General features: G+C 45.1%; 2 protein-coding genes across 2 annotated transcripts in view; one reads left to right on the top strand and one right to left on the bottom strand.

The window, feature by feature from the left end:
* The window catches only part of tanc2a (tetratricopeptide repeat, ankyrin repeat and coiled-coil containing 2a), a gene marked incomplete at its 3' end in the record, with an annotated part of 261,579 nt that extends 261,473 nt beyond the window's left edge, over positions 1 to 106 (top strand). Inside the window, 1 exon segment of the mRNA XM_084329297.1 lies at positions 35 to 106. Within this exon segment, the coding sequence (XP_084185423.1) occupies positions 35 to 106 (72 nt within the window).
* A 5,993-nt stretch (positions 107 to 6,099) lies between these two features.
* Positions 6,100 to 44,233, bottom strand: cyb561 (cytochrome b561). Its single transcript, XM_084328523.1, has 6 exons — positions 44,107 to 44,233; positions 41,650 to 41,839; positions 12,776 to 12,874; positions 9,075 to 9,178; positions 8,391 to 8,545; positions 6,100 to 6,505 (listed from the first exon to the last, which is right to left on the bottom strand). The coding sequence occupies exons 2-6, from the start codon at positions 41,834 to 41,836 to the stop codon at positions 6,313 to 6,315; spliced, it is 738 nt and encodes a 245-aa protein (XP_084184649.1). The 5' UTR covers positions 41,837 to 41,839; positions 44,107 to 44,233; the 3' UTR covers positions 6,100 to 6,312.
* Positions 44,234 to 66,778: the final 22,545 nt, after the last annotated feature.

Here is a 66,778-nt window from a genome sequence, read left to right as displayed (position 1 = left end):
TGAACCATCTTGTGTTGATGTATCCTTCCCCCAGGCCTCCACTGTGTCTGAAACCTTCACCACCTGGAAGACCCACGTGAATAAAACCACCCACCGTACTCTGTGAACATTGTCTGATGTATAAACTTCTATCAAAGCTAGACTTATATATATATATATAAACAATCAACCTTTCAAAAAGCAGCATTTTAAAGGTAGTTCAAGTGCAAGTAGTTCCGGCAAAGACTGGATCACAGTCACTTCATAAAGTAGTTATATTATCGTATAGCTTACACTCTGCACTCTAGTGGAACCTCATCCCTTATCAATCTAATACTGAATAATTTTCTCCACATGTACACACCCATCCGCCTGGCCACACCCACATCCGCTCCTCTACATAAACGGGGTCGTGGCCATACTAACAGCTCCTTCCCTATTTTCACCACCGAAAAGTGACTGTATACACCACTTTAGTTTGATGACGAAATAGTTATTGGAAAGGAGTTACGTTATTCGTTATTGGAGAAAAGGAGCTGCGTTGACATATCTTTGTTTTCTCTCACAATTTTTAGAGGAAATACAGCGATAATGTCTTCGCCACCGGAGTGTCTAGATTAGAAGATGATGATCATTCTGACCTCCACCGGCAATTCGCATTAGGGGCTTGCGTCGCTGAGCAATCCCTGCCGGCATTGCCTCCGGCTCTGCAGCTGGACACTTTGCTTGGGAGGTGATCGGCCGTGTGAGGGCTGACAGCCTCTCTGGGCGGGTGATGTTTTTTGCGACGCGGGCGCCAAGTGTGTCGGTTGTGGGGGGAACAACTACACAGCTTACGAAGGTCGGCTCCAGGTTAAGATCCTTTTCGCTGCCCCTTAGCGGCGTGGAGGGGGTTCTAGTTTGATGCCCCACGATAACATTAGCTCCTCAAGTAAGAGCTTTGTTTTCCTGGGACGGTGATTCCGAATCTGCGGTTCAATTCCCCGGATCTCTGGACAAACGGATACCCACTGTCGCTGTGCTCCTAATTATGATGTGATTTGGTGTTTTATGTCTTACCTTAACTCTGTATGTTTTGCCGCTGTCTATTTTATAATTGTTTTATGTCTGCACTTATTTGTACATTTTGTGCTCATTTTATGCCAATTTGTATGCCTGTCTTTTTGCTGCTGTGAAGCACTTTGAGCTGCAATTCTTGTATGAAAGGTGCTATACAAATAAAGTTTATTATTATTATTACTTTAACCATGCTCCAAATTCAGAAGTGACAAAAAAGCACAAGTGCATTTTTAAAGGGCAGATGTTTTGATAAGATTATCATCAGCATACAGGAGTGTTTTCCTCATATTTTGCAGCATGCAGGTTCCTGGTTCGCCACCTGATGGTTCCAGTTTCATCTGTGTGGTGTAGATATCATTGTTCTACGACCAGGGATGCAGTCGTAATATCAGAACTGCCTGGACGCCACGTGCACGCGCACTCCCGCGCATACATGTTCCCTCGCGGTCGCACAGAACAGATGATTATTATGCATAAATAGTAGGAAACTGTTTGTATAGTGTAGCAGGGTGGATTATCCCTACTTTATGAGAGTAGATGTACACTGTCACCAGGTAGTGGGAACGCAGCAGATCCGAGTCCCCGACTGTAGTGCAGGAGTATTAGAGTGGAGCCTTAGCAGAGGGAGTGGATGGGGCCTAGGATTTACTAACCTAGCGCTGGTGCGCTGGTCCTTCTTGCCCTCCAGGGCGACTCGCAGTAATTCCCCACACACCCACCATTCTCCTAATACTTCCCGCACCCTCCCACACCCGGTGGCAGTAGTGATAGATGATATACTTTCTCCCCAAAGCAGTACCTTTCCTTGCTGATGAGCAGAGACCTGTCCCAATGATGTATATGCCGTGGGTAAGAAGGGGTTAAACAATAATATACCTTACCCGAAAAAAAGGGGTTAAACACAACACATTAACGGACACGCACACAGTGATCCCATTTAGTTTTCTTTACTGAAGCTACTATCCTATTATTAACACAAGGCACAAGGAGTAAAGCTCTTCCCACTTACACGAGGCACAATGAATAAAGCTCTTCCCGCTTACGCAACACAATGAATAAAGCTCTTCCCACTTACACGAGGCACAATGAATAAAGCTCTTCCCGCTTACGCAACACAATGAATAAAGCTCTTCCCGCTTACACAACACATTTAACCAGAAAATACAGTGGGCCCACAGTTGAAACAAAAAGCCTGTCTAAGCCGGCAGTCCCCAAAATAACAAACGTTGGGGCGCCCCTAATCAATGGTACACGTGCCAGTTCAAAGTACTGATTCTCTTCGCCTCTGAAAGGGCACGTGCCGCACGAAGAGAATGTTTACCCCAGGCTCCACCACTCGGAGTGCTCACTGTAACTGGCTCGTGTGTACTTAACCAAGGGCTGGCCTGCTCCCGCAACGAATGTCTGTGTTGCGAGATGGCCGTCGAACGGTCCCATGCTTGTCACCTGTGACAGGCAGGGGCGGGCTGGTTTGACGTTAGGCAGGCTACGGCTGGAGGTGGTTGTAGTCCGGCGACGTCCGTTGAGGGGTCCGCTGCTGCGACACGCGGGCTAAACTGTGGTGCTAGGCCTAACTGAAGCTAAACTGTGGATCGGGACGACCCCCTGTCCTGTCACCTATACTTTAACTAAAACGCAACGTGTGCAATATCTACCACACTCTTCGGCAGTAACACGTCTGCTTCTTTGTTCACAATGTCTCTTTAGCATTAACTGGAAGCTAAGCTATCGCATACGACATTACTAACCCGCCCCGTGACGGGGGTCATATCTCGCGTGTCCTTAGTGTCTAGAGCTCCGCTCTATGCGTCCGCTTGCTTCTGTGTAGAAACGATGAAGAGGCAGTTCCGCTGTCTGAGTTCTGCCTTCAGCCAGCCAGCCCTTCTTCTTCTGTTGTCTCTCCTGCCCAACGTCACACCAGCTCCCCCTGGCGGCAGTCCAGTGCATGCTCCACTATTAAATGTCAATGTTAGAAAGGGGAGTTTACACAATGTTATCCTGAACACAGTAGAGTACAAGGAATTAGGTTAGACACATTGAATTATTGTTAGACATATTCAGGTGTCTACAATAGGAAATTTCTAGTTTTAGTTTAGTTTTTGTAAATATTGCCTTGAAATAGAGAAGCTGAAAAAGGTAGCAGGATGTAGCCTTCAATATATAAAGAAATTATATTGTCAACACATATGGTTGAAAAACAAACAATGTTTTAAATGTAATTGTAGATACAATATTGTAGTTACAATTTATTTAATTGAATTAACTTAAACTAGAAAAGTAAATACAAACTAAATTAACAATGTAACTTACAGTTTATAGAAGGACAGTTTCCTTCTGAAACACAACTTAAGAAATGTCTCATCCTTCCAGTCGGGACCATTTGTCACATAGTGAGAGGTTCCACAGCTCAAGCAAACCCCCACAGGGCTTGTATTTTGGTTTGGCTCTTCTCGTTAGTATGGTATCCTATTATTATGCAAAGTCTAGGTGATAGATAAGTGCCGGGTAGTGTAGTTGAAGACACCTGACGACCTGCGCTATTGTTATAAGACGGTGGGTACTTAGCGCACACCGAGTGGAGCGCATTTTTGTGCGCGCGTGTGCACATCCGTGCGCGATTGCGCGCACTTCTGCTCAGCGAACTGCTAGGACGGCGTGGTACCGGGTGGTACCACCACTGCATCACTGTCTATGACTATGTGACATAGACTGCTCAAGAGCAAAAGCACAAGATACATTATTATTTTAAATACCTTCACACAATTTCAAATAACCTGTTCAAATGTAATTATTCCCAGCAGAAATCCACATTTAACCCTTTCACTACCACACTACAGAAGGGTTAACCTGTAGTGTGGTAGTGAAAGGGTTAACCGTCTGTAGTGTGGTAGTGAAAGGGTTAACCTTCTGTAGTGGTAGTGAAAGGGTTAACCTTCTGTAGTGTGGTAGTGAAAGGGTTAACTGTCTGTATTGTCACAGTGAAAGGGTTAGCCATTTGGTAGTGTGGTAGTGAAAGGGTTAACCAGAAGTCTGGTTGTTCTGGTCTCAGTCAAGTGTCTCTCTAGAAACCACTATGGCAGGTCAGTGATCTTGTAGTGGTGGGAGATCTGGACGTCTTCCGCCTCTAGACTAAACCAAAGTTGACCTCTGGATTAAGGCTGTGTCTAACTGGCCTTGGTGTGACATGTAACATCGTAAAACATGAATTTTGTTAATTGATTAATTTTGGCTCTCTCAGGCATCTGTAGTGATGTCACACTCCCTGTTCCATGGTTGTGTCTAGATCCAATCACCCAGAAGGACCTTGTCTGTGACCAGTAAAATGAAGGTTAAAGGAACACGGCAAAAAACAACAGGCTTTTTAGGTGATGAAATCACTGCGCCCAGGCAGCAGTGGTTCAGCAAAAATAGTTCAGAGTATATATATATATCTGCTTAGAACACGAAAATGTCTAATTATATATATATATTTTTTTAAATCTCCACGTGGTAAATACACAGGTCACAATAGTTTCAGGAACGTTTGGAGTTGTATTTGGAGTGTATTCGTGACTGTTGGGAACTAGGCTACACTGGCACACCTACTTCCAGTGAATGACGCTAAGCTAGGCTAACAGTGCAGCTGTTCTCTAAGCCTAATGCATGCACAGAGAAGAAAAGGTTTGTATCTGCTTGTCTAACTCCAGGGTAGATGACAAATAAGCTAATTTCCCCAAAAGTTGATGTGTTCCTTTAAGGTAAAGGATAGGTTTGTAATAAGTTAAGGTAAAGGATAGGTTTATAATAAGTTAAGTAAAGGATAGGTTTATAACCCACGTTTTAAGTGGAATTTACTGCAGGTTACTTGCAGCTGGAGTGACTAACCACTTCCAGTCCTGCAGGAGAAGAGACCCCCCCCCCTTCCCTGTTGGTCAGGATGATGTTAGGGTCTCTGTGATTGGTCAGGATGATGTTAGGGTCTCTGTGATTGGTCAGGATGATGTTAGGATCTCTGTGATTGGTCAGGATGATGTTAGGATCTCTGTGATTGGTCAGGATGATGTTAGGATCTCGTGATTGGTCAGGATGATGTTAGGGTCTCTCTTATTAGGGTCTCTTATTGGTCAGGATGATTTTAGGGTCTCTTATTGGTCAGGATGATGTTAGGGTCTCTTATTGGTCAGGATGATTTTAGGGTCTCTTATTGGTCAGGATGATGTTAGGGTCTCTTATTGGTCAGGATGATTTTAGGGTCTCTTATTGGTCAGGATGATTTTAGGGTCGCTCTTATTGGTCAGGATGATGTTAGGGTCTCTTATTGGTCAGGATGATTTTAGGGTCGCTCTTATTGGTCAGGATGATGTTAGGGTCTCTCTTATTAGTCAGGATGATGTTAATAATAATAACTTGGTTTTATATAGCACCTTTCAAAAGACCCAAGGTCGCTTTACATAGGGGAAACAAAAGTAACAAACATAGTGGACAGACACAACATACAAAGTGAGAAATTATGGGTTAAAGGCCAAGTTGAAGAGGTGGGTTTTGAGGATTTTTTTTTTAATGAGTCCAGAGTTGGGGCGTTGCGGAGTTCTGCAGGGAGGGAGTTCCAGAGGGTGGGAGCTGCCACACTGAAAGCTCTGTCCCCGAAGGTCCGCAGTCTGGTTCGGGGGATGGAGAGCTGACCAGTGTCTGAGCATCGCAGGGACCGTGACTGAGTGTGGGGGTGGAGGAGGTCAGTGAGGTACTGAGGTGCCAGAGCGTGGAGGGAGTGTAGGTGATGCAGGATTTGATGGGGAGCCAGTGTAGGTGGATGAGGGTGGGGGTGATGGGAGCCAGTGGAGGTGGATGAGGGTGGGGGTGATGGGGAGCCAGTGGGGGTGGATGAGGGTGATGGGGAGCCAGTGAAGGTGGGTGAGGGTGGGGGTGATGGGGAGCCAGTGTAGGTGGATGAGGGTGGGGGTGATGGGGAGCCTGTGGAGGTGGGTGAGGGTGGGGGGGTGGGGAGCCAGTGTAGGTGGATGAGGGTGGGGGTGATGGGGAGCCAGTGGGGGTGGATGAGGGTGATGGGGAGCCAGTGTAGGTGGATGAGGGTGGGGGTGATGGGGAGCCAGTGAAGGTGGATGAGGGTGGGGGGGTGGGGAGCCAGTGAAGGTGGATGAGGGTCTCTCTTGTTGGTCAGAGTGAGGGTGGGGTCTCTGTGATTGGTCAGAGTGAGGGTGGGGTCTCTGTGATTGGTCAGAGTGAGGGTGGGGTCTCTGTGATTGGTCAGAGTGAGGGTGGGGTCTCTGTGATTGGTCAGGGGGATGTCGGGGACCCGCCCTCGGTCAGGGTCTTGAAGTGGACGGACAGAGCCTCCTCCTCTGGGTTGGGGGGCCGTCTGAACTCCTCCCTGGTGACCAGGTACCCGACCAGCACCCCGAAACACACCAGCAGCAGCCCCAGCACGTTGGCCAGCACCCCCTCAGGAGCAGACGCAGAGTAGGTCGGCCTGGTGGGAGACAGAACAGCAGTTATAATGTGTCTGTCTGTCTGTCTGTCTGTCTGTCTGTCTGTCTGTCTGTCTGTCTGTCTGTCTGTCTGTCTGTCTGTCTGTCTGTCTGTCTGTCTGTCTGTCTGTCTGTCTGTCTGTCTGTCTGTCTGTCTGTCTGTCTGTCTGTCTGTCTGTCTGTCTGTCTGTCTGTCTGTCTGTCTGTCTGTCTGTCTGTCTGTCTGTCTGTCTGTCTGTCTGTCTGTCTGTCTGTCTGTCTGTCTGTCTGTCTGTCTGTCTGTCTGTCTGTCTGTCTGTCTGTCTGTCTGTCTGTCTGTCTGTCTGTCTGTCTGTCTGTCTGTCTGTCTGTCTGTCTGTCTGTCTGTCTGTCTGTCTGTCTGTCTGTCTGTCTGTCTGTCTGTCTGTCTGTCTGTCTGTCTGTCTGTCTGTCTGTCTGTCTGTCTGTCTGTCTGTCTGTCTGTCTGTCTGTCTGTCTGTCTGTCTGTCTGTCTGTCTGTCTGTCTGTCTGTCTGTCTGTCTGTCTGTCTGTCTGTCTGTCTGTCTGTCTGTCTGTCTGTCTGTCTGTCTGTCTGTCTGTCTGTCTGTCTGTCTGTCTGTCTGTCTGTCTGTCTGTCTGTCTGTCTGTCTGTCTGTCTGTCTGTCTGTCTGTCTGTCTGTCTGTCTGTCTGTCTGTCTGTCTGTCTGTCTGTCTGTCTGTCTGTCTGTCTGTCTGTCTGTCTGTCTGTCTGTCTGTCTGTCTGTCTGTCTGTCTGTCTGTCTGTCTGTCTGTCTGTCTGTCTGTCTGTCTGTCTGTCTGTCTGTCTGTCTGTCTGTCTGTCTGTCTGTCTGTCTGTCTGTCTGTCTGTCTGTCTGTCTGTCTGTCTGTCTGTCTGTCTGTCTGTCTGTCTGTCTGTCTGTCTGTCTGTCTGTCTGTCTGTCTGTCTGTCTGTCTGTCTGTCTGTCTGTCTGTCTGTCTGTCTGTCTGTCTGTCTGTCTGTCTGTCTGTCTGTCTGTCTGTCTGTCTGTCTGTCTGTCTGTCTGTCTGTCTGTCTGTCTGTCTGTCTGTCTGTCTGTCTGTCTGTCTGTGAGTATAGTAATATAGTATATAGCAGCGTAACAGAATAATAATATATTAAAATATTGTATAATACTGTATACCAATATGGTGTAGTATAAATAGTATGATTTAGTTATATTATAATCAAATAAAAAGTATAAAATTATATAGAATTATTACATGGCGTTTTCACATTCGCCGAAATGCTTGCTTGTGATTGATCAATAGCGCGCGTCAGAGGTCAGTTATCAGACAATAATGACCGCTGTGGGACAATAATGACCGCTGTGCGCAGCTGTTCGCAATCAAGCCCACAATAATGACCGCTGTGCGCAGCTGTTCGCAATCAAGCCCACTGACATCAGTGCAAACTGCCGGCTGCCGGGGAAGCTGCTGGGGGGCGGAGCGACGAGCACTCAGCGGAGCCAGAACCAGTGTTACTGTTGCGAGTCGATGTAAAATGAATTAGGTATAATTATTGTTAGTAAGTTAGCCATGTAATAAGCGGGATAATGTATAGCTATACTCGATCATTGTCGCAAAATAATTGACCTTCACTGACGTTTAAAACACCTCGCCGAGGCGGCTCGGTATTTTAAACTCTGTCGGTCAATTATTTTGCGACAATGACCTCGTAGCTATACATTATCCCTTACATGTACTGTTGGACTGTGGTAATTCCATGCACGAATAAATAAATAAATGATGATGATGATGATGATGATGATGATGATGATGATGATGATGATGATGATGATGATGATGATGATGATGATGATGATGATGATGATGATGATGATGATGATGATGATGATGATGATGATGATGATGATGATGATATATACTTACAGGCTGAACAGTAGTTTCTCAGTGATGCCCATCAGTGATGTTCCTATAGACATGGCCAGCAGGACCAACCCAAAGAACACGTGCAGAGGGAGGTAAACCTCCCGTAACCGTGACGACGCAACAGGAAGTAGGAAGAACAGCAAACCCATCACCCACTGGAGAGAGGGGGAGAGATACATGTTGTTTTAACAACACATCTTAGGTTAAACAAACATGTTACTAAATGTGATGATGATCTGAACATGTTACTAAATGTGATGATGATCTGAACATGTTACTAAATGTGATGATGTTCTGAACATGTTACTAAATGTGATGATGATCTAAACATGTTACTAAATGTGATGATCTAAACATGTTACTAAATGTGATGATGATCTGAACATGTTACTAAATGTGATGATGATCTGAACATGTTACTAAATGTGATGATGATCTGAACATGTTACTAAATGTGATGATGATCTGAACATGTTACTAAATGTGATGATGATCTAAACATGTTACTAAATGTGATGATGATCTAAACATGTTACTAAATGTGATGATGATCTAAACATGTTACTAAATGTGATGATGATCTAAACATAAGTTATAGGCAGTGGATTGAGTTTAGGCAACAGAGTTCAGAGTTCATATGGTATAGATTGTGTGTGTATGTGCGTGCGTGCGCGTGTGTGGTACCTGTATACAGAAGAATATAAACGTAGCCATTCCACACCAGCTGTGTAAGGAGTACATGTCAGGAATCTTTGCTGCACTGTGGAAATCAAACACTGCTACTATACCTACACACACACACACACACACACACACACATAAACACATGCACTCGCACACATAAACACACAGTTAATTCATGACACAAAGCTATTATATTAGAGCAACATATATTATAGTATATATATATATAATGTATTATTCAAGCTTGGTGTGGCTAGCAGGAGCAACCCCTAAATCAAATCAAATGTATTGATCTAGCCCGAGATCACAAGGCATTGCCCCCCTGGGCTGCACAGTCAAGAAGAAACATCAACGGACCACGAACAAAATCCAGATATGCAACACTCCCAGACTTTCCCCAATGAAGTGGTAGTGGACTTTGTCACATGGTGCGGTAAAAACCACCTGCAGCTATATGTGGCGAAGACCAGGGAACTGGTTGTGGAGCTGGGGAGGAGGAGGAGTTTACCTGTGACCCCCGTTTCCATCAGGGGAGTCGATGTGGACATGGTGGAGGATTACAAATACCTCGGTGTGCACATCGACAACAAACTGAACGGGTCCAAACACGCAGAGGCACTGTACAAGAAGGGCCAGAGCCGACTCTACTTCCTCAGAAGGCTGAGATCCTTCAACGTCTGTACAAGGATGTTGAGGATGTTCTACGAGTCGGTGGTGGCGTGTGCCTTCTTGTACGCTGTGACCTGCTGGGGCAGCGGGCTGAGAGCGGGGGACGCAAACAGGCTGGATAAGCTGGTCAGGAAGGCCAGTAACGTGGTGGAGCTGGACTCTCTAGCGGTGGTGGCGGAGAGGAGGAGCCTTGCTAAGCTCCAGGCCATCAGGGAAAACACCTCCGACACATTATACACAGACTTGGCTGACAGGAGGAGCATGTTCAGTGCTAGACTAACACTCCCATGATGTAGCACTGAACGGCACAGGAAGTCCTTCATTCCGACAGCCATCCAACAACGCATCACTGTGCCTCACTGCATCACTGAGCACAGGGTGACAGTTACCATCTTCCTGGACTTTTAAAACAACTCTGTTCAATATTACACTTCTGTAGACTTCTGTATATTTTTACTGTATATTCTTTATTCTATTCTTAGACAATTTGTTCTGTTAAAATGTCTAAATGTTTAATGTGAGCGATTTGTAGTGTCAAATTTCCCTCTGGATTATTAAAGTATTTCTATTCTATTCTATTCTATGAAGATATGAAACGCCTCACTAAAACCTAGCATATATACATGAAATTAAACACATACATTAGGGGTGGGTGTGTAACGGTTCCCCCGGTCCTGCGGGACCGGACGGCAACCCTTCTCCCGGTTCGACTGATCCAGGTGTCGGACCATCTCAACTCCCCTTCCATACTTCATAATACAACATTGCCAACCGGTGGGCTGATCCAGATCTGGCAGATCTGGCATCAGCTCACTCACCTGATTAATATTATTTACTGCCATTTGTGTTTATTATGTTTATTGTCTGTGTTGTCGTTGTTGTCTCCACTTTGTTAGACTTGTGTTCCCCTGTCTGTGTTTTGTAAATATGTTTTAGTCTTGTTGGTCTCAGTTTGTTCAATTGTTATTGTTTTTCCCAGTGTGCTCTGTGTTCTGTTGTTTCTGTCTACCACACCTGTGTCCTGTTTGTAATTACCCTCCGTCTCTAATTAGTGTTTGTATATTAGGTGTTGTGGGCCAGCAGTCACTTGCTGGTTCATTGTTTAATTGTTACCGTTGTTGTCAGTCGTGTTTGTTGTTTTCTGTTTCAAGTAAAAGCCTTATTATTCACCACTACGCCGTCTCCTGTATCCTGTATATCTCTCCATTCTACACTGCAAACTGAGTTCCACCACATCATGCCAGCAAAGCGGCACCATCGTAACAGTGGGGGAAAAATCGATACGTAGTAGTATCGCGATACTTTGCGTGGCGATACTGTATCGATACAGGGATGCCAAGTATCGATAATTTAATTATTCATAATTTTTTTTTTTTAAATGTTGTATAAGGAAGTTGCATTGTTAATTTCAATACCTGTAATTAGGGATGTCCCGATCGCCTTTTTTTGCTCCCGATCCGATCCTGATCCCGATCATGTGATTTTGAGTATCTGTCGATACCGATCTTTCCCGATCCGATCTTTCACATTAGTAATCAATTTGACGCATTTGTCAGAAACTGGCGAAGCGAGACAAGCCCCTCTGTTCCCTTGAAATAGCCCCAGTCGAGCGCGGCGGCTCGCATTACATTCACCATACGAGAAATATGCAAAGTTTCAATCTGTTGCAGTGTTAGCACTTGGTACCCCATTTCGTGACTGTGATGCACGCCAACATGTGTGTGTATTCACTCGGCCAAACCTTGTTGGCGTGCATCACAGTCACGAAAGGGGCTAAGCACTTGGTTGGCTAGCAGATAGCAGTGTTAGCACTCGGATGACTAGCAGAGCCACTTAGCCAGTTAGCTCCCACTAGCAATCCTAGCACTAGTAGTAGAATACGGCGATTCCACTCAGAAAAACAGTCTCTCAACATTAGCGTTTGCACTTTCCTTGAGTTGACTGCGTCCTCCTGATGTACCACGTCGTGTTTATATCCCTCCGTCTCGGTCCCACCTTGACGTTGAATCGATATCCCCCCCCACTTCTCTATACGTTTCATCCGTCCGTCCTTTGGCTGTGCGTGTCCGGTATAACGTTGAACGCACACATATTGGACTGGCTTCGGTTTTATTTTTTAAATGCTTCCAAACTTCTGACATTTTGTCTAGCTGCTCAGGTGTTACGAGTTATCAGGTGGAGCTGCTGGTGTTTTGGGAGTGACGCGTTGTGAGGTCTCCTATTTTCGGCCCACGTCACTGTCGTGCGACGGTGTAAATCAAAGGAAATGCATTTGTTTTGGCAAATTCTGCTGTGTGACAATAAATAAATGAATGATGATATGTAATTAAAACCAAAACTAAGGCCTCAGTATGAGTTTAAGACGTGAACATGGTCATGTTTGTTGAATAAAATTGTTTTATTTTTATTTTTTTTACTGTTGATTTTTATTTAATTTTTTCCCCCGATCCCGATCCTCTGAAAATCACGTGATCTGCGCTGACATCGGGACATCCCTACCTGTAATACTAATAGTACAGTAGTCCACACACACACATGTGCATTCAGTTAAGTTGGAATATGACTGTAATACAAACAGTTCAGTTTGTCAGGTACATGCAACACAGATTACAGTGTTGACATCTGTCTGCTTGAGAAAATACCATGTTCTGCAATAAAAATGATTGAAGTGAGATGAACAGACTGAACTTTATTTTATTAGATAAAACATGTTGACAAAGTTTTACTTTGCAGTTGAAAAAAGGTAATACATTTTATTTATAAAATAATTCGCAATACTCAGCGTATCGCGATATATTTGTATCGCGATACTATCGTATCGTCACGCAAGTATCGCGATAGTATCGTATCGTGAGGTCTCTGCCGATTCCCACCCCTAACATACATACATGGTAGCAATAGTAAGTAAGGTACATAAGAACATTCAAAATGTATTAAAAATTGTTATGAAAAGATCACACACACACACACACACACACACACACACACACACACACACACAACACACACACACACACACACACACGTCTTACCTATGATACTGATGAGCAGCGCCAGCAGGTGGATGACACCATGAAGTATCTTCACTTTTCTTTTACTCTCATTACGGAATACTCTGTAGACGAGGATAGCTGGAGGTAGAGAGACATAGAGAGAGAGAGAGAGAGAGAGAATATAAATAATAATAGGTTAGGCGTTATCTACTAACGAGGTTATAGGCCTGTTCTGGGCGAGAGAGAACCGTTCGATATGGGACAAAGGGCCGGTCGCGTAGCAACGCACATTGGAAGACAGAGAGAGACGGGTTAGACGATTGTTCAAAATGCATCATACTAGACTTACTTGATCATATTTGATCAACTTACAACTAAGCATTTCCTGGCAACAATAATGATGTAACTAAGAGATGCACTGGGATAAAACTATTATTATTTAACAACCTGAAATAATTTATTACGATCATATTATTTTTCATATTATCATGTGGTCTGATTGGATTTTTGTAATAAAATATCCAGCCACACATATTTTGATGACATCATGATTAACACTTTGAGTGCCACGCGTATTGCTTATCCTTACCCCTAGAATGCCAGCCTTATAGTCGTTTCCGCGGTTATTACACACTAAACATCGCGCATTTCCAAGATAATCCAGTCTTTTTTCATAGATCGCGAGATAAAACGCGTTATGTGCAATAAGCCCAAACCATTCTGGCTGATCCCATGAAACCCCAAATACTCCCAAATCAAAAGGTATATGTGACTCGGCATGGCCAAAGCCGACTTGTGACGGCGAGTTACATTTCTCAGAAATCGCGAATATGTCTCGCATTTCAGAAATATGTCAAAATAGAAATATTGCATTTTTTACTGCTTTGAAATATTCTTTCTCTGTTCCCTTATTTGCAAAACATAATACAACTTGTAAATGTGTTAATTATTGTTAGATTGTCCGACAGTATGTGTTCCCGAAGCTTGGGAAAGGACTACAATAAGGGGAGCGGAGCCTCTGAAGGGTGTGTGCGAGCGCCTGTTCATTACAGCTCATTCATTACACGGTACTTGAGAGGTGCTAAAGCAGACACAGAGCTCTGCTTTCATCATAGGAGAGAACGAAAACGTTCGAAAAAAGCATGCATAGTGTAACATTAAGTTACACTTCTATCTTAACCGTTTCTGCGCCAAAAACAAGTTAACTTGTAATCGAATTCTGCCAACAACGAGTAAATTGGATCGTTATTTCTTTTATTCGCTATTTCCATTCATAATTCATCCTGCTGTGCTGTAGGACTCAGTGGCACTCTGACTGAGACCGCAACGGTGCGATACCGCCGCATAACGCCTTGCGGCCGCTATTGCACTCCATTTGAAACTATGTGGTTTGTTTTCTCGGCCGAGCTGCGGCGTGGGGGCGGGTTCTAAACACTCCGGCAAAAGAAGCGGTTACAACAGATGCATCGACAAGGGTCCCCGCCCGCCCGTTCATTTTCTTTGGTGGTAAACGTGGGACACACTACCGCAACCAGTATTTGGAATGGCGATCAGATAATTGGATTATTCTTTTTGCATCATAGACAAGGTAAGGACTATATATTATCAATCTTGCATTGATCCTATAATTTTTTTCCCGTGATTGCAGCGTGTGCGTGTGTGTGCCGTTGGCTGCGATAAAAGCACGGAGGGCCAGTTTTCCCCCGTCCCCTTTCGTGCATGCATGATGAAACATAATACCGATAATCTAGCGTTGATTTCAGGATGATTCAATAATCAGGCGAAAAATGGCAACGTGTTTAGTGGATTTCACTAAAGGGCTGTTTGACGGAGTTCCCTGGGATTACACAGGATCACTCCACAACTATACTCATATTCACCACGGTATAAAACGGAAATGTATAGATGAAAAAATAATCAGTTTTTTGCATGTTGACTGGAAGAAACCCACTGACAATCGACGGCGTTATTAGATCCATAGCTATAATATAAAATATACAAACAAGGTGAGCGATTACATGGGCTTAATGGGTGGCATGGCCTATGCACTTCCCGGAAGGGGCGTGGCACTCATTGTGTTAACGTTAGCAAGCTAAGTGTAGACACGTGAATGTGTCTGACTGTGTTCATTATAACTGTTTCAATGACCCGTTTACTTTTGTGCCCGGCAAAGCATTGTGGGAGGACTAACACTAGGGGGAGCTGGTTGGCGTCGGTCTGGTAGTTGGTAGAGAGATGCGAAGAGGACCGGTATCCACGAAGAGCCACATGTGCGGGGTCTCTTCGGCGCTATCCGCGGGAGCGAGTGGACGTGTTGGCCACGAGCATTCTACTTTTGAAACACGTGAAATACCAATTGTGCACCGGAGCAGAAGAAGTAACGCAGCGTGCCGTAAGCTTATTAATATCAAGTATAGTGATTAGGTTACGCCAAGACGAAGAGGACGTTCGGCAGATGGACTGTGAAGATGAACGTTAAAGTGTTGCGTATTAGCACGTACAGTCGGAGAGTCAGGCTAGCCATTTCGGCTATTAGCTTAGCTAAAGTATAGTGCACTAGCCTTTTTAGCTTAGCACATCGTGTCGCCGGTTTCCAGCGGCAAGAGGATTCGGACACGAGAGATTCTACTGGACATCCACAGCATTGCTACCGACTACCTGCTGACCGCCAGACCAGCCCCCTTCTAAGTATCACAGGTGACGGTTTCTCGGGACCTTTTACGGCCAAGTAACCCCAGACAGTTGTTATAAAGCACCTGCCACACTTTGGAGCATTAAGTGTTTATTTTGGTAGCATGCTCGGGACCGAGTGAAGGGGCTGTCCTGTTTTGGGCCACTACGTTCTCCAGCCACGACAGGGCGCTCCAACGGGCGGGGGTTTGTTTATTCTTTTCTTTGCGTTTACTTTAACATGCCGGCTTAGTATAGCTAAAGTGTATTTCAAATGTGTGGGCCCACTCAGATTTTGTACGCGTACATTGTGCCGCCCACGTGTTTAAGCTGCGCAGCGTCTTCAAAGAGTGTTTATCAGTCCAGTAGCTCATCTGTGCTTCGTGCCGTTGTCTTGCTGCCCAAGGGCAAATGTTACCAGAGTGTTATTGTCTCGCCGCCATAGGGCGAAAGTTATCAGTAACATAGTATGGTTATGCGATGTGCTACTGTCGTGTCGACATTAACAGTAGAAAGTCTCCAGTGAGGTAACACGGTTATACACTGTACACACTGTGGTGTTAAATTCCTTAAGTAAAGGGAGAGACTGATAATTGGATTCACTGTGTGTGTGGTTTAATGGTGCATTACTGTCTAACCTCTTTTAATACCCTGTATTCTACTAAGCGGGGTAGGTGCTAATTTCAGGTCTCCTACAGCCAGCAAGGTATGGTACTGCTTTGGGGAGAATTATACCGACCACTACTTCCACCGGGTGTGAGGGGGTGTGGGACGTACTAGGGGGAGTGTGGGTGTGTAGGGATTACAGAGTATTGCCCTTAAGAGGCGGGAAAGACCAGTACGCAAATCCTAAGGCCCTATATGCCACCTTTGTTAACCTTAAACCTAGTACCCCAACACTGCAGTCGGGGGCCCAGCTGGCTCTGCCGGGTTCCTACTATCCGGTGCCAGTAGAATATCACCCTCACTAAGTAGGGATAATCCACCCTTCTACATAAGCATGACAAGCACCTCTCTCTATATAATTTACGCAAGTCTATTCTCGCGGCCCGTTCTGTCGCCCGGCCGACATTAAACAGCAGTCTGTTATAATTAAATCACATTTAACATGTTAAGAATTTTATGACTGCTCACAGGTACCCGGAAGAGAGCTCACATCACCCCTGTACTTGCCTCCCTTCACTGGCTCCCGGTGCGCTTTAGAATAGACTTCAAGGTCCTTTTATTGGTTTATAAAGCCCTAAATGGTAAGTCCCCTGCTTACCTAGCAGACCTCCTCACCCCCTATACCAACGCCAGGGCCCTCAGATCGGCTGATAAGGGTCTCCTAACCACCCGTAGGTCTAACTTCAAGTCTAGGGGGGGGACGTGCTTTTGCGGTCGTAGCCCCTGACCTCTGGAACAGTATCCCCATGTCCATTAAATCTACCCCCTCCATCGAGTCTTTTAAATCAAAACTCAAAACCCACCTATATCGCCTGGCCTTCCCTGACTCACTTTGACTCTTGCCGTACTTGTTGACGTGTTGTTCTGTTTTTCCTTTGTCTATCCGTTGATTTTATTTTATTTTTCTGTTTATTTTATACTTTTCTTTGTACTTAGCTTAGCTATGTGAAGCACTTTGGTTGACAAGCGTCATGTTTAAACGTGCTATACAAATAAATTTGATTGATTGATTGATTGATTGATTGATTGATTGATGAGCGAACAAATTTCGTTAGATTGGATTTAATGCTACCTAATGTCATATAAATTTATTTAATCGACTAAAGTTGAGGCCCCCCCTCAGGTGGCTGGCTGGCCCGCAGTTTTCACTGACAGCAACCTGGTAGCCCCTTTCGTGACTGTGATGCACGCCAACAAAACCAACTTGCTCCTCAATAGGAAACCACCCTATTTTAACTCTGAAGAACTGATCCGACGCAAAACGTTCGTTATACAAGTATCGCAGAGAGATTTCAACGGTACTCACTGTTGCACGAGGGTCTTGGACAGAGAATGGCAATGGTTTGAAAGCTCTGCGTTGCTAATAAACATTTTAAATATTTTTTATAAACTGGTCAACACTGCTCAAAACGGCTTTAGCTGCCTGATGCGCCTCACAAATGCGCATCAGGCACCCAATGCCGGAAATAAAGCTGTGTTGACAAGGTCGGTTTGCCAAATTTGCTTTACCAGATGCTCTATTATGATGTCTATTGCTAATTATTGTTGGAATGGGATGGAATGGTAGAGGTAACTTTGATGATAAAATTGAAGATGATATTAACGGGGCACTATTTTCCTGATTACTAAGCTGCCCAAGCCTAGACTGGGGAAAGAGTTGAAGGGGACCAAGCCTAGACTGGGGAGAGAGTTGAAGGGGGCCAAGCCTAGACTGGGGAAAGAGTTGAAGGGGGCCAAGCCTAGACTGGGGAGAGAGTTGAAGGGGGCCAAGCCTAGACTGGGGAGAGAGTTGAAGGGGGACAAGCCTAGACTGGGGAGAGAGTTGAAGGGGGCCAAGCCTAGACTGGGGAGAGAGTTGAAGGGGGCCAAGCCTAGACTGGGGAGAGAGTTGAAGGGGGCCAAGCCTAGACTGGGGAGAGAGTTGAAGGGGGCCAAGCCTAGACTGGGGAGAGAGTTGAAGGGGGCCAAGCCTAGACTGGGGAGAGAGTTGAAGGGGGCCAAGCCTAGACTGGGGAGAGAGTTGAAGGGGGCCAAGCCTAGACTGGGGAGAGAGTTGAAGGGGGCCAAGCCTAGACTGGGGAGAGAGTTGAAGGGGGCCAAGCCTAGACTGGGGAGAGAGTTGAAGGGGGTAAGTTAATTGAGCTACTGTAGAACTTGGACATACAAAGCATCAATTTACTTTTTTTTTTGTGTAGAAATGAAAAGAGGGCTTGCAATGTGTCAGACATATTCATAGAGAGCAGCTTGGCTCCAGACCTGTTTAAATGTACTCCGTCCCTATTGAAGGTCATATCTGTCATAAAAAAGAGTGAAGTTATCTATGTAGGTAATGTTCCAGAACCAACAGCTTTCCTTCAGCCACAGATGTAATTGGCGAAGGCGACTGTATTTCATATCCCCACGATATAGGCAGGGTAGGGGCCCTGAGATGGCTATGGTCTTACCAGTCTCCCAGAGTGTCCAGTAATCTATTAAACTCCTCTTTTATCAGTTCTGATGCATCAGCTTTGACATCATTGGCTCCAATGTGAACCACCAGGGAGTTATGACACACCTCGGACAACAGACTAGGTATCATAGTGTTGATGTCCGCCACTTTAGCACCAGAGTAGCACCCTGTCTCGCAACCCTTCACAGAGACATAGCGGACGATTGAGTCACCTATAATAAGAGTGTCCGAGACAATAGGGGACAGAGTAGGAACAGGAACAGCTCTGTCGCTGAGAGCTGCATTGACGATGCTGGCAGCGGGAACGAAAGGTTATCCTATAACCTAGTTATATGAATATATGAAGCGTCTCGCTCCTGCCATTATGAGATAACTCTTATCTCCTAGCACCTACTGTGCTCATGAACAAACAATTTGCACCCATGCACCTGACCAGGCCACGCCCCAGCGTCCTCCTATAAGACGCCGGACATGGTCACACTCTACCTTCCTCGGAAAAAAAAGTTTCCAACATTGAAAACCCAACCAAGGGACCTCAGGGCGCTGAGAGCGAGACGCTCTGCCAGTATTCATATAACTAGGTTATAGGATAACCTTTCGTTATATATCATACTGGTCATCGTGTCTCACTCCTGCCATTATGAGATATGGGGCAGAGCAGACGCGTGGCCCGACAAGTGTACCCCCTGAGGGCCCGTAAGCCCCAACCAGGGAGGAGGGGAGTCCCGTCCACCCGCCCGTCCTAACGAAGGGGGGGGGGGGGGCAGTCAACTCCACCAAAGTGCGAAAAAGAGGGAACCAGGGACCCCTAAAAATGCACAGTACAGGCGTGACCACGCGTGACACAGCACCCCGTGGCAGTGGCACACACCCCTGCTAGCCCACGACAGGTGGGACGCAGGGGAGGTCCCAGACCTCAGAACCGCCTGGGAGACAGAACCCCCAGTCATGTCCATGAGGTAAAACTTAACGAAGGGACCCGGGGAGGACCAGGAGGCCCCAGCACAGATGTCCTCCACCGAGGCCCCCCCTAACAGGGCAGCAGCCCGAGGGGGGACCTGTCCAGCCAACGTGCAGCAAAAGGCAACGCCCCTGCACAACCAATGTGACAGGTGTCACATTGGACAATAGGGTCTGTACCAAACCCAAAAACGGGTGGGGTTGTGTAAACACAAAACCCCGCCTCAGCGTTCTCCCCATCCACCTCGACATATGGCACTGCTGTAGCCATATGTGATGATAATCCCAAGCGCACCCGCCGCCACTTGGCGCTGGTCCGCCAGAAACCGTAGATAGGCGGCCCGGTCCCACCCGCTGTGCGTTGCTAACCCTGGACTCACCAACCGCGCGAGCAGGGCGTCTCGTGGATCTGGGATATCGCACCCTGACACTACCAACGAGGCAATCGCACATTTTAACCCTTGCCTGTCCTGCCTGCAGAGAGAGTTATCATAACACTTTAAAAACTACATGTGTGATGTGTAAACATATAACCAATGATTAGTACAGGTTAGGGATGCTCGATATTGGCTTTTTTACCGATACCGATATTGTCCAACTCTTAATTTCCGATACCGATATCAACCGATATCAACCGATATATGCAGGGTTTCCCCCCCCAAAAAACTGAATAATTTCAGGTAACTAATAATTTCACTGGATATATATATAACAAATATTGTTATTGTTTTTTTCTTTTTTTAAACCGATACAGATATTTTCCGATATCACATTTTACTGCCGATATCGGCCGATAATATCGGTCGGCCGATAATATCGGACATCCCTAGTACAGGTATATATATATCTGTATATATTAGAGGTGGGCATAGATTAATTTTTTTTAATCTAGATTAATCTATCTGCAATCCTGGATTTAATCTAGATTAATCTAGATTAAAATGGCTAAAAAATAAAAAATAAATCTGCCGAAGGCATTCAAAATATGTGTGTTCTACCCAAATAAGTAAGTCCTTACTTTGTCTTTCCTCCTTATGTTTCTCAGGCCAGGTGGCCCATTACACCATGAGCCCATCTCCCGTTTCCAAAATGCATTACAGACTGTTTGAAAAAGCTGTTTTGCTATGATAATTGGTAATGAAATATCAAAATAATGTTCAATAAGATGTACTTGTGTTTAATAAGTCGTTTTATTCAGAAGTTAACACAAATACATAATATTACCAGTACAGTACAGTATCTAGCACACTCTCAGGAGCAAAACAGAAAGAATCATTTCAAACTTGAACTATGTGACATGGCTTGAATCAACTGCTCCAGTGGAGTTGCTCAGTGGCCAATGGTGTCAACTGTGGTTGTACTGGGCAGCTCCCAGGTGTGAATGGAACTGTGTGAATGTGAAGCAGGGCGTTCCTGAAAAAGAGCATCTGTGCTCAGCGAACCTACCCTGGTTAAATATATGCGTTAATTATATTATCGCGCGATACTAGTATAGCGTTAACGCAGCACGTTAACGCCGTTAACGGCCCAGCTCTAGTATATATATATATATATATATAAGCATATAGACTATCCATGCTAAAAAGGACCATGTACTATAGTACAGCCGTCTCCCTCGTCTGTTTCTCTTACTGCTAGAGTGGGAAGGAATGTGCCGAGAGGTGGTGACCTTGGGAGATGGCTCCGAGCACAGATGGAATCCTAGGTGCTTCCCCAGCACAGAGACAAAGGGAGGTTCTACCATATCTGTTACTGTTACAATTACTTTTTAAGTTACAACCCAGTGGAGTAAACGGGAGCCAATGGAAACTAGAAGAGGAGGCGGGTTCATTCTTATGTGTTATACGTTGATTTTCAGATTCAAGCAGATTTTGCTTGCAGACACCAGGCGTGTTAGGCTATGCTATCTTAGAGATGAGATGTTTTGTTTTTATAATTTTTTTTTTTTTTTTTTTTACTTAAATTTTTATTAACATTTATAGACAAACACTTACACAAAAATGGAACCCATAATACAACATTGTTAAACAGACATAAATAATAAAGTACAAAAAATATAATACAATTGTAATACCCAAAAAAGTAAAAAATAAAATCAGAAAATGCTAACTAAGTCAAAAGTGTGTGACATGGGTTCAGAGACCCTCCTTGAACCTCTTTCCTCCTTTACCCTTCGCCCTCTTGTGATGCATTTGGTTCTTCCTCTGTGATGTCGTTTTCGTTCCCCTTGTAATCCTCCCACTTTCCCCATCTTTCTCCAAATGTCTCTTCCTGTAACCTCAGCATGTGTGTTATCCTCTCCATATCCTGTATCTCCTCCACTATTCCTACCCATTGTGCTATTGTCGGTGGGTCTTCTTTGTACCACAGTCTTGTTATTGCTTTTCTGGCCGCTATCAACATTATCTTTATTAAATATTTGTCCCCCCCTCGTATTCCCTCGTGTGTCAGGTCTCCTAAGTAAAGCACCAGTCCTGTTTGTGGTAACCCGTATCCTAATATTCTGATCATTGCCTCCCCTATCTCCTCCCAATACCCCTTCAGCTTCTGACATCCCCAGAATATGTGTGTGTGATTTGCCCCCTCCTTCCCACACATCCTCCAGCATGCTCTTTGTGTTGGTGCATATTTTCCCTTCAGCTCTGGGGTTATAAAGAATCTGATTATGTTTTTCCATCCAAACTCTTTCCATATCCTCGATCCTGTTGTTGAATGTTGCACCTCGCATATGCTCCCCCATTCCTTCCCCGTTATTCCTATCTCTAGTTCTCTCTCCCATTTCTCCCTTATATAATCGGTCGTGTGTCCCTTGCTGGTCATTATAGCCCGGTACAGTGCTGCTATTACCCTTCCTTTCCCTCCTTCATATGCCCTTACTATCATCCTAATTATTCCATTCTGTTCTTCTTCCTTGTCCCCTCTTATTTCTTTATTATAGTAATCTCTAATCTGTAGATATCTGAAGTGGTCCCTGTTTTCTAGTCCAAAGTTCTCCTTTAATTTTTGTAGTGTTTGCATTTCCCCCTTCTCTATCATTTTGCATATCGCTGTTGCGCCCCCCCCCCCCCCCCCCCCCCCCCCCCCCCCCCCTCTCCCACCTCCTGAATCCATGGTCCAGCCTCCCTGGTTTGAATCTCTTGTCATGTGCTATCCATCTCAGAACCCCTGACTGCTTCTCTAATTTGTGTGTTTTTACTACTCTGTTCCATATGGTCAAGGTGCATTTGGTGATAGGATCTAACAGTCCCTCTTTTTCTTTGAACAGTTCCCTATCTCCCACCAGAGCTTGTACCTTGTATCCCTCCCCTTCTTTTTCAATGTCTTTCCATCTTGCCTCATATTTGTCGTTACACCAGCACGTCACTGCTCTCAGTTGCGCTGCATAATAATAATCTTGTAGGCTGGGTACTGCCATCCCTGCCTCTTCCTTTGGTAGTTGTAGTGTTTTATATCTGACCCGTGGTCTTCTCCCCGCCCATATGAACCTCGATATCAGTCTGTCCCACTCCCTGAATTGATTCTGTGGTATTTGTATCGGTAGTGATTGGAACAGGTACAGTAACCTTGCTAGTATGTTCATTTTAATTACCTCTATTCTTGAATTGAAGTCCAAGGGCATTACTGTCCATCTCTCCAAGTCTCTCTTGATGTTCTGATTTATCTGTGTATAGTTCGCCTCAAACAGTTTCCCCACCCCTCTCGTGATGTTCACCCCTAAGTATTTAATCTTGTCCATGTCCCATCTTATCCCGTACTGTTCCCTAATTTCCGTCGTTGGGGTATAGTTCCATGCTAAGGTCTGTGTCTTTGTCACGTTTAGTTTGTATCCTGAGTAGTGGCCATATTCCTTCAGTAGATCCATCAGTGCCGGGAAGCTCTTGTCTGGTTGCCTCATGTATACTATCACATCGTCCGCAAATAGGCCTAGTTTATATTCCGTTCCCTTTATCCTTACTCCCTTAATGTCCTCGGTCTGTCTGATCAGTTGTGCCAGTGGTTCTATGAAAACGGCGAAGAGCGTTGGTGAGAGACAACATCCCTGTCTGGTAGCCCTCTCTAATCTGTTTATAATTCTTTTTAACTGAAATTGGACATTTCCAATACAGTCGCTTTTTGTAACTTTCAAAATAAAAATGACTTTTTATAATTACTTCATGGACTGCTTTCTGCCAGCAATGGGCCACGATCCTGTCCGCGCCCTGCAAATTCTTGGAGGTGACTATGTTACAGATTGAATCAATTGCTGGTTAATGCTTTTCAGCTAAAGTTATATAATATATATATATATGCTATTGACGGTAGTACTACTGTATATGGTTTGTTGTTTGCGGGTTCCGGTATCTCTGTGTCCGACGGACTCTGTCAAGTTTGTGGGAAATAGGTGTTTGAGTCACTGCAGGACTTGAGGACCAGTACCACGGATCGATGGATCTGTCGGATTGATAAGGGGTACTGGGGCTTGCTGGGGGAATGATTACGTGTTAGTACGCTAATATGGGTTCTTTCGTAAAATGATGATGATGATGATGGTAATAATAATAATAATATTATAGTATTACAGGCCTTCCCTCACAAATGAGGACGGTGATGATGGTGATGGTGGCGTAAGATCACCAGGCTTGCAAATGATGGTTAGTACGCTAATGTTACATTATTAACAGTAGTAATACTTATTAAAAGAGTATTAATACAACCAAGCTTCCAAATGAGCAGTATTACAGGCCTTCCCTCACAAATGAGGATAGCTGATGATGATAATAATTTAGTGTTATTATAGGCAATAAGAGTTCTCCCAGACATACATTCGGTTTATTACAAACGAAGGAGAGGTTAACAACTCTTCTATGCTTACATTTCATATCAACTGGATATAACTAAACCAGTGACTATGAAGTAAGCTTGACAGAAATAGTAATTGACTCGAGAACTTGGCGAGTTTAGCACCTCGCTGGGGGATATCGAGCGGCCACAGGCTTCTATCTCGAGTAGGTGATTGAGATAGATAGCGACAACCTGTAGCATTCAACATGGCGTCCCTGGGTTAGGGCTGAGATCGGTATGATAACAGCCAAAATAAAATAAACTAGAAATATTGAAAACGGAGAACCGAGCTTTAGAATACACCAGACAAAGGATATTGATCTGTATGGCCCTCGGTGAAAAGCAGTGGCAAATTAAAAGGCAAATTCTGCGTAGTGGGGGCATTGCTGGTGGAGCGGTTGAAGCCGCAAAATTGGATTAAAGAAAAAGAGAATCCTCTCTAATGACACTGGAGCCAGACAAGAGCTAACTAGCTCACCACAGGCTAACTAGCCACTGCTAACAGGAAGCTACCTAGCCCGAGACTACAGGAGGCTACATAGCCCTAGTCCACAGGAGCACCGGCTAACGAGCTGGTGCTAACAGGAAGCTACCTAGCCCGAGACTACAGGAGGCTACATAGCCCTAGTCCACAGGAGCACCGGCTAACGAGCTGGTGCTAACAGGAAGCTACCTAGCCCGAGACTACAGGAGGCTACATAGCCCTAGTCTACAGGAGCACCGGCTAACGAGCTGGTGCTAACAGGAAGCTACCTAGCCCGAGACTACAGGAGGCTACATAGCCCTAGTCTACAGGAGCACCGGCTAACGAGCTGGTGCTAACAGGAAGCTACCTAGCCCGAGACTACAGGAGACTACATAGCCCTAGTCTACAGGAGCACCGGCTAACGAGCTGGTGCTAACAGGAAGCTACCTAGCCCGAGACTACAGGAGGCTACATAGCCCTAGTCTACAGGAGCACCGGCTAACGAGCTGGTGCTAACACATAGCTACCTAGCCCGAGACTACAGGAGGCTACATAGCCCTAGTCTACAGGAGCGCCGGCTAACGAGCTGGTGCTAACAGGAAGCTACCTAGCCCGAGACTACAGGAGGCTACATAGCTCTAGTCCACAGGAGCACCGGCTAACGAGCTGGTGCTAACAGGAAGCTACCTAGCCAGAGACTACAGGAGGCTACATAGCCCTAGTCTACAGGAGCACCGGCTAACGAGCTGGTGCTAACAGGAAGCTACCTAGCCCGAGACTACAGGAGGCTACATAGCCCTAGTCTACAGGAACGCAGGCTAATTAGCCACAGGTGAATTGAATGCTAACTGAAGGCTACCTAGCCGGAGCCCACAGGAACGCAGGCTAACTAGCCACAAGTGAATCGAATGCTAACTGAAGGCTACCTAGCCGGAGCCCACAGGAACGCAGGCTAATTAGCCACAAGTGAATTGAATGCTAACTGAAGGCTACCTAGCCGGAGCCCACAGGAACGCAGGCTAACTAGCCACAAGTGAATCGAATGCTAACTGAAGGCTACCTAGCCGGAGCCCACAGGAACGCAGGCTAATTAGCCACAAGTGAATTGAATGCTAACTGAAGGCTACCTAGCCGGAGCCCACAGGAATGCAGGCTAACTAGCCACAAGTGAATCGAATGCTAACTGAAGGCTACCTAGCCGGAGCCCACAGGAACGTAGGCTAACAAGCCAGAGCTAACATCAGGCTACATAGCTGGAGCTAACAGCAGACGCTAGCTCAGAAGAAGCTGGTGCAGCAGATGCTAGCTCATGAGAAGCTGGCGCAACAGATGCTAGCTCAGGAGATGCTAGCACAGGAGACGCTAGCTCGCATGTTGAGACATCTCAAAAGACTGGAGATCCCCGAAAGGGCCTCAATGGCCCAAATGATGGAAATAGAAGTAAGGACCCCCGGTCAAGATCCAGGGGATAACATGGTGGAGAAACTAATCCCACAGGTGCGAGACGGGAGCATGTCTCTCAATGTTGCAGCAGGATCAGTCATGAATGGAACACCTATGCAAGGATCATGCTTACTGCTTGAAAAGCTATTCAGAGGAGTCCCAGGGGGTAACCTACAGTACTGGCAGCCCGATGCGCAGCATGGTCACAAGACCAGTTACGTATCGAATGTATGCTGTATGACCAAGTCAAAATGCTATCTGACAACAAGGGGGAAAGGAAAGGGGAGAACTAGGGGTGGACGGTATGGTCTAAAATTTATATCACGGTATAATTTGAAGCATAGACGGTAACGGTATATATCACGGTATCATCGTTTTTGATTAAAAAAAATTTTTATATAATTTTTTTTTTATAAAATATATATATTATATAATTAGACTTGTACTTGTATTATCTGCGAGACATCGCCACCACGCAACAAGCTCCACTGTCTGTGTGTACTCTAGTAGCCTCCAGCTACGGCCAGGATTCTCCGGAGCTGCACCTGGACCTATACTCGAGTAGCCTCGAGCAGAGCTACGGCCAGGATTCTCCGGCGCTGCACCTGGACCCTATTGGCATAACGTTACTTAACTGTGCTCAGCAAGCCCTCAGCTCGAATACGCATCGAATCAGTGTTATAAGACATTGATATCAGGAGCTATCTGTAGCTACTGCTAGCCGGATATATAACGTTAATACAACGCCTCAGTGAATTATTTAGTTCAATGGGACATTTCGTTTTGAATGGTGAACTAACTTGCGTTAACGTGAGCTAACAGCTAACAAGTAGCACACACGTCTCTACTAGACTTTGTGGAGCGTTTGTTGATGTCAGGAGCTATCGGTAGCTGGCCGACTAGATACCGTTCGGTTAGACAATGCCTCATCATGTATTAAACTAAAAGTGAATAGTTGACTGGGTCATTTTGTAACGGTAGCTAAGCTAACGTTAGCTCAGGGAGACGCCGCCGTCCTCCCATGTCCCGTCCCACTAGACTACTAGACCCGTGTTTACATGCGTGCGGTAGGGGCTGGCACGCCCACTGCGCGAAGCCTCCTAAATAACTTTTTCCAGTTCGCACATATCTATTATCTATGACTAATTCTATCTATTTTTAGGGGCAAATGCGAGTGAAATAGTCGCGCTGTGGTTACATGACGTCATTGCTATTTTAGAGCTGCCCTACCGGTTACACGGTATAGTCAAAATCCATACCGTAGAGCAAATTCATACCGCTTATACCGTATACCGTTTATACCGTCCACCCCTACTAGGGGTGGACGGTATGGTCTAAAATTTATATCACGGTATAATTTGAAGCATAGACGGTAACGGTATATATCACGGTATCATCGTTTTTGATTAAAAAAAAATTTTATATAATTTTTTTTTTTATAAAATATATATATTATATAATTAGACTTGTACTTGTATTATCTGCGAGACATCGCCACCACGCAACAAGCTCCACTGTCTGTGTGTACTCTAGTAGCCTCCAGCTACGGCCAGGATTCTCCGGAGCTGCACCTGGACCTATACTCGAGTAGCCTCGAGCAGAGCTACGGCCAGGATTCTCCGGCGCTGCACCTGGACCCTATTGGCATAACGTTACTTAACTGTGCTCAGCAAGCCCTCAGCTCGAATACGCATCGAATCAGTGTTATAAGACATTGATATCAGGAGCTATCTGTAGCTACCGCTAGCCGGATATATAACGTTAATACAACGCCTCAGTGAATTATTTAGTTCAATGGGACATTTCGTTTTGAATGGTGAACTAACTTGCGTTAACGTGAGCTAACAGCTAACAAGTAGCACACACGTCTCTACTAGACTTTGTGGAGCGTTTGTTGATGTCAGGAGCTATCGGTAGCTGGCCGACTAGATACCGTTCGGTTAGACAATGCCTCATCATGTATTAAACTAAAAGTGAATAGTTGACTGGGTCATTTTGTAACGGTAGCTAAGCTAACGTTAGCTCAGGGAGACGCCGCCGTCCTCCCATGTCCCGTCCCACTAGACTACTAGACCCGTGTTTACATGCGTGCGGTAGGGGCTGGCACGCCCACTGCGCGAAGCCTCCTAAATAACTTTTTCCAGTTCGCACATATCTATTATCTATGACTAATTCTATCTATTTTTAGGGGCAAATGCGAGTGAAATAGTCGCGCTGTGGTTACATGACGTCATTGCTATTTTAGAGCTGCCCTACCGGTTACACGGTATAGTCAAAATCCATACCGTAGAGCAAATTCATACCGCTTATACCGTATACCGTTTATACCGTCCACCCCTAGGGAGAACCCACGAGATGAGAAGGCTCAACTTCGGCCTCCCAAAGCCCAGCAACAGCCAGCGGCTAAAGTTAAACCTACCTACTCAAAACACAACAAAAGGGGGGCCTCCCAGGAGTTCCCCCCGAAAACAATCGAGGAGAGAACAGGGAAAAAGAAGTCTTCCGACACCAAATACCTCCATGCAGACGATTGGGCGGCACTAACCCCAGAACAGCAAGCAGAGATGAGGGCAAAAAGGGAGGAACTCAAAGCCCGGAAGGAAAAACATCAATAGTATCCTTACCTTCTGGGGCCCTGACACATGAGCTGGATGTCAAGTGCAGTTTGCACTTGCTCGAGTGTCATCTGTCAAGAGGAATAATATATAGTGTTATTGTCATAAAATTTTAGGAAGAAACATGACATAGAATACTACATGCATTTTGTATATGTAAAGATGTCTGTCTTTTCTCTAAACCAGAGTAAAGAGGACGAAAGAATTTGTAATCTATTTCATGCAAAGGGGATTTCCTGACAGCAACCATCTGGTAGGTTAGCACCCGTACCAACCATATCAGCTGCATGAGATGTACACTCACCAGCGCCTATGGATAAAAATTGAGACTCTCATCAAGCTTAGCACCTTGACGCGGGGGGACAGAGCGAGCATCAGGGTCTCTATATCCGACGGGCCTATTAGATTTGTGGGGACTTGGAAGCTTCAGCATACAGGACGCTGTGGTGCTTGGGCGGCCAAGTCACTGGTTTATAGGTCTGTCAAAACGGATCGGAGGTTCCGGGGCTTAGAACATCCGTGAGTTGGGCTGTATACTAATTGAATAGGTATTAACAGCCGAAAGAATATGAACTGAAATAACTGCTGTCAGGTGCCTCTGGAGTAAAATTAGTTACAGATTTGAGTCAACCTTACTCAAGATTGATCTTATCAGCAGAACCTCTCTAACCAAGACTCTTCCTAATGCTCGAGATCTGGAACAATAAGTGATGTAGAGGTCTGCAAAGCGCAGCAGACAGCCTAAGGGGTAAAAAATCGATCAGGAACAAGAGAGGGTTGATAAGTAACAGCTTGAAGTAGCGTTTACTCACGACTAAAGGGTAACGTAATGTTTATTTACAGTCGAAACCTAAGTAGAAAATTATACTTGCGACTAACAGGTCACCTGAACTAGAAGTAACCTAATGTTAACTTAAAGTCAGAACTTAAGTAGAAAATTATACTTGCGACTAGCAGGCCGAGGGAGCTTTAAAGTCCAAGGCCGAGTGAGCCTTAAAGTCAAAGGCCGAGGGAGCTTTAAACAGTCACTTGAACTTGAAGTAACATAATGCTTACTTGGAGTCAAAACTGAAAAATACTTGCGACTAACAGGTCACCTGAACTAGAAGTAACCTAATGTTTACTTAAAGTCAGAATAAGTCCTGCATAAGTCCTGCCACTGTGACAGAAGTGGAACCAGCGTAATCATACAGGCTGGTGTTATCGGCAGGAGCCGAGTCTATAAGAGGCTACATACAGAGAGTTGTACGCTCTATAAAGGATCAGATGATCAAAGTGAATATGTTGCGATCCTGGAATGAACCGACCTCCCTCCTTAGGATACACCAAGGAGACCGACAGTACAGTCCGGACCGGAAGGATCAGAACCTGCCCTATCTTGGGCCAGGAGCATTTTTTTTTTTTTTTTTTTTTACTTTGTTTTTTAGCGTTTATCGCTTTTCTGGTCAAGCATGACCGACAGAAACAGGTTGAAAATGGGATGTAGAGCAGGGGAAGACATTCTGAGAAATGACGGCGGGTCCGGGAATCGAACTCGTGTCCCCCAGATCCGTGACGAGCACGGTTTTCCCCGACGCAGAAATAGCGCAGAGATATGCAGTGAGCTACGGGAGCTCCCCACCCCCCAGGAGCATTCTTAGACGGGGGGGGGGGGCTGTCCCCCGGAGTCAGTGGACGACGCAGCAAATATCAAACAGGAATATACTGACCCAGATCAGAACTCAGAAATGGAGGAAGACCGGGATAGGTCAAGCTCCAGAGCATCCTCAAGGTCCTCATCTAGATCAAGATCTAGGGAGAGAGTTCGGTACCCAAGGGACGAACCTCCTAGACCGAACAAGAGAGCTAAGCAGGCCAAACTGAGACCTATCAGCAAGGGGCCTTCTCTGAAAGCTCTCCTGGAGCTCAGGATTGGAGGAGAATGGGCAGGCGATGAAACAGGGGATATTATGCACGCATATCCTGTGACATGGAGACAGAGAGACATCGGCCTGGACCCAGGTTACAGGGCGACGAGAGCCCTGAATGGACCTGAAAGAGAGAAAAGAAATGAGTCCTCTGTGGACTGTATCTGTGATGTCCTGCGTGGCCTACGGACAGGGTCACACGACCAGGCCAACCACACTTCGCCAGAGGACTGCTACTACAATTCTCGGGGACCCGTGGGGTCGCCCGAGAAGTGACAATTCGACCTACCTCAAACTACGGGAGAGATCCAAGAGGTCAGAGGGGGTGACCATAAGAACTATGACATTGTGTTCTTCAGACGACGACAACTGGGTGCATTGGCCGGGAACAACAGATGCAAGTCTTCCCGCCGGCTACCAGGGTACCAAGGTACCAAGATGACAGAGGGGGTGTTGAGTCACAGCCATCGTGACCCCGCAATTGCCATCTCGTCCCCAAGTACAGACGCTATTAAGACAGTGGAAAATGACCGACCAGGATGACAGAGGGGGTGTGAAGTGCCACTGAATAATGACATCCTGTTCTTATGTTTATTATATATGATTATGAGGAATGTCTGTATATTCTTCCTCCCACTTGTATAAAAATGTGAGAGCTGTGGACTGTGGACTCTGGAACGGTAACTTGTGCACACTTGTATTCTTATATAACCTGTATATTCTTTATACACTTTAAAACCACACTACAGTTGGTGTTAATGTTATGTTACAGTTAATATGCAGTCAGAAGGGAAACAGAGAACCTTTTTGATAATGCAGTCTCTGTTAGAACGGGTGGGAATGTGCTCCCTCTCAGCTCAAGCTAAGAGCAGGGTGGCACATTTTAACCCTTGCCTGTCCTGCCTGCAGAGAGAGTTATCATAACACTTTAAAAACGACATGTGTGATGTGTAAACATATAACCAATGATTAGTACAGGTATATATATATCTATATATCTGTATATATATATATAAGCATATAGACTATCCATGCTAAAAAGGACCATGTACTATAGTACAGCCGTCTCCCTCGTCTGTTTCTCTTACTGCTAGAGTGGGAAGGAATGTGCCGAGAGGTGGTGACCTTGGGAGATGGCTCCGAGCACAGATGGAATCCTAGGTGCTTCCCCAGCACAGAGACAAAGGGAGGTTCTACCATATCATACTCTGTTACTGTTACAATTACTTTTTAAGTTACAACCCAGTGGAGTAAACGGGAGACAATGGAAACTAGAAGAGGAGGCGGGTTCATTCTTATGTGTTATACGTTGATTGGCTAGTGAAATAACATCACTGTATTTAAACCAATAGCAAAGAGATATTGGGGGCTTTATAAAGACCAACTCGCAGGCTCCCGGCAGAGATTTTTGTGATTTTCAGATTCAAGCTGATTTTGCTTGCAGACACCAGGCGTGTTAGGCTATGCTATCTTAGAGATGAGATGTTTTGTTTTTATAATTCTTTTTAACTGAAATTGGACATTTCCAATACAGTCTCTTTTTGTAACTTTCAAAATAAAAATGACTTTTTATAATTACTTCGTGGACTGCTTTCTGCCAGCAATGGGCCACGATCCTGGCCGCGCCCTGCAAATTCTTGGAGGTGACTATGTTACAGATTGAATCAATTGCTGGTTAATGCTTTTCAGCTAAAGTTATATATTATATATATATATGCTATTGACGGTAGTAATACTATATATGGCAATGTTTGTTGTTTGCGGGTTCCGGTATCTCTGTGTCCGACGGACTCTGTCAAGTTTGTGGGAAATAGGTGTTCGAGTCACTGCAGGACTTGAGGACCAGTACCACGGATCGATGGATCTGTCGGATTGATAAGGGGTACTGGGGCTTGCAAATAATGATTACGTGTTAGTACGCTAATATGGGTTCTTTCGTAAAAATGATGATGATGATGATGATGATGATGATGGTAATAATAATAATAATATTATAGTATTACAGGCCTTCCCTCACAAATGAGGACGGTGATGATGGTGATGGTGGCGTAAGACCACCAGGCTTGCAAATGATGGTTAGTACGCTAATGTTACATTATTAACAGTAGTAATACTTATTAAAAGAGTATTAATACAACCAAGCTTTCAAATGTGCAGTATTACAGGCCTTCCCTCACAAATGAGGATAGCTGATGATGATAATAATTTAGTGTTATTATAGGCAATAAGAGTTCTCCCAGACATACATTCGGTTTATTACAAACGAAGGAGAGGTTAACAACTCTTCTATGCTTACATTTCATATCAACTGGATATAACTAAACCAGTGACTATGAAGTAAGCTTGACAGAAATAGTAATTGACTCGAGAACTTGGCGAGTTTAGCACCTCGCTGGGGGATATCGAGCGGCCACAGGCTTCTATCTCGAGTAGGTGATTGAGATAGATAGAGACAACCTGTAGCATTCAACAACTATCATGACTATTTTCCTTTATCCTCTGGATGTTGTAGGTTGCAGTTTGCAGGGTCACAACACAGTCATTGTAATAACAAAGGCCCTCAGACTGGAAAGCTGCCAGGTGTGAATTGCTGTAGAGAGGAGGGGGTGATTACATTGAATTCTGGGTATAGTAGTTGTCTTAGGCCTTGTCCAAACGATTTTTTTCATTTAGTTTATTTAAAAATTTAAAAATCCGTAAAAACAAAATAGTTTCAAGAAATAAGTGCGTGCCACAAATTTACAAAATAAATGTCTTTCCTGTTTTAGACGTCGCTCTTATATTTTGAAAACCCCCAACCGGAAGTGTTGTCGTTGTTTTCGATAACTTGTGTCGTCCGGTTCTGTGCTTTTGAGCTGACGCTAGTTTCTGCGCAAAGGAGGAAGAGCTGCGGATTTTAATCGGCAGGAGAGAGAGAGAGAGCTCTAAGCCGTATATAATATAATAGCCCCGTGGTGCGGTCGGAGGCAGCTCAAACTACCTGTGTTGTATTAAATTAATTGATTGATGTTTAACTTGTCCGTATCCAGTCCTTTCGACTAGCAAACGTTGTCTGTATTTAACCTTACCTCAGGATACCACTGTAATTGTAGCAAAAGTTGTCTGTATTTAACGTTACCTCAGGATACCACTGTCTATTGTATTTAGTTGGTTAGCTAATGTTGATAGCATAACATCAACGCTAGCTCGCTGGCTACAGCTCAACACCAGCCATGGGAATACTATTTACTAAATGATGGAGGCTTTTTAATCATCAAGGTAACAGAGGATTTGTCATGATCAACTGAAGGCGTATGCTATGGAACAGTATGTGCTTGGCTACTACTTGGGTTTCAGAAAAAGTACATTTAGCTGTAAAAGCCCGATCAAGCTCAATAGCTTCTGTAACACTGTAAGGGAGATGTCAATTTGTTGTCAACAGTGGTTGTGATGTTTGCACATGCGGGTTAAGGGAGAGGTGGGCTATCGCGTCAACGGTTCAGGAAAAGACTCGTATCGCTTGTAAAGACGGCCACGCAAGGGGAGTGTCTTCAGAATTGCGCACTCTGGAAGCCGGTTTCAGAAAATAGCCTCTTCAGGCTGCCAGAACGCAGTTCCGTGTGGATGAAAGGTGCATACGATCAAATACTTTGACTGATATGACCGAAATCGGCTTCGTCTGGACATGGCCTTACATTGTAAGCAAACTGTCCCCATTCTCTCTTAAGGCTCTGTATCTCTGAATACATATTGTGATATCACCATGATTCATAGGACATGGATTGAAAAGTATCCCCCCAATTTTTTTCAAGTGATGGTGTTACAAAGGATCAGATTAAACCGAATATATATATTTATTGATTGATATATATTGCATAGTATTTGTATATCGTTTTGATATCCCTTGTATATTCCTTGTACATATACACGGAATATCCCTTTAGCCTAGTACAGACCATAATATTTCATTCTCCTATTGGACAGCGGTCCACAGGCGCCAGGGCCATGCCTCCAGAGTCAGGTTCAAAGCCACCGTCAAGACATGTCTGTGCATGCCCGGCCTTGCCCAAGAATACAAGACAGAAATGAGGTTGGGCACTAGATTGTTCGCTGTGCATATAAATATGGCGCAGGTGAATACAGAAGCACTTAGGAACTAAAGTTGAAGCCTCACCCCACGATACAACGTGCGGTGAAGTATGGCCTGTTTGGCCCCAAATAGAGCATTGAGACCGCGTGCGAATTAATAACTGAATTGTCAGAGTTTGGTGCTATACCGTCGAGTGCGACATATTTCTATTAAGTCAGTAATAGTCTATTTGTGTATAGTGTATCGTGCGGCTAAAGTTCTACAGTGACCAGCATCACCAACGCTTCCTCGTACCAGCTAGAGTGCTTATCCAGGCTGGGCTGCTTTCATGGCGCTTTCACCCGAGGAGACCTAGACGAGGATCGTGTGGACATGTACACTGGATTAATCTACCCGACGACTGCATAGCTATTTACGGCTGGATTATATTTGTTTTGGTCCTGTGATTTATGGAGCGGAGAATCGCCGACGCCTACACGTGTGTGGGATTTACCCTGTGAGGAGCCACGTCGAGTCTGCGCCTCAGAGAGCCTGAGGCAGGCTAGCTTTCTTCACTGTGGAGCTACAGTCTACGGAGAACAGCTTTATTAGTCTGTGGATCAAGAGACTATTGCACCGTCTCCTGTACTTGGAGTCTCCTTAGTCATCGTTGACCAGACTCTCTACTACCGACAGATCCTCTACCCCTGCTGGCTTACAACCGGGGGGACCCTTCAGTATCTCCCGCTATTAGGGATGCTCGATATTGGCTTTTTTACCGATACCGATATTCCGATATTGTCCAACTCTTAATTTCCGATACCGATATCAACCGATATATGCAGGGTTTCCCCGTCCAAAAAACTGAATAATTTCAGGTAACTAATAATTTCACTGGATATATATATATAACAAATATTGTTATTGTTTTTAATTTTTTTTAAACCGATACCGATATTTTCCGATATCACATTTTACTGCCGATATCGGCCGATAATATCGGTCGGCCGATAATATCGGACATCCCTACCCGCTATATATTACCAGTGCACCATAGATATAATTCCCTAAGATTCAGGTCGTATAATTACCTCCTGCGTAACCAGAGAATGGACATTCATTATTGATTTGCCTACGCACATTCCTTTGCCTTACAAGTGCATTCAAAGTATAATAGAGAAGTATATTATGTACCTTTTGCTGCAATAAATACTTAATTATAACTTTGTGTGGAACCGATTTATTGTGGGAAGTGTTCATCATATTTATATATCATGTACTGTATGGCCAGTAATTAAAGTACATAAAGCGGTAGTGGTTTAATGATACCATACTTATCAATACAGTCAGGGAATTGTACCCCTCAGTTACAGATGGCTTATTTTGAAGGTATGAATCTGTACTTTCATATCATGTAAAAAAAAAAATTTGAAGACGTCTCTAAAGGACGCAAGGTCTGTACCTAGTCACATATGTCATGTATATATGTACCATCACAAAATCATCAGGGGGGGGGGGGGGGGGGGTCATTTTAACTCAAAACTCTGATCATGTTTGCCGACCATGTTTTTCGTCCGGTGAAACACAGAACTGTGATCGTTAGAAAAATACGTTTCAGATTCGGTAAAATAGTAGACATAGAATGTACCTTACCTTAGCCAGAAGGTATTCCAAGAAGAAGAATTCCAAGTGATCGCATCGCCATTACCAGTGTATATGTCTATACACGTTTCGATGGTCAAATACGCTTATGCAACGGAATTCCGAGGCGAGCAATGTGAATTTCTGTCCCAGCAGGAGGAGGGGCCACTAACCAAGGAGAAATTAGATTAAAGTGAAGCTGACTATCAACCCCAAGCCATTGCAGTTCAGACACGGACGATACTGCCACCTGGTGATAGTCGATCGGCATTGCAGTTCTAGTGTGTGGGTATGTGCCAAAATGATGCAGATCGCTCCCGGCAAGTCTGTAGAGTGGGGATCAAAGTAAAAAGATCAAACGATCCAAAAGTGTAATATGTCGTTTTTGGCACTGAAAGTGTTAAGATCTGTATGTTTGATCTTACACATAGGCTCTTCCTCCATCGCATGTATACTGTGATCATGACATTGTATATATAAATGTATACTATGAAACATGACATTGTATATAAATGTATACTATGAAACATGACATTGTATAGGGCTGTCCCCGACTAAGGATTTGGATAGTCAACTTTGATTGGCCGAAATTGGCCGAAATTTGCAGATAGTCGACTATTAGTCGACTATAAAAAGAAAGAAAATTATAAGTATAATTTTTTTTTCCATCATTCCATTTGAGCTGTGTGGGGTGCTTAATGTCTGAAGGAGTCGACTGAAGGCTTCTTGTCCTCTGCAAAAGCATGCAATTGGTCCACTGATGGATACATCTTGATATTTGTCTAGTCTAGTGTATTCATTAGATGGGTGAAATCCTCTTTCAGTGCCTCTGTGCCTGTTTTCTTAGGCAGTTAGCCTCTGGTATGCGTGCCATTAGCGTTAGCCACGCTTCTAGGCCTCTTTTCTTTTGGAGAGAATGATACAAGTAAAAAAAAATTAAAATACATTTAATTTTTTTTTATAAAAAATCGATCGATTAGTCGACTACGGTATTCGACTAATAGGGGTCAGCCCTAAAATGTATACTATGAAACATGACATTGTATATAAATGTATACTATGAAACATGACATTGTATATAAATGTATACTATGAAACATGACATTGTATATAAATGTATACTGTGATCATGACGTATATACGAGGGTCGTTGCACCTGTTTATCTCTGTTACAGGTTCATTAATTGCACCACTTGCTCCAGGGTGTTGGTGGACGACCCCCCCCGACAGTAAACACAGTTACACTTCGATCTCCGGCATTGATCCTTTTGATCTGAGCCCTATTCCCCGTACCTGGCTAACTGAGTTAGCCGGATAATTTTCAGCATAGCTTGACTTAAGCCAGACCTTTCCGTTACCCGACGTCGGATTGTCTAAGTCGCTATGGCAACAGATCAAAAAGTTTGAACCTGCTCCGGAGCAGAGTTTAGTTCAGTTAGCTGGATGAACCATGGCCACACCCTCGCAAATAAATGCCAGCTCGATTCCTGAAATAATTATCACAGTGTAGATCCCATTATACCATTCTGAATTATGTTTTTGTGCTTCGTTTTCCTAGAGGGGGCTTTTGAAATGTAAAATAATAAGACCTAAAATGCTGATACTAAATTTACTTTGTCCTAAATAATGCACGTCATAGTTATACGGATACGGCGTTCGCGCTCGCGACAGTTATTTTTTAATAACGGACTAAACGGATCATTGCAAATGTGAATCCCGCAGGGATATTTTTAATGAATGAAACCTATCAGGCGTTTGGCTCTGATTAGTTTAATATTCTTCGCTGTGTATTTGCTTAACGGAGCGCCCGGATTGTCTTTCATTCAAGCATATTGTGCGGATTGTGGATATGAATTATGAGGAATCTGAATCTGTGGAGTGTTTAATTGTATCACTGTCACTGTGACAGTGTCACACGTTATTGTGATATTGTAACTGGGTTTAAAATATATGAGGAGATGCGCTGTTGGATGGATTTGATGACGTGACGTGACTTGATCAATTGAATGAGCCTTTGACGTTTTTGATGAATGAATTTGAGAAAATGCATTTATCTTTTCAAGCACTGTTATCTGATGATGAACATGAGGTGTCACTGGTATAAACCAAAGGGTAATCAATTCAATGCATGTATGGATTATGTCCGAAACAGATTCAAACCTGATTAATAGTGTAACTGCAAGCCTCCCTCCAAGCCTCTCTTTGGGAACCATGTATTTATATAGTACATAATACCTAAGCACATACAGTACAGATATCCTCATAATATAATTCGTATCGATTAGATATACTATTTGGGCTTGTTTTTATCCTTATTCTGAAAGAGTTGAACTAATTATTTTCGCTAGCAAGATCTCATTTGATTATTCATTCCATTAAGCCTACTGCCAGCAGCACATTTAAAGAAATATAATCTGATTGATTGGGGTAATGAGGGACTTAAAATTAGCCTATAGATTATGCATTTAACTTGTCGGCGAGGCTATTGAGCTGTACTGTATTGTACCCATTCTGCAATCTGTTAATAAAGTTTTAAATCAATCAATGGCGTTAGAAAATCAGGATTTCTGCGATCGACCTGCTGTCTTTTCAGCTGAGGCGGCCGCGCACACTTATCCTGAGTATCAAGTCTGGTTCGAATTAACAAGACTGAATCAGGGTTCGAGGAACATGGAACGCGCAGATTCAAACATCGGGTTAATTTAATCTGGATAATGGGACTTTTGATCGACTTAGTTGAACCAGGTACGGGGAATAGGGCCCTGGTCTGTTTGATTTGTTTTTCGGATTGTACAGGGAAGAGAGGAGTCGGACTCTCTCTCTCTCTCTCTCTCACACACACACACACACACACACACACACACACACACACACACACACACACACACACACACACACACACACACACACACACACACACACACACACACACACACACACACACACACACACACACACACACACACACACACACACACACACACACACACACACACACACACACACACACACACACACACACACACACACACACACACACACACACACACACACACACACACACACACACACACACACACACACACACACACACACACACACACACACACACACACACACACACACACACACACACACACACACACACACACACACACACACACACACACACACACACACACACACACACACACACACACACACACACACACACACACACACGATATATTAGTCACTATCCACTCTCTTCCTCTTTCTCTCTCTAACTGTCGAAGTCAGTTAAAAACAATCAAACAGAGATCAGTACAGATAGAATATGTGTGATTGACTCTATGGTTGTATTGCATGGATGTCCTTTTCTCTCTCTACTGTATATATATATATATATATATATCTCTCTCTCTCTCTCTCTCTCTCCATGTCTCTGTCTCCAGTATATCTCTCTCTCTCTCTCTCTCTCTCTCTCTCTCTCTCCATGTCTCTCTCTCCTCTCTCTCTGTCTCTAACTCTCTCTCTCTCCATGTCTCTATCTCCATGTCTCTCTCTCTCTCTCCCTCTCCCTCTCCTCCCTCTCCCTCTCCCTCTCTCTCCCTCTCCCTCTCTCTCCCTCTCCCTCTGACCTTTGTATTGTATTGATATTGTGATCATGCTGGCAGGCAGTGTGTTGGAGTCGCTGTGTTTAAACTGATTAACATCCGTCCTGCAGGCAGCCAGCTTAACTCTAATGCCATCAGCCTGGTCCTGTCCCTACAACTGTCTCTCTCTCCCTGCTGACAGACAGACAGACAGACAGACAGACAGACAGACAGACAGACAGACAGACAGAGAACCTACATATTAGCTGGATGGAGAGAGATAGACAGAGAGACAGAGAGAGATATGGTCACAGTCAGTGAGGTTGTCAGGTGTCTGTTCAATATTAAACTAATGCAACAAGTCAACCCCCTAAGGCAGTGACGGCTGGTGCTACGTATAGTAGGAAGGGCGCGGGGGGTGGGGGGGGTGGGTCTCTCCCCCCCCCCTTTTTAAATCAGTTGTGCAATAGTCAATTTTGGTGAGTTTGCGCCGTGCGTACTGCGTTGTGTGAGAGAGAGAGAGAGAGAGAGAGGGAGAGAGAGTGTATGTGACAAATAAACCTCTTGAATCTTGCCATATTCAATCAGTTTCAGTAACTACAGAACAGTACATATTGTAATAGACTCACGTTAACACGAACCTAAACTAACTTTAGGTTAGTTGTAACGTTAGTTTAGGTTCGTGTTAACGTTAGATAATGTACAAAATAAATGTATTCCGCTGCTATAGACGTCGCTCTTTTATTTTGAAACCCCCCAGAAGGAAGTCATTATATTTGCTTTAGTGACCTTCCGGTTCTGTGTTAGCTCCGGTTAGCTCCAAGCGTCCAGTAGTTAGTAGTATATTATCAATACCAGCCATTGGATTACTGTTTTCTAAATTGGGGAGGCTTTTAATCATCAAGGTAAGAGGATTTTAAGTCATGGTATCCATAAACTTCAATCGGTTCGGATCCTTTGAATGAATGAGAATGTAAACAAACACGGCGTCACGTAGAAACCACTGACTGCACGCAGAGAGGAGTCGTTCGGCAAAAGATTGTTCAGAGTATATCTGCTTAGAAAACAATTCAATTATTTTTTATTTCTCCACGTGGTAAATACACAGGTCACAACATGTTTACAGGAACGTTTTGGAGTTGTATTTGGAGTGTATTTGGTGACTGTAGGGCACTGTAAGGGAACGTCAGGCTATAAAACCCCCCAACTTCCAGTGATGAAGCTAAGCTATGCTAACGGAGCGACTGTTCCCTAAGCTAAATGCACGCACAGAGACAAAAAGGTATGCATCTTCTTGTCTTACTCCAGGGAAGATGTTAAATAAGCTAATTTCCCAAAATGTTGGAGTTTTCCTTTAAACTTAGCTCAGAGGACTCTGACCGCAGCGGTGCAAGTGCTACCGGAGTCTCATGGCCAGTACAGAGAGACTCAAAAGGAGCTTATATCCCCAGGCCATCAGGATGCTCAATGTGGACTCAATGCAACATTAACTCATCCATTCTACATTCACTGCACACAACATCCACATCCAAAGATGCGTCTTTGTTTTGATGATATAACAGTATATAGATAGATAGATAGATAGATAGATAGATAGATAGATAGATAGATAGATAGATAGATAGATAGATAGATAGATATAGGATACCCACCATCTCCGTACAGGAACACCAGTCCTAGCACCATACACAGTGGGTGGATGTTGAACTCCTGAGCTGATCCGTTCCAGGCGTATCCTCCACGGTACCGACCCATCCACACCCCAACCACCACCACCGCACACAGACCCAGAACCTGGGAACCACCAACCAGCCAGGGAAACACCGGAATGGACTCCATTATCTACAGACAGACAGACAGACAGACAGACAGACAGACAGACAGACAGACAGACAGACAGACAGACAGACAGAGAGACAGACACACAGACAGACGGAGAGAGAGAGGAGACAGATGGACAGATAGAGATGGTATAGGAAGAGAGAGAGGGAAAGAGAAACGTATAAAGAGCAATAAATTATGTTTATGCATCTTACTCATAAAGAGTGATAAATTATGTTTAGGCCTATATGTGTATATCTTAGGGCTGACCTCGATTAGTTGAATAGTCGACTAATTGTCTGAAAGGAGCCGTAGTCGACTGCCAACCTCTTAGTCGAATGCAAAAATATATATATATATAGAATTGTTTTATTTTTGGGGGGGGGGGGGGGGGGTCATTCTTTCCAAAAGAAAAGAGGCCTAGAAGCGTGGCTAATGCTAATGGCGCGCATACCAGAGGCTAACTGCCTACGAAAACAGGCACAGAAAGAGGATTTCACCCGTCTAATGAACACACTAGACTAGACAAATATCAAGATGTATCCATCAGTGGACCAATTGCATGCTTTTGCAGAGGACAAGAAGCCTTCAGTCGACTCCTTCAGACATTAAGCACCCCCCACAGCCCAAATGGAATGATACAAAATAAATTATATATATATACTGTATATTTATTAAAAAAGAAATTGCATTCAGGGAGGGCAAATTTTGGCCAATCAAAGTCGACTATACAAATCCTTAGTCGGGGACAGGCCTAGTATATCTAAAGAGTGATGTGTTTATAATGTGTATATCTTATTAATAAAGAGTGATGTGTTTATATGTGTATATCTTATTCATAAAGGGTAATACATTATGTTTATATGTGTATATCTTATTCATAGAGTGGTATGTTTGCGTATATCGTATTCATAAAAAGTGCTAAGTTGTGTTTATATGTATATCTTATTCATAAAGAGTGATACATGTGTATATGTATCGTATTCATAAAGAGTGATACATAATGTGTATGTATATCTTATTCATAAAGAGTGATACATAATGTTTATATGTATATCTTATTCATAAAGAGTGATACATAATGTGTATGTATATCTTATTCATAAAGAGTGATACATAATGTTTATATGTATATCTTATTCATAAAGAGTGATACATAATGTTTATATGTGTATCTTATTCATTTATTTTTATCAAATTATTTTCTTTCCTTTCTTTTCTTTTACATGAAATATAAAAACATGACAACACACAATAATAATAATAATAATAAACAGGACTTCACAGGACAATAAAAGTAATAACAACAATAAAGACAATAGAAATGACAGTAGAAATAACTAAATTTATAAATACAGAACATAAAAACAAAACCGACCGAACCATACCATGCTAGACCGTGGCCAGCCCCAGCCAGGCTGAACAAACATGGCTAATGGAGACGAGGCAAAAGATAGATAGGTCAGCTATAAAGAAAAAAAATATATAAAAATCTAACAATATTACTTTTGCCTATAGATTATTATAGGCATGTTATATTATTTCATATTACGGAAGTATGTTAAGTCCTAAAATAAACATCCTATTAGCCAACAATACGCACTGCTTATAATAATAGCCCACACAACGTAGACATTATCATTGATTGATTGATTGATTGATTGATTGATTGAATTTTATTAACAGATTGCAGAATGGGTACAATACAGTACGGCTCAATACACACACTTGGGATGCAGACCAGAGAAAGACGTTCGTCTTGTTTACATCAGAGTCCCCCATTTTCAATGCATGATATCAGACCCTAATATGACCAACATGGACGTATAGCCTGAGAACAACTCAGGGGTTCATCTGAGGTGACTGGTCGGACTACATACAGTCTGCAGCTGGCCAGAGATAACCTTTGACCTGCACCAACCTGCGGCTCTGCCTCGGGTCATGCAGCCCTCTGGAGCCGCCTTCTGTGGGCGTGTGTGTGTTTGTTTTGGATCGCTTCCTAAACAAACCCAAACTACCTTCTTTAGAGCAGCGAGGCTCAAGGCGGCATACGTCACAGCCAGTGTTCTGCTGCTGCCGTTATGACGCCGTCCGTCATCATCACAAACGATTGAATCAAACGAACAAGTTGTTGTTGTTATTAAAGGTCTATTTCACAGGTCGCCTGTTTTACGCACGTAGATCAAATATATAAGTGAGTTTGTTTATTTTAATTCCCATCGCTTTCCTGTAACTAAGCTAAATAGTCACACATTGTGTATAATAATAAGGGGTTTAACGTCACGCACCTGTAGAAGAGAGAGCTGTCTTGAAGAAGGATGTCGGCAGCTTGTGTGTGATGCCGGTGTGTAGAAGACGAGAGAGCTGCTGTTCCGAAGGAGAGAGAGACGCGTGAGGCGGCACTACTGGTGTCGCAGTCAGATGTTAAAACCACAACCACTCCTCCTCCTCTGCTCTCTCTCCTCTTATCTCCTCTGTTCCTCCCTGGTTCTCCTCAATCAGTTAACAAGACCGGGGGGCAGGCAGGGGGAGGGGGAGAGGAAATGGGAGGAGAGAGTTTCTTTCAATCTACCGTTTGGATAGGGAGAGAGAGAGAGAGAGAGAGAGAGAGAGAGAGAGAGAGAGAGAGAGAGAGAGAGAGAGAGAGAGAGAGAGAGAGAGACACACATTGGATTAATGACTAATGGCAGGCTTCAACTTCTAAAGGTCTGTTGTTGCCTTGACAACATGATGTGTGTGTGCGCGTGCATGAATAATAGAGAGACAGTCATTGATTGATTGATTGATTAAGTGTGTGTGTGTGTGTGTGTGTGTGTGTGTGTGTGTGAGAGAGTGAGAGATGCATGACCCTAGCGTGTCGTGGCTCGGGTGAGCATGTATTATTATGAGTGATTCAGACCAATTAAGGCTGATTGGCTCTGAATTCATTCGCAGGTTCCTTTAAACACCTTCAAGACGAGACGACAGATGTGCTGCTGTGGAACAAAGGGGATTCATTCTGCAATTAAAACATCGCCCCCCCCCCCCCCCCCCCAGGAGTTCAACACTTTTAATCCCTATCGATTGATTGATTGATTGATTGACATTTCTAATTAACAGCTTGCAGAATGGGTACAATACAGTACGGCTCAATACACACAATTGTTAAGGGGATGCAGACCAGAGAAAGACTTTCGTCTTGTTTACATCAGGGTCCCCCATTTTCAATTCATAATGAGTTGAAATGAATGAATACAAATCTGATCCAATCAGATAGGGATTACAAGTTTTGAACTCCTGGGTAATCGGGTTAGGGTGGCAGTGGCAGCTGGTCCATGGAGGGCGCACATGGCAAAATAAATGCACCATAGCAACTGGATTTAGCCAATCAGCGTCTTCAAATATGATGCCTAAAAGGGCGATTCATTTAGCGCCCCAATAATAATAATAATAATAATGCAGGACTTTGGAGAAGTCTTTATTTGGCATGCATGCAGTGACACACATGCGATGGGCGGCACACACACATAGGAACACACACACATGCAATTGTTGGGTCGCCGATGCGATTGAGTCTCTGCACTTGACCCATGCCGTCATCCTTCCCCCTAAGGGCAGCCGGGAGCAGATAGGGGCGTCGGCGAGGGACCGCGCCCCGAGGACCAATCCAAGTGCTCCTGCCCCGTCTTCGTCAGGGATGCGACAGCGTTAGCGATCTGTTCTGCATGTTTCTCCATTGGGTTCTCTTATCGGGGGGGAAACCCTTGTGAGCACGGGGAGAACATGCAAACTCCACACAGAAAGGCCCGGGAGATACCCCACCTGGGTACCTGGCAACGCGGAAACCTGGTCCCCAAGCGGGAATCGAAGCAGAGTCATTGGTGTGTTAGGGGGTGCGGACTGACGTGATGACGACAATGATGAACACAGGGTCTCAAGAGACAGAATTACAGCTGCCCCCAAATTAAATAATATCTCTTCTCCAAAAGCCATTTGAGAGGACAAATTTTGGTGGAGAAAATGCAAATAAAAGAGCTTGGCGCAGACATCATGTCCCAAATCACGTCAACCAGGAAATAACTAACGCTAATTGTTCTGAAGGTCCAGATTAACACATAGAGTATGCGTTTATTATTTTGTATAACTTATATATTGTTTATAAGATATATATTTTCACGTCATCTGTTTACCTACCAGTATTCATCATTCGCTTATTTGTATATGTTCCACTCTTAACGCCGTAGACAGCGTGAGCGCATGCGCAGGGTTCTTGGGACATGCCTGGACAGAGTGTGTGTATATAGAAGAAATGTTTTGGCAGCAGTAACAGGACGGCAAGCAACGTATCTTGACAGAGAGCTGTACAGCTAATTAGATACCACATAATATTGTCGAGCCACTATTGGCACAGTATAGTGACTTGTTCGAGCGAAGTAACGTTGAGAGACTTATAGCTGAACCCAGCGGCGTTCTGGATTTAACTACCTATTGAAGACGACATGCGGGTTGGCCTAAGTGTACAAGGGCTAACTAGCTAGCAACCATGCCAATGGGCTTTTTGGACTAATAGCTATTAATCCTGCCATCGGGCGCTAGGAATACAGGAACCCGGTCCGTACGAGACCCTCCTCACCAGCGATGACAGGATTATCCCAAGTTTGTCTGCGGCTCTCTTGGGTAGGAGCTCCAGAGAATTACCGTCTCCACCCGCCATCTTGCTTTCCCCGTGCTGCTCGCTTCTTCTCACTCCATTCCAAGCATCAATGGTCGAGTACTCGTAGTTCAGGACTATCGTTACCTATGACATCGTTGCATTGACATTATCGTATTAAAGGAGATCTGCGCTATGTATAATATGTATGCTTTCTATTACTATTAAAGTGATTATTCAACTTTGTATCACTGTCCCCTCGCAGTTAATAGAGTGTCCGCCATTTTGTGTACCTATACTGTCTGGCTAATTAATATTCTTTAGTAGTGGTTTAATCTAGCATTTCAATACAGTCAGGGTTGTGTAGCCCCTTAGCTACACTAATAGTTGTTGTCGTCTGAAATTGATAATAATCACAAGATACATTCATACAGTGTTGGATCTAACTAAATGGATTTATGGACACATTTATGGAAAGTTAAAGCCTGGACCACAAATCTTCTCGAAGGGTTAGCGCGACACGCCACGGCTCTTCCAGTTCTACCGGCAGCAAAGAAAAGTGAATCTCAGCCTCATATTATGATCTGAAAATGTAATTGTACGGGTTGTCTTTTCCATTTATTTTCTTCTCTGAGTGCTTTGTTAAAATCACAACGGTTTTCTTCTGGAGGACAATGCCCACAAACCCCTACAGGTTTGTAAACATGTCACCTTTTCACTTCTTATCAGTTTGCAGGTCTGGTTATATACTGTAATTACTGTAACTGAGTGGATATGGCACCAGGTCTGGTTATATACTGTAGTTACTGTAACTGAGTGGATATGGCACCAGGTCTGGTTATATACTGTAGTTACTGTAACTGAGTGGATATGGCACCAGGTCTGGTTATATACTGTAGTTACTGTAACTGAGTGAATATGACACCAGGTCTGGTTATATACTGTAGTTACTGTAACTGAGTGAATATGACACCAGGTCTGGTTATATACTGTAGTTACTGTAACTGAGTGAATATGACACCAGGTCTGGTTATATACTGTAGTTACTGTAACTGAGTGGATATGGCACCAGGTCTGGTTATATACTGTAGTTACTGTAACTGAGTGAATATGGCACCAGGTCTGGTTATATACTGTAGTTACTGTAACTGAGTGAATATGGCACCAGGTCTGGTTATATACTGTAGTTACTGAAACTGAGTGAATATGGCACCAGGTCTGGTTATATACTGTAGTTACTGTAACTGAGTGAATATGGCACCAGGTCTGGTTATATACTGTAGTTACTGTAACTGAGTGAATATGGCACCAGGTCTGGTTATATACTGTAGTTACTGTAACTGAGTGAATATGGCACCAGGTCTGGTTATATACTGTAGTTACTGAAACTGAGTGAATATGGCACCAGGTCTGGTTATATACTGTAGTTACTGTAACTGAGTGAATATGGCACCAGGTCTGGTTATATACTGTAGTTACTGTAACTGAGTGAATATGGCACCAGGTCTGGTTATATACTGTAGTTACTGTAACTGAGTGAATATGACACCAGGTCTGGTTATATACTGTAGTTACTGTAACTGAGTGAATATGGCACCAGGTCTGGTTATATACTGTAGTTACTGTAACTGAGTGAATATGGCACCAGGTCTGGTTATATACTGTAGTTACTGAGTGAATATGGCACCAGGTCTGGTTATATACTGTAGTTACTGTAACTGAGTGGATATGGCACCAGGTCTGGTTATATACTGTAGTTACTGTAACTGAGTGAATATGGCACCAGGTCTGGTTATATACTGTAGTTACTGTAACTGAGTGAATATGACACCAGGTCTGGTTATATACTGTAGTTACTGTAACTGAGTGAATATGGCACCAGGTCTGGTTATATACTGTAGTTACTGAAACTGAGTGAATATGGCACCAGGTCTGGTTATATATACTGTAGTTACTGTAACTGAGTGAATATGACACCAGGTCTGGTTATATACTGTAGTTACTGAAACTGAGTGAATATGGCACCAGGTCTGGTTATATACTGTAGTTACTGTAACTGAGTGAATATGGCACCAGGTCTGGTTATATACTGTAGTTACTGAAACTGAGTGAATATGGCACCAGGTCTGGTTATATACTGTAGTTACTGTAACTGAGTGAATATGGCACCAGGTCTGGTTATATACTGTAGTTACTGTAACTGAGTGAATATGGCACCAGGTCTGGTTATATACTGTAGTTACTGAAACTGAGTGAATATGGCACCAGGTCTGGTTATATACTGTAGTTACTGTAACTGAGTGAATATGGCACCAGGTCTGGTTATATACTGTAGTTACTGAAACTGAGTGAATATGGCACCAGGTCTGGTTATATACTGTAGTTACTGAAACTGAGTGAATATGGCACCAGGTCTGGTTATATACTGTAGTTACTGTAACTGAGTGAATATGGCACCAGGTCTGGTTATATACTGTAGTTACTGTAACTGAGTGAATATGGCACCAGGTCTGGTTATATACTGTAGTTACTGAAACTGAGTGAATATGGCACCAGGTCTGGTTATATACTGTAGTTACTGTAACTGAGTGAATAATATGACACCAGGTCTGGTTATATACTGTAGTTACTGAAACTGAGTGGATATGGCACCAGGTCTGGTTATATACTGTAGTTACTGTAACTGAGTGGATATGGCACCAGGTCTGGTTATATACTGTAGTTACTGAAACTGAGTGAATATGGCACCAGGTCTGGTTATATACTGTAGTTACTGAGTGAATATGGCACCAGGTCTGGTTATATACTGTAGTTACTGAGTGAATATGGCACCAGGTCTGGTTATATACTGTAGTTACTGTAACTGAGTGAATATGGCACCAGGTCTGGTTATATACTGTAGTTACTGAAACTGAGTGGATATGGCACCAGGTCTGGTTATATACTGTAGTTACTGAAACTGAGTGGATATGGCACCAGGTCTGGTTATATACTGTAGTTACTGTAACTGAGTGAATATGGCACCAGGTCTGGTTATATACAGTAGTTACTGAAACTGAGTGGATATGGCACCAGGTCTGGTTATATACTGTAGTTACTGTAACTGAGTGAATATGTGAGGTTTGGTTCTTTCCCCACCACAGGCTTCTTAAAGTACTGTGATGATTGGTCCGCTCCCCAGTCCCCACTAACTCGCTCTGTTCCTTTAAGGGATTTCGGTTAATTAATTGCATTCTCCTCTTCACACGCTTCTTCCTGTAGATGCCGTTTGATTGGTGCTCCCCCAACCACACGCTTGTCAATCTCATCCCGCAGCTGTCACAGCTTGTCATTAAGCATTCCTTTTGCTTATATATACCCTGATTCCCCATTAAGTGTTGTTGGATCGTTTTGATATATTCTCTGCATTTGCCGTTCCTTCCGTTGCCTGCTGTTCCCTGTGCTTTGCCTCCCAGGACTCTCAAGAAGTATTCCGCTTGGACAACCCGTTCCCCGTAACGACGCGCTCGCCCTGTTTGATCTTCTCTCTTTACACACAGCACCTGGGTGAGTTTTGCAAGACAGTCTTTTGACCCTATCATTTTTCGTGTGTGTAAACACTGAAGAGATCCTGCTTTTTGTTCAGTCTGTCTCTCACCCTGTGCCTGTTTTTTGGATTGTTCATTGTGATTTATTATTGTTTGAACTTTGCTCACTGTGTGTATTCACACCGAAGATATTATCACTTGAATTATTATTGGGACATCGCTCACTGAGTGTATTCGCACTGTAACTGAGGGGTACAATTCCCTGACTGTATTGATAAGTATGGTATCATTAAACCACTACCGCTTTATGTACTTTAACTACTGGCCATACAGTACACGATATCTAAATATGATGAACACTTTCCCACAATGAAATCGGGTCCACACAAAGGTAATAATCAAATATTTAATATATAGCAAAAGGTACATATAATAGTTACTATTACATTTATGATTTGAATGCACTTGTAAGGCAAATGAGTACTCGTAGGCAAATCAACACTGAATGTCCAATCTCTGGTTACGCAGGAAGCAAGTATACAACCTGGCTCTTAGGGAATTAGATCTATGGTACTCTTAATGATATAGCAGGATAATTCTGGAAGGGGTCCTCCCGGTTGTAGGCCGGTAGGGGGGGTAGGAGAGCCGTCGGCAGTAGCCCGTCTGGTCAACGATTTCTAGAGAGAATTCAGGTACAGAAGACAGTGCAGTAGAATCTTGATCCACAGATGAATACACCTTGGCTCTCTTGTAGGCTGTAGCTGTAGCTGTAGGTCCACAATGAAGAAGAAGCGAGGCGACCTCAGTCTGGTCTGAGCGCCGTCTCACCTTGACTCCTCTCGGGGTAAATCCAACACTCACCGGTGTTGGCGATTATCCGCTCCACAAATCAAAGTACCAAAGCAAATATATATTCCATGCCGCATAGGGCTCAGCAGTCGTCGGGTAGGTAATCCAATGTACAGGTCCACTCGGTCCTCGCCTAGAACTCCTCGGATGAAAGCGCCACGTGTGGTCTGCCCAACCTGGTTAAGACTCTAGATAACACGAGGAAGCGATGGGGATGCTGCTCACTTTAGAACTCTAACCGCACGATGCACCATACATAATAGACTATTATTAACCTAATAGAAATACGTCGCACTCGACGGTACAGTGCCAAACTATGACAATTCAGTTATTAATTCGCACGAGGTCTCGATGCTATTCTAAGGCCAAACAGGCCATACTACACCGCACGCGGTATCGTGGGTGAGGCTTCACGTTCTGTTACTTAGTTGGGTAGAAGGGTAAAGGACTAAGGGATAAGAGGACTTCTACATTTACTTGCGCCATATTTATATGCACGGTGAACAAATAGTGCCACTCTCCTTTCGGTAGCCGTATTCCTGCGCAGAGCCGGGGCTAGTAGAGACATGTCTCGTCGGTACCATTGAACTTGGCTCCAAGGGGCTTGTCCCCTGGCGCCAGGTCCTTGTCCAATAAGAGAATGAACTATTATGGGCTATAGTAGGCTAAAGGGATATTCCGTGTATATGTACAAGGAATATACAAGGGATATCAAACGATATACAAATACTATTCAATATATATCCATAAATAAATATATATATTCGGTTTAATCTGATCCTTCGTAACAGCCGCACCATAATTAGTCCCACCTAATTAGCTAAGCAGAGACAGATTAACCGCACTGTCCACTACTCAATGTCCGCTGTGAGGGTCAGTCAGTTCACAAAGTCATGGGGTCATGGTCGTCATCGATAGTATCGGGGAGCCTTGGCAGTTCTATTAGCCTCGCCACGGGTCGGGTGTAGGTCCGCCCTTGGACGAGCACTTCAGCTGCTCGGACCTTTCCATCGGCACTGGTGATCACTTCGCTTACGCGGCCAGCCGGCCACATAGCTCAGGGTAGTGACTGGTCGATAATCATGACGACTGTTCCTTCTGTCAAATTGTCTCTCTCTTTCACCCATTTCTGGTGGGTCTGTAGAGACGGTAGGTAGTGGAGTAGGAAGCTGTTCCAAAACTTGTCAGCCAGTACTTGACTGTACCTCCACATTCTTCGGCCGTTCGCTTCTTCAGGCCTGTACATTGTCTGGGGTAGCGCGGGGTCCAGCCGCCCCATCAAGAGTGTGTTGGGGGTGACTGGGTCGACATCTGCTACATCACTTGAGACGTAACCGAGGGGCTTAGTGTTCAATACTCCCTCGATCTCCGTGAGGACTGTCATTAAGACTTCTTCCGCCACGGTCTGGGCCCCAAGCACGGCGTACAGGGCTGTCTTTATAGAACGTACTTCTCGTTCCCAAGTTCCACCGAAGTGAGGTGCGTTCGGGGGATTAAACTGGAAGTAAATCTGGGATGGAGCGAGGTGGGTCTTAAGTTCTGGGCCCATAGCTTGGAAGCTCTCTCTCAGCTCTCTTTCTCCGCCTTTGAAGTTTGTCCCGTGATCAGACAATAATGTAGACGGTTTTCCTTTCCGTGATGTGAATCTTCGGAAGGCCATAAGGAATGAGTCTGTGCTCATGGTTGGAAGGAGTTCGATATGTATCGCTCTGGTGGTCATGCATTTGAATACAATACCCCACCGCTTCTCGGTTCCTCTTCCCTTCTTTATATACAGCGGGCCGAAACAGTCCATACCGGTGGAGTGAAAAGGCTTGTCGCCAAGTCGGAGGCGACAGGGAGGTAGGTCAGCCATCCGGGGTATACTGGGCTGGGCTCGCCACTTACGACAGTCTAGACAGGTTCGCTGGAAGCGCCGCACTGCTTCTCTCCCTTGCAGTATCCAATAACGACGTCTGATCTCCGCGAAGACTCTCTCTGCCCCTGCGTGGTGCACATCCTCGTCGTATTTCTTTATGATCAGCTCTGTGACCTTGTGTCGGCTGTTCAAGACTATCGGGTACTTGACGTCATCCGGTAAGTCTGGGGCTCTCCGCAGACGACCACCCACTCTGATGAGACTATGGGCGTCGCTCTCGGGGGCTAGGTGGAGCAGTCTGCTGTCTGATGGGACGGGCTTTGCTCCCTGTAGACAGGCTAGCTCATCGGGGAACGAGTCTCTCTGGGCTCGTTGTAGTAGAAGAAGTTCTGCTTCTTCGTAGTCAGCTGCTGAAATGTCAGTTGTGGGCTGAACCTCTGGGTGGTGCCACAGAAATGTCTTTAGCTACGCACTCTGTAGGGTGAGGCAATCGTCTATGTCGGGGTCTGTGGAGACGAGTGTGTTCAATCCACAGAACATAGGTTTCTTGTTTTCGGCCTCCTCTTTACTCGCCTCCCGTGGGGTGGGTGTAGGCCACTCTCCTTCGGGGAGCTTGAGAAACTCTGGTCCGTCACTGTAGAGGTTGTGACGGGTGAGGTCATCCAGGGACATTCCCCGGGTGATGACGTCAGCTGGGTTGTGTTTGGTGTCCACATACCTCCAGCTCGCTACTTCTGTTAACTCTTGAATCTCGGTGACTCTGACTCCCACGAAGACCTTGTATCTGCACGAATCAGACCGGATCCATGTGAGTACGGTCGTGGAGTCTGACCACAAAATTGTTCTTTGCACCGGGATGGTGAGTTCACGTTGGATTAACGTGGCGAGCTGCGCTCCTGCTAGGGCTGCGCAGAGCTCTAGACGCGGGATAGATTGTTGCTTTTGTGGGGCTATTCTTGAGCGAGCCAGGATGAAAGCAGTATGTATTTCTCCCTCCTCTCGGGCACGCAAGTAGGCCACTGAACCATAGGCTACTTCGGAGGCGTCGCTGAATACGTGCAGGTCGATCTTGCATGTCTCTGGCCTCACTGTGGGTGGGAAGTAGCTCCGGCATATATTAACACCTGGGAGTGAGCGGAGTTCCGTCTCCCACTCTCTCCATGTGGATGCAAGGTGTTCGGGTATGGGATCGTCCCAGCCCTGGTCCTTGTCCCATAGCGCTCTTACAATCATCTTTGCCCTGGTGGTGTAAGGTAGAATACATCCCAACGGGTCATATTGTCTGGCGAGTGTTCTGTATACACTCCGTCTGGTGGTCGGTATTGCCGTCGACCTTCCCTGCTCCTTGGTCAGGGGTTTGTGTCTATAATGGAGCGAGTCTGTTTTGAAGCGCCAGACTAGTCCTAGTGTCATTTCTTGGGCTTCTCCTGGGATGGTCGCCATCCAGGTGTCGCTGCTCGCTGCCTTGTCCTCGGGGGAGAGGCTGCGCAGTACTTGCGGGTCGCTGCTGGCCCACTGCCTGAGATCAAAGCCGCCTTTGATCAGGGAGGCGCGGAGCTTGAGTAGGAGAGCCTCGGCTTCTTCTGGCGTCGAGACGCTTTGTAAACAGTTGTCCACGTAGAAACTATTTGTCACACTTTGTCGGACCTCTTCATCTGCTGCTGGGTCCTCTGCGACGTGTTTTTGTAGTGCAAACGTAGCACAGCATGGGCTGCATGTGGTTCCGAAAGGGAGGACTTCCCATTGATAGATGGCTGGGTGCTCATCTCCGATCCTCTCTCTCCATAGGAACCGCAGCAGGGGCTTGTCCTCCTCCACTAGTCTCACCTGCAGGAACATCCCTTTGATGTCGCCGCTGATAGCCACCTTGTCCTGGCGGAAGCGTAGTAGCACGCCTAGTAGAGAGGGGCCGAGTGTTGGGCCGGCCAGGAGCTCTTTATTCAGATTTTGTGATCCGATCTGGTAGCTGCAGTTAAACACAATACGATCCTTGCCGTTGTGGTGGACCTTGTGGTGCGGCACGTACCATGATTCGGTCGTCTGATCGGCCTCTTTAATGTCAATTTTCTTTATGTGTCCCGCTGTGATTAGCTTGTTAATCTCAGCGCGGTACACAGCCTCTTGAGCGGGGTCTTTGGCTAGGCGCCGCTCTGTGTTCAATAGATACCGCTCCGTCGCCTCTTTTGTGGCGTGAAAGGTGGGCATTCCCTCTCGCCTCAGGAGTGGAGTTGCGTATCTCATCACTCCGTTGACTGTGACTCTCTTTGTCCCTTGCTCGAGGAGGGTTATGGCGTAAATATCTTCCTTAGAACGAATGTCTTTCTTTTCGTTCTTAAAGGGCATTGTCTCTAGTGTCCATAGCCTCTCGACATGCTGCAGGAGTGTGGTGTCTTCTTCTGTCGCTCCGGAGTGGAGGCAGCCAGTGGCTGCTGTTCGGTAAGAGACTTGGCGAGGGGGCCTTGTAATGTCCATCCTAGGCGGGTCTCGACTGCTGCAGGACAACCTCTGGGTCCTGTATGGACCCGGTCTATCGGGACTATGAGGTCTGCATGGTCGGAGCCTATCAGCAGGGTCGGGGTGGCACCGTCTATGAGCGGGATAGGGAGTTGACGCAGGTGCACATATTTATCCATCAGCTTGGCGATGGGGTAGGTGTACTGCGATAGTCCTATTTCTTGGCTGGTGAAAGCATTAGTAATCCTATACCGTCTCTCGGGCTGCCCGCTTGCTGCGATAGTGAAGGAGACATTCTCGCCCTTTATCGTCTTTAGATCTCTTCTTATTGTCCGAATCGCCATCTGGTTCTCGCTCCCCCGCAGCCCCAGCTGGGCCGCAGCGGACGCGAGGAGAAGGGTCTTCTCTGACCCGTCATCAAGGACGGCGTAAGTGTCCATGACCTTATCTTGGTAACTCAGTGTTACGCGGACCACCTTTAAGAGCACCTGGGCGCCGCTGCTGCTAGCGGGGTCAATGTACATAACACTTGCCTTTGTGCTGCTGGATGGTGCGGGCTTTCTTCTGTTACTGTCGTGTAGGACATCTAGGTGGGCTCCGTCACACCGACTACACCTCTTCTTGAGGCGGCACTCGGCTGCCATGTGACTGCGCGCACATCGGTAACAGCGCCTGTTGGACTTTATCCAGTGACTCACTTCTTCAGCGGTCATCTTCTTGAACAGGTCACATTGTGACAACCAGTGTTCCTTCTCGCAGTACGGGCACACCATCTTCCACTTCTCTTTCATCGAGGGGGTACTGTGGTTCTTGCTGCTCGGTACTGATTCTGATTGGTGCATGACAGTCACCGATCTTCGGCCATCGTTTGCTCTCCTAGGTCCCTCTCTGGAGCTTGGTGTGCTCCGCACGAACGTATCCAGCCGTAGGCTGCTGACTTCTCTCGCCAGGAAGTCGGCTAGGTCTAGGAGGGATGGCTCGGGACCGTTAGGATCACGGTGGTCTCTTTGCCGCCTGAAGCGCTCCTGTCGGGCGGGCGGCAGCTTCTCTAAAATCCTCTCGACGTTCGAGTTTGCGTATAGTTCGTGCATACCCTTTTCTCGTTGCGCCCCCAGCATCCCTACCAGGGATTGTACTTTGATAGACAGGTCGTCTAGTGAGCGATTGTCTGTTGCTGGGGGTAGGCGGTCAATATGCCTTATCTCTTGTATTACGTAATCCCATATACGTCCATATCTTTGGTCTAGTGCTGCTAGAGCCGCTGTGTATGGGGTAGTAGAGGTGGCATAGGCCAGCGCTATGTTGTGCGCTCTGGGCACTTTCAGGTGCTTCAATAGGATAGCATACTTGTGGCGTTCATCAGCTACATCCACCATCATTGTCTCTAAGCACATCCGTAGCTCCGTGTACTGTGCTCGGTTCTCATGGGTGAAGTCTGGAAACGTCGGTGTGCCAATGTATGACGCCGTGGATGGCTGGCACATCGGTGAGCGTTGGAAGAGAGGCCTCCTGGGCGAGTCTCCTCTTACGCCTCTCGGTGGTACCGGCAGGGTACCATGGCCCGCTGGTCCAGGTACTATTCCTCGGGACTGGTCGTGCGTCATGCTCACCCGTGAATAGAGTCGGGGGTCTGTAGCGCAGAGCCGCGGGGGTATAGCCTGGGCTGTACTGGACCTCCTGGTCCTGTGGAGTAATGTGCTGCTGTCGGGCTTGACTCTCCTCTTCTCCCTCTTCTTCCTCTGCCAGGTCTTCTAGATCCTGTAGTCGTCTATTTAGCCTCTCCGCGGTGTCCGCCGTTCCTTCCTTGTAGCTGGGTCTCACTTGGACCGGTCGGGGAAGGAGTTCGGAGGGGGGTGTAGGCTCTCTCTGGTGGTCGGGCTCAGGGTCGCTTAATCGGTTAGGGGAGGGTGCCCTTGACCCGTGTCTTGACGAGGCCCTGGAACCCCTTGTGGAGGGAGGGGGTGTTGCCCTGGTGATCAGCTGCTCCATTAGCTGCGCTTGTAGTCTGTCGCGCTCGGCTTGTAGTCTGTCGCGCTCGGCTTCGCGCTTGATGAGAGCGATGTCGCGCTCTGCTTCTCTTTGGGCACCGGCAGCGGCGCGCTGGGCTTCGGCGGCGGCGCGCTGGGCTTCGGCGGCGGCGCGCTGGGCTTCGGCGTGGTCTCTTACCATATTCTCTTCCGTTTGAAGGCGTCTCAGCTCCAGACGTACGCGCTCTTCTTCGCTCCGTTGCTGCGCTTGGAGGCGTTCTCTTTCAATGGTAGAATGTTCGCGCTCGCTAAGCGTCTGTGCTTGGAGTCGATCGCGCTCCGTAGCGGCTGCTAGGATGGCGAGGAACGCCTGTGCCAGCATCCTCTCCGCCTCGCTGGGGGAAGACGCTGGTTGGGGTGATCCGCTCCTGGCAGTACCCGTGGGGGATGCGTTCCCCTGCGGGGAGTCCTGGAGCTCTATCTCCTCGGCGCTCTCCTCATCTTGTTCCGTGCAGAGTTCCATCTCTGGAGGGTTGTCTTCCTCCCGGAGCTCTGGGGGGACTACTTCTTCGGTCTTGGCGGGGGGTAAAGTCGTGTCAGTTCCCTCCTGGTCCCCACCGTGAGCTTGGTCAGTTACATTAGAACCCACTAGGGCCTCTGTGGTCGGGGTATCCTGGTTGATAGGGTCGGACATAATTTTACTTTCTACTTTTACCGCGTTTACCGTTTGTAGAAGGCTAGGTAGTATACTGGCAGCGTAATCCTCTAAGTACTGAGGTGGCTGTCGTCTACGCTGCGGGCGTTCTACTTTAGGAGGACCGTTTCGTGGAGTGTTCATCATAGGCCATTTCAATATTAATACCACTATATTAATATTACGCTAATTACCCTCCGGCTCGAAGGACCAATTGTAACTGAGGGGTACAATTCCCTGACTGTATTGATAAGTATGGTATCATTAAACCACTACCGCTTTATGTACTTTAACTACTGGCCATACAGTACACGATATCTAAATATGATGAACACTTTCCCACAATGAAATCGGGTCCACACAAAGGTAATAATCAAATATTTAATATATAGCAAAAGGTACATATAATAGTTACTATTACATTTATGATTTGAATGCACTTGTAAGGCAAATGAGTACTCGTAGGCAAATCAACACTGAATGTCCAATCTCTGGTTACGCAGGAAGCAAGTATACAACCTGGCTCTTAGGGAATTAGATCTATGGTACTCTTAATGATATAGCAGGATAATTCTGGAAGGGGTCCTCCTGGTTGTAGGCCGGTAGGGGGGGTAGGAGAGCCGTCGGCAGTAGCCCGTCTGGTCAACGATTTCTAGAGAGAATTCAGGTACAGAAGACAGTGCAGTAGAATCTTGATCCACAGATGAATACACCTTGGCTCTCTTGTAGGCTGTAGCTGTAGCTGTAGGTCCACAATGAAGAAGAAGCGAGGCGACCTCAGTCTGGTCTGAGCGCCGTCTCACCTTGACTCCTCTCGGGGTAAATCCAACACTCACCGGTGTTGGCGATTATCCGCTCCACAAATCAAAGTACCAAAGCAAATATATATTCCATGCCGCATAGGGCTCAGCAGTCGTCGGGTAGGTAATCCAATGTACAGGTCCACTCGGTCCTCGCCTAGAACTCCTCGGATGAAAGCGCCACGTGTGGTCTGCCCAACCTGGTTAAGACTCTAGATAACACGAGGAAGCGATGGGGATGCTGCTCACTTTAGAACTCTAACCGCACGATGCACCATACATAATAGACTATTATTAACCTAATAGAAATACGTCGCACTCGACGGTACAGTGCCAAACTATGACAATTCAGTTATTAATTCGCACGAGGTCTCGATGCTATTCTAAGGCCAAACAGGCCATACTACAACGCACGCGGTATCGTGGGTGAGGCTTCACGTTCTGTTACTTAGTTGGGTAGAAGGGTAAAGGACTAAGGGATAAGAGGACTTCTACATTTACTTGCGCCATATTTATATGCACGGTGAACAAATAGTGCCACTCTCCTTTCGGTAGCCGTATTCCTGCGCAGAGCCGGGGCTAGTAGAGACATGTCTCGTCGGTACCATTGAACTTGGCTCCAAGGGGCTTGTCCCCTGGCGCCAGGTCCTTGTCCAATAAGAGAATGAACTATTATGGGCTATAGTAGGCTAAAGGGATATTCCGTGTATATGTACAAGGAATATACAAGGGATATCAAACGATATACAAATACTATTCAATATATATCCATAAATAAATATATATATTCGGTTTAATCTGATCCTTCGTAACACGCACCGAAGATTCTATCACTTGGATTGTTGTTGGGACATTGCTCACAGTGTGTATTTACACCGAAGATTCAGTCACTTGGATTATCTGTTTGGGACAAGTCACTTCACCTGTCACCTGTCTGTTCCCAACTGTACTCTGAGCTAACTCGCTCTCTCTCTCTCCCTGTCCCGCTACCACCTCGGAGTGCTGCCGAGAGGTTTCTGCAGAGCGGCTCTGACGTCACTGTCAGATTCCTCAGTCGAACCTCCCCGGGAGAAGCTGCAGAGCAGCAACATTCCTCAGATGCTTGTATCCCAGTCTTTGTCTGTTTTCAACCAAGTTCTTGCTGCTATTCTGTGAAATAAAACAAGCCCTAGTTTTTGGCTAACTCTGAAACTACTCTCTCTGTGTCGTTAGCGTTTGGGGTCGGTGTCAAACCATAACAGAATATGGCACCAGGTCTGGTTATATACTGTAGTTACTGAAACTGAGTGGATATGGCACCAGGTCTGGTTATATACTGTAGTTACTGAAACTGAGTGGATATGGCACCAGGTCTGGTTATATACTGTAGTTACTGAAACTGAGTGGATATGGCACCAGGTCTGGTTATATACTGTAGTTACTGTAACTGAGTGAATATGGCACCAGGTCTGGTTATATACAGTAGTTACTGAAACTGAGTGGATATGGCACCAGGTCTGGTTATATACTGTAGTTACTGTAACTGAGTGAATATGGCACCAGGTCTGGTTATATACAGTAGTTACTGAAACTGAGTGGATATGGCACCAGGTCTGGTTATATACTGTAGTTACTGTAACTGAGTGAATATGGCACCAGGTCTGGTTATATACTGTAGTTACTGTAACTGAGTGAATATGGCACCAGGTCTGGTTATATACTGTAGTTACTGTAACTGAGTGGATATGGCACAGCCCCACCTAGAATAAATTTCACCAGCCACCACTGGTTAGCATTGTCTCAGGAGGTAGAGCGGTCGTCTGGTAATCAGAAGGTTAGTGTTAGACAGTGTCTCAGGAGGTAGAGCGGTTGTCTGGTAATCAGAAGGTTAGTGTTAGACAGTGTCTCAGGAGGTAGAGTCTGGTCGTCTGGTAATCAGAAGGTTAGTGTTAGACAGTGTCTCAGGAGGTAGAGCGGTCATCTGGTAATCAGAAGGTTAGGGTTAGACAGTGTCTCAGGAGGTAGAGTCTGGTCGTCTGGTAATCAGAAGGTTAGGGTTAGACAGTGTCTCAGGAGGTAGAGCGGTCGTCTGGTAATCTGAAGGTTAGTGTTAGACAGTGTCTCAGGAGGTAGAGCGGTCATCTGGTAATCTGAAGGTTGGGGTTCAGGGGAGGAAATTAGGCCACTTTACTGGCCAAATGCTGGTATTTTTTACGTTTGGCTGGTAAAAAAAATCAGATACCCGCCAGTTGGCTGGTAAGCCAAAAAGTTAGTTTCCTCCCCTGCTGGCGAGTATACAAAAAAAAACAACATTCTGCAATCACTGCACTGGCAAACGGTGCGCGTCTTCTGAGTGCTCGCTTTAGTTGACAGTGCCACGAGAGCACTGCACAAGACCACCCGCGGACATATAATGTTTAATAAAAGTTTGCGCAGTACTGGCCAACCCGCGGACATATAATAATAAAAGTCCTGCGTTACTAGGCTAGCCATCAGGAGCACTCTCAAACGGATAACGTTAAACACAGCAGAAGATGGAAAACAGACAGACTGACCAACGGGGAACTGCATCCAACCCTAGTACAACCCTCGAGTATAAGTTACTAAGGACACATTTAAATCACAGAGGTGTAATGTTAGTCTACTGGAAATGTATACAGTGGTTAGCTTCTAGTTTTAGCGATAGCTGCTTGCTAGCTAACGTTAGCCCCGTGTGCTCAAAGCAGCCAGCTAGGTGTATCTGTTATGACTATAATGTTTCCAAAAAAGCACCGGACTACGACGTAAGGTTAGACATTTTATTTCATGCTCAAAAGCCCCTGTCTTGCACATCGCAGTCACGAAAGGGGCTAGCTAAGCTCAACCAGTGCACTGTGTACAACAGCACACCAACCCAACTGACGTTACCACAACACTTGACGGTACTGTCGTAAGACCACCGTGCTGTCTTAAAGGCACAGTGTGCCTACCCAGATGCATACACAACATTGACGAGGCTTGACAACCGAGGTTCAAAGTTAACTTGATTGATTGAAAACTTTATTAACAGATTGCAGAATGGGTACAATACAGTACGGCATTTTCAATTCATCATAACATATGACATACAGATAGACTACTGCTACATCTATATATTTCACATCTATCTATACACTTCACAACATACTTCGGTTTTTTTCTTTCACTGCCCAACCCAGTCCAACCCAGCATCTTTCACTGCCCAGTTCAGCCCAACCCAGTCCAGAATAGATACCTCTTTCATGTTAATATGTTTTATGCTAATATTGTGAAGAGTAGAGATTAATGTTTTATGCTAATACATATTTTAAAGAGTAGAGACACGGTGTGATTATTTTACTATGATTGAAAATCTATTTAGACGAAGACATACAAAGAAGTAATTATCACAATTAGCGATTTTTTTTGTCTGGTAAAAAATCTGTTTGTCTGGTAAAAAAAATCAGATACTCGCCAGTTGGCTGGTAAGCCAAAAAGTTAGTTTCCTCCCCTGTTGGGGTTAGACAGTGCCTCAGGAGGTAGAGTTTGGTCGTCTGGTAATCTGAAGGTTAGGGTTAGACAGTGTCTCAGGAGGTAGAGTCTGGTCATCTGGTCATCAGAAGGTTAGTGTTAGACAGTGGCTCAGGAGGTAGAGCAGGTCGTCTGGTAATCAGAAGGTTAGGGTTAGACAGTGTCTCAGGAGGTAGAGTCTGGTCGTCTGGTAATCTGAAGGTTAGTGTTAGACAGTGTCTCAGGAGGTAGAGCAGGTTGTCTGGTAATCAGAAGGTTAGGGTTAGACAGTGTCTCAGGAGGTAGAGTCTGGTCGTCTGGTAATCAGAAGGTTAGGGTTAGACAGTGGCTCAGGAGGTAGAGCGGTCGTCTGGTAATCAGAAGGTTAGGGTTAGACAGTGTCTCAGGAGGTAGAGCGGTCATCTGGTAATCTGAAGGTTAGTGTTAGACAGTGTCTCAGGAGGTAGAGTCTGGTCGTCTGGTAATCTGAAGGTTAGGGTTAGACAGTGGCTCAGGAGGTAGAGCAGTCGTCTGGTAATCAGAAGGTTGGGGTTAGACAGTGGGTCAGGAGGTAGAGTCTGGTCGTCTGGTAATCTGAAGGTTAGTGTTAGACAGTGTCTCAGGAGGTAGAGTCTGGTAATCAGAAGGTTAGTGTTAGACAGTGTCTCAGGAGGTAGAGTCTGGTCGTCTGGTAATCTGAAGGTTAGTGTTAGACAGTGTCTCAGGAGGTAGAGCGGTCATCTGGTAATCTGAAGGTTGGGGTTAGACAGTGCCTCAGGAGGTAGAGTTTGGTCGTCTGGTAATCTGAAGGTTAGGGTTAGACAGTGTCTCAGGAGGTAGAGCAGTCGTCTGGTAATCTGAAGGTTAGGGTTAGACAGTGTCTCAGGAGGTAGAGCGGTCGTCTAGTAATCAGAACGCTGTATCAGTGTACTGTAGAGGTAGTCTACGTTGTGTTAGTGTGCTTTAGAGGTGGTTTATATTGTGTCTACACTGTCAGTGTGCTGTAGAGATAGTCTACACACAATATTCTAGATTTCTGTGAGGCCAAAAATGCTCTTACAGCTGATAGCCACTAGAGGGCACTGTAGACCTGGAGAAACCATCTACTTTCAAGTCGACTGACATATTTTTTATAATAAAACACAAGATACTTAAGATAAGATATTCTGGAAAGAAGTGACCCAGCAATTATCAAATCTCTTAACTCTGAATATACCTATACACCCTTCTGTATTACTGCTGAACGATGTTTTTGAGCATGCAGTACCTATACAGCTAAAGAGATTGGTTTTATCTGGTATCACGGTGGCTAAAAAGCTGATAGCATCACGATGGTTCCAACCGGAAAACATTTGCCGAAAGGTCTGGATTATTACATATCTCGATGTGATCTATCAAGAAATATTTACAGCAAGAATTTTGGGTCTCAATGAATCCAAAATGACATTGTGGTTAGAAGTGGTGGAGAAAATAAAAGCTAGCATATAATGGTAGTGTCTGGTTAGGAGCGAGGGATAATGGATGGATTATCCAATGGGGGGTCCGGGAGGGGGGGTACGAGCTAGAGCATATGTGTGTAGGTTTTTAGATAACAGGTATTAAGGGTATATCCTGTATAAGACAATTAACTAAATGGTGATTTCATTGGATGTGCACTGTCAACTAATGCTTGTATATCTTATCGTGTGTTGTCATGTTTGTTTATGTGTTTGTTTAAAAAAAAATACAAAAAAAAAAAAAAAAAATACATGTGTCCTAATGAAGAACCCCACTCCCACTGCCAAAGGAAAGTCATGCCTATATGCCTCTCTGTCTCTCTCAATATTTCCAAAGTGTGTGTGTGTGTGTGTGTGTGTGTGTGTGTGTGTGTGTGTGTGTGTGTGTGTGTGTGTGTGTGTGTGTGTGTGTGTGTGTGTGTGTGTGTGTGTGTGTGTGTGTGATGATGATTCTGCCGTCCATGCACCTTGTACCTGGCTGTTCTTTCATAATTTCTGACAGCACTGGCAGTGTTTATGTCCTTTGTATGAGGCCTCCTTGTACTTAAATCAAATCAAATCAAATTTATTTGTAAGGCTTGACAACACACGTTAATGTCCCCATGGGCCGGACACGTCTTCTTTAAACAAGTCAAGAAGAAACATCACAATAAGTCAAGAACAAAACAAGAACACCATAAGGTCCAACATTTTAAAAATAAATGCAAAATAAATATAATACTTCTGTTCATGTGGACATAAATAAACATTTCAAGTGTTTGTGTGTGTGTGGTGTGTGTGTGTGTGTGTGTGTGTGTGTGTGTGTGTGTGTGTGAGTGTGTGAGTGAGTGAGTGAGTGAGTGAGTGAGTGAGTGAGTGAGTGAGTGAGTGAGTGAGTGAGTGAGTGAGTGAGTGAGTGAGTGAGTGAGTGTGTGTGTGAGTATCTCCCTCCTGTTCATTCAGATAAGCGTGTTATTTGTTATATCAGTCGTCCTTGAACCAAGACACTTAACCCCTAAGTGTGAATGTGTGAGTGAATGGGTAAAATGTGAGGAACGAAATTGTAAAGCGCTTTGGATAAAAGCACTATTATATGAATGCACCATTTACAATGTATTCAACTTTCCTTCCAGATCATCTGACCGTTGACCCTCACTTCATAACTCTTGACAAAAGAAAGAGGAAAATAGAATTACCCAGGAGGCACCTGTGAGGTCATTGAGTTTCAGTGATGACAGAATCACCACGGCAACGCCCCCCTGCTACTTTCTCTTCTCCTCTCCTCTATCTCCTCCCTCTCTCTTCTCCAGCCCCCCTATCTATCACCAGCCCCCCTATCTATCTCCAGCACCTATCTATCCTCAGCCCCCCTATCTATCACCAGCCCCCCTATCTATCCTCAGCCCCCTATCTATCACCAGCCCCATATCTATCACCAGCCCCATATCTATCACCAGCCCCATATCTATCATCAGCCCCCCTATCTATCACCAGCCCCCCTATCTATCCCCAGCCCCCCTATCTATCTCCAGCCCCCTATCTATCCCCAGCCCCCCTATCTATCCCCAGCCCCCCTATCTATCACCAGCCCCCCTATCTATCCTCAGCCCCCCTATCTATCACCAGCCCCCCTATCTATCTCCAGCCCCCCTATCTATCACCAGCCCCCCTATCTATCACCAGCCCCCCTATCTATCACCAGCCCCCCTATCTATCCCCAGCCCCCCTATCTATCTCCAGCCCCCCTATCTATCACCAGGTCCCCCTATCTATCCCCAGCCCCCCTATCTATCTCCAGCCCCCCTATCTATCACCAGCCCCCCTATCTATCACCAGCCCCCCTATCTATCACCAGCCCCCCTATCTATCCTCAGCCCCCCTATCTATCCTCAGCCCCTATCTATCACCAGCCCCCTATCTATCACCAGCCCCCCTATCTATCTCCAGCCCCCCTATCTATCTCCAGCCCCCCTATCTATCCTCAGCCCCCCTATCTATCCTCAGCCCCCCTATCTATCACCATCCCCCCTATCTATCACCAGCCCCCCTATCTATCACCATCCCCCCTATCTATCACCAGCCCCCCTATCTATCACCATCCCCCCTATCTATCTCCAGCCCCCCTATCTATCTCCAGCCCCCCTATCTATCTCCAGCCCCCCTATCTATCTCCAGCCCCCCTATCTATCTCCAGCCCCCCTATCTAACCCCCACGATGAGTCCAAACACCCACAGCTGCATCCACCCATCCCAATTAGTCAATTTGGAGCTGAGTGAAGGAGCTGAGTGAAGGAGCTGAGTGAAGGAGCTGAGTGAAGGAGCTGAGTGACAGCTATGGGAAAACGTTAACCCTTTGGCCTTTACTACCGACGGAGACTGTTCATAATACAGTTTTATAGTAGCTCCTCCCCCCCCCCCCCCACACACACACAAACACACACACACACACACACACACACTACATATACACTCTGTTGCCTATACTCAATCGTTACCTATCTACTGCTTTACACTAATCATAACAGACTGTTAACCTTTTGGCTACCTCAACTCAACCTATAGTCTACCAATATAACACAATATGATAGCCATGTACAATAACACTGTGTACACATATTTATCTATATCCCTATCATGAATATATCTGCATATATTCCTGTTTACATACCTGTATACGTACCCACTCTGTGCACTGTACACGTTGTATATAAATCTATGTCTGTATATATCCCATACATTATTACTAGTTATACCGCTGGCCAGTATACTAGTATATACTACCATAGTGTATTTATACTTGTATCACTGTACATAATAATACTGTACCTACATCAGATCAAGACATTTACTCAGTAACTTTGTTAAATATATTCCATTGAATCACTTGTTACACTGTATATTACTGTATATACTGTATATTACAGTCAGTCCTGTATATTGTTGTGCACTTCACTGTATATTACTGTATATACTGTATATTACACTTCACTGTATATTACTGTATATACTGTATGTTACGAAGGATCAGATTAAACCGAATATATATATTTATTACTTGATATATATTGCATAGTATTTGTATATCGTCTGATATCCCTTGTATATTCTTTGTACATATACACGGAATATCCCTTTTACCTAGTACAGACCATAATATTTCGTTCTCCTATTGGACAGCGATCCACTAGGCGCCACGGCCATACCCCCCAATGTCTAGTTC

Source organism: Notolepis coatsorum (genome assembly GCF_963971535.1).
Source record: "Notolepis coatsorum genome assembly, chromosome: 14".
Classification (NCBI taxonomy): Eukaryota; Metazoa; Chordata; class Actinopteri; order Aulopiformes; family Paralepididae; genus Notolepis; species Notolepis coatsorum.
Note: the sequence above shows the minus strand (reverse complement) of the source record. Positions and strands in the feature narration are given on the sequence as shown.

Coding starts and splice junctions, on each gene's coding strand:
- cyb561 (XM_084328523.1), bottom strand. CDS start 41,836: ATGGAGTCCATTCCGGTGTTTCCCTGGCTGGTTGGTGGTTCCCAGGTT. Junction 8,546..9,074: donor TTATATTCTTCTGTATACAG/GTACCACACACG, acceptor CCCTCTCTCCAG/TGGGTGATGGGTTTGCTGTT. Junction 6,506..8,390: donor GAGAAACTACTGTTCAGCCT/GTAAGTATATAT, acceptor GTCTCCCACCAG/GCCGACCTACTCTGCGTCTG.